Genomic DNA, 72,089 nt, shown 5'->3' with positions numbered 1-72,089 from the left:
AGTCAATGAGGTCCCTTCATCCTGAGTGGAGCTGACAATAAATCATGTTTTGAAAAGTTCCTTTCATGGAAGAATCAGAGTCCAACTATATTAATTCAAGAGATAAGGCTGAATAAGGTTTTTAAGTCAATAAAACTTCTCCTGCATTGGAATTTGCAGGGAACAGACAAGTATAAGCAGAGAGTAAAAAGCAGTTTGAAAAGGGTCCCTGGCTGCTCAGCTTTTTCTGATGGATTCTACTTCAGATTATTCTATTTTCCACATTAAACTCTTGAAACTATGAGCTTCAATTACTTCAGGGCTTTTGGACAGGGAAAGATCACAAGAGATAGCCTTGAATATATCTCAACCTTTTCCAAATTCACTAAATTAATTTTTCTGATTTCCTCTCCTCTCCAAAGAATAGAAGTACAGAAATAATGTGTAACATTTCTTTGAGATCAAATCATTAAAAAAGACAGATATATTTAAGCCTATATATACACACAAACAGTGTTATCCTAAAAATATGGCCAAGCTAATAGAGATATTCCAGTTCTTCATTTTTCTTCAATTTGTCTCCTGTGTAGCTATTTGACACTCAAACAAGTTTCATGTTTGAGTTGAGGTTTCTTCCTTTTGGTTATTGACCTCCCCCCACTCAGCCTCAGACCTTTCAGTCTTCCACTTCTGAGCCTGCCATTGTTTTGTGAACCTTCTGTGAAACTTAATGTTCAGTGGGCACAGTGTTGGCTCCCAGGCACACGAGCCTCAGTGAAGTGCACACTGAAGAACTGCATTTATTTCAGCTCTCTTATCAGTGATAACTTTGTTCCATGACATGCAGCTAAGTAAAAGTGGAAGGAAAGCAATTCCTTCTGCAGAGAAAAAATAGTGGCTAGAGCAAAAAGAGGTAAAAAAGAGAAAAGGACAAAAAAAAAAAAGGTCTAAGAGCATCTCCCAGAGAAGAGCTGGCCTTTCATTAAGATAAAATGGAAGCTGAGGGTATTTCTTGATAACACTTCCAACTCCTCACCTTTTCACAAAAATTCAGTGGCCTCTGAGGGGAGGCTGGTCTTTCTGTCCTCTTCCATCAAGTTTAGTTTCTCCTTTTTCCTTATGGGTCCTGGCCTTTTAAATCATTCAAGAGGGTGTAATTCCTTTCGTTAAAGAAAATTCTCACTGAAAATTTCTGTGTATATTAGCAAAAACTTTTCTAAAACTGGCAGCAGCAAAAAAAATCTATGCATGTTTTCTGAACTTTTTTTCTGTGAATAAAACCTTGTTTTGGCAAAAGCTTTTTGAGCACCCTTGTTTTAGTTCAGTGAGTGAGATGGGGGAAGTTTTGCCTCAGCTTCACTTTCTTTTGAATTCTATAAGCATTCTCAAAGTTTTGCTTTTTTGACCTTGGGCTGACTTTGAGCTGAATGCTGTAGTAGTTGCTGATGTTTCAAATGAGGTACAAGTGCAAGAGTGCCCAAGCACAGAGTTCGTGCTCTGAGGGCTTTCAGGTGAACACTCATGAATTTGGGAGCAGCCTCTCGCAGCTTCCTCTCATCTGCCACTGCAGTTCAACAATTTCCTCACTCCCAGAAAGAAACACAAGCAATTAATCAAAGTTTACACTGAGATGCTTGATGAAGAGATCAATAATTTGTCTGGTTGCTTTAACTGACAAGTTCAAAATAAACAGGGACCTGGTGACACCGTTTAGGCTTGAGCAGAATAGATGATGACAGATTATTTATGAATTGGATTGAAACAGCTCCTTTCCCTTGTCTGTCCCATTTTCCAATGGAGCAAAAGAGAATTTTTTAAGTAGTTCTTATGACCATACTCCAATGCAACTTGTACTGAGTTTTATCTCAGGGGAAACTGCATGTTTTTGCAGAGAATCATGGACTGTAACCCACAAAGATCATTGAAATGAAGCTACTGGACCTGCACAGGAAAACCCCAAGCATCCCACCATGAGACTGAGAGCACTGCCAAGCATGGAAGCTGTATAAATGTTATAAAGTTGTGTTACCACTGTACTGGCACTGTTCCACCATTTGTTACCCTAGATGAAGTTCTGTTTTGTTTTTAGTGAAACCATAAAAGCAGGTGGCAAATGAAGGAAAAGGAAAGTTCACCAATACAGAATCACCTGAAGTCTTTAGGTGAATGTTACAATCGATCAATAAGCATTTCATTCGATTTAGATAGCTGATAACACAATGTGTTAAATTTTAAAAGAATGGGGGACTGTCTCTGAGAAGACCCTCTGGCTCAAGGGTTGAGGTAGTTTATAAACTGAATAGGGTAACATGGTAGGCAGAAAAAAAGTAATATATCATAATGTATTTTTCACACAGTTACCAGATTGTAATCTCTCTTTATTTGTTGTTCCTGTCGGCTAGTGTGGAGAAATAGAAACAAAACAAGGTGTCTGGGTATAAACATTGGGGTGTTTTGAGTGTCTGAAGTTAACTCTGAGGAAAGAGTATTGAAGCTTTAGGGCAAAGAAGCAGTAGACATCTGTAAAATAACAGCTGTTGAAATGAAATTTTGTGGTAGGGGAGCTGTATTTCACCTAAAGATAATTGTTTGTCTTGTAGGAAAAGAATAATTTATAGAAAAAAAACTGCAGTTGGACACATCCAAATATGACTAGAATATTCTCATTGATTTAAGCTAAATAACTGACAAATGTAATATTTCTTTGTCTGTGGAAGGGAAGGTAGCAGTGTGAAGCCAGGTTGGCTGTTTTGCCTCCCTCTCTGCCCCTGTGCTGTGAATGAATTGCCCAGCAGCTTGTCTAATATGGACACAAGGTGTCTGACAGCCAGTTTTGTGCCATCTCCTGGAAGAATCAAACAGACTGGAAACCTGTGTACCTTGTAGGGAGCAAAACAAACAAGGTTGGATAAACCCAGAAAAGCATTAGAGACTGAGTAGCAAAATATCGGAGAAGCAGCATTTATGTTTTGTGGTCTTTTACATATTGAGGCTTTGGTGAAAAAGGTGAAAGTTGAATATATCTTCTGTCTTTGAACCATTTGTGGCTAATGTTTTCTCCATTTGTGTGTGTTAGCAGGTGAATCGGTGCACCCAGTTGGTTGGTTTGTTGTTAGCAATGTTGAGTCTATTGAGAAAAATACCAGAAAGGAAGTAACCTGAAGCTAAAAAAATGTAGAATTCAAGAAAGCACTTGGAGTAAATTCTGTGGTCTTCCTGAAAGTCAAAAGGCAGTGGGTGTTCTCTTGCCATGGCTCTTGTTGGGCGCTAAAGGAGGACATACACAGTGTTGCAGATGTCAAACTCTAGTGGCTCAAGGCACGGGGAAAGACATGACCTTCCCCACATTCCTGCCATGGGTAGACTGAACCCTGTGATATTTTTAGAGAGTATATACACCCTCTAAATGAGAGTTGTATAAGACATTCTAATAGATTACCTAATTTACATATCAGTCATTATTTATGCATTTGTTTTCCGAAATTGCAGCTAACAGCCTGATTGCAAATGCTAATACAGAAGAACAAAGTGAGTTTTGAGAGGTTATGAACTTGTGTTATTGACTGACTTTAGGTCTGCCTGCTCTGCATAGTCTCTCTGGTTCTCTGGCAAGAGCACAATGAAGATGTTTTAGATGCTGATGTCCTTTCTGTTTGCTTTAAGTCCTGAATGACCCAGGGTTAGAGCATTGCTCAACAGACCAAGGTGCATCACTTCTACTGATGATATGAAGCAGAAGGCTTTAAATTATGGATGTGTTTCAATTCAAATGGAACCAAACTGAAAAATTGCCAGTTTTTGTTAGGTGATTGTCTTGGTTTGAAAAACAGGTGTCTGCTAAGGAAGGTAGGAGCCTCCCTTAGAATGGAAAATGTAACCCCCTCTTAAGAGAGAAAAAAAAATAAAGCCAAAATGAGAGATCCCAAAACCCCAAGAGTGGTTGGCATTTGTCCTGTGGTTCTATGGTTTTTGTATTCCAGCCACAGATGTGCAGCTTAAACATGCTGAATATGTGTAGCTTACTGAAAACAAGAGCTTTCACTGATATGAAGCATTTTATGAAACTTCAGACTCAAAAAATCATAGCAAGAAAACCATTGAAAAATCTCCATATTTTTGTCTATGGCTTCTATCCTCGTGATGGAGCTCTGAACGATCATGTGAAATGCTATTTGAGTGTTAAGTGTCTGAATAACTACACAATCTGTATTAACAATCTTTCTGTGATCTATTGATGCAGCTAATTCATACTTACCACTCTATAAAAACCTCACATAAACAATAGAACAGACATAAAAGCCTCCATTTGTCGTCTTGTGATTCTGAAAATAGTTGGACTCTATAGTTCAAATGCTTCTGAAATCTGAACACAAAATGTGCTTCACATGTAAATATTTATCATTAAAGCTTGTAGGTTTTTATTCCACTTATTTTTCTCACTGTATTTTTTTTTTTTTAAAGGCCCTTCAATTCTGGATAGTAAACTAACATGCTGAACTGAAACTCAGGAATGTTGGGAAAATATAGCATACAGTCCCTTGATAACACAATCCATCTTACTTGGTGCTTGAACTTGGGTCTTAATTATAGAAAAATAAATTACTTATTTACTAATCCACACAGTATACCCTAATTTGCTACTTTATCTCATGAAGAATAATTAAGTTCCATCTAAACATCTTATCAGTTAATCCTCCCCAGAAAATGAGCTCATTAAATTAGTGTAGAAGGGTATTTTGTGTCACAAATCCTTCTCCTGGTTGAATAAACAGCTTTACTTATGTTGCAGAGTAAGAACATTTTTAATTTCTTGGTGACGTTTTAATTATGACCACTGATGCTACAATTAGGAGCACAATGAAATCAGCACAGTGAGACAATGCCATTCCCAGCTTGTGTCTACTTGTCACATTCCAGAATACTCAGTTTCCTTTTCTGGTCCACATGAGAATACAAGCAAAAGGGGAAACACAGAGGTGATTTTTAAGCAAAGAGAGTGGTAATTAGGGCCATCGTTCTCAGTCCAAAATGATGTGATCATATCTGTAATTGTCACTTCATGGCTGCTTTTGTTTCCTGTGAGTACCAAGCTGATTCTCTGGACTAGTCACTGGTGGTTCAATTCGGTGCACAAAATTCCTAGAATATATCAATTCAAACATTACTGTTCTAGTGAGGCCCTTGTTGAAGGCAGGGAATGAGAGAAGGTGTGAAAATGGATTTGGTGATTTCCAGCTACACTGATCCTTAAACAGAAGAGTGCTTTTTTTTTTTTTTTTTTTTTTTTTTTTGTCTCAAAGAGCTGGTGAGAAAAACTAGCTTTCAAGTTGCTTTGAAAAGTCAGTAAGGCCACACTAATTTCTTTAGCCCATGTGTGAATAGTACCTGGAACAACATAGCATTGCCCCTGCTTGTGATGTGAATAATAAGAAGGGCAGGGAGAATGAATAATCTCAGGCATTCAGGAAGAACAGGTGGCCATTCCTGCTATCTTCCCTTTGTTTAAATAAACAAAATATTACATTATCAGAAGTCTGGCAGAGGAAGACATTCTCAATTTTAGAAATGTTCATTTCCAGCAGTAAGTTCTCTTTTTATAGTTTGTAAAATTATACTACATGTATGCTTGCTGCATATTTGCATATACTTGTTTTCTTTGCATATGCTTGTTCATTAGTTTAAGCTGTTGTACAGATATTCATGAAGTGAGTTATTCTGCGTAGGTGAACTCATTTAATTTTCCATTCCTGGATGTCTTCTTTCATCTACAAACCTCAGTAGATGTCTCTGCTATGGAAAAGCTGACTATGTCTTTAAATGCCAGTCTTTGAAATTAATAAAGAAGCATGTGCAGAAACAAAATCTCAATGAGCTAGCACTAGTCTGATTACTAACAAAATTCAATTTTCTATGACTTTTTTTCTTTAGTCTCTTTGAATATCTACTATAAAGAACGGTGATTATGAACCAGTCTGACAGCTGTCAGTCACAGGCTAATTGGAGTGTATCTGTGCTAGGAGCTTGGATTCAGTTATATGTTGCAGAAAATGCCTTAGAATTAACCTTGACTTCTTTCATCTTAAAGCCAAAATAAGGAAATATGTGTTTCAGTTTTTGGGTTTTTGTTCTTTTAGGGTTTTGGAGTTTTTTTAGGACCGTGTCTGTTGTTTTCAGAATGTTTTCTGTAAGGTAAGTAAGATCTGGAGAAAGAAAGGTAGAAAAAAGGGTCCTCCCAAGTAAGTACAAGTTGTTCCTTTACGAATAACAGTTAAGGGCAGAAATAACTGCTTTAAGGTGTCCTGCACTATAACTGTTCTGGAGCCATTGTGGGTTAACAGAATTTTCCAGGTCATTTATGATAATCCTTTTGTGATAGCAAGATTGTCTGGCAGAGTGATGGAACAAGTGAGCTAAGATCACTTAAATCTATTTATAACAAGGGCTATAGCACTTTGATTATCATGGGGATTCAGAAGAGACTGATTTTGTATTTGAGTGTGAGCTCTGTCGGGGATGGAGATTAATTTTATAAAGAGGTTATATGCAATCTCTCTCAAATCTTTGGATGATGGTTCCAGCAGAGCTGGAAAGTGAGCCTCCAAACGGTTGTCTCAGCATCTTTCAGTGCCTGAAAGGACATGGAAATAATCAGTGGTTGGGATGGGGTGGATGAGTGGTTGTGATGGGGGGTGAGGGGGAAGAGTCTAAGATAAAATTTTTATATCCTGATGTAGATACAGCATAGTGTGGAAGTGACACTGGGCAAAACTTGAAAGAACTGTTTCTCTTTCTGATATTAATCTGCTTTTATCTGCGTGTCTGGCTCCCTTATCAACCTTTCTTTCTCTTCCTTTGCTAATGGTCCTTTCCTGGACAGCTCTCATTTATATAAAAGTGCCTTTTTCAAGGAAGCCCCAGTATTGTCTGGGACTCTGAGCTGCCTGTTGTGCTGACTGAAACTCATGGGGGGCCAAATAAGCATTTACAAATATCTCTTTGAGCTGGTCATCAATCAAGATGACACAGGGAGGACTCCCAGGCTGGTCTGCTCCTGTGCTCCTCATCAGTGTGTGCTGTGATGGAGAATTAGCCCTAGAGGCTTATACTTGACATGTCAGTAGGATTTGGTGATGAAGCAGATTAATTTCCTCACTTCAGGTTGGGAATTTGACTTTTTTGACAAATAATAATTCTACCTTTATGGAGGGTGTCCCAGTAGAGCAATTAATTTGACTTTGCTGCATAATATTAACTGGTTTAGTCAACTTGCTTGATTACTGCTTCTTAATGAAACAGGTAGCATATCATTTTATGTATAGTTGTTCAAACTGCTGCACAGATTTCTTGTTCATACCACATATTTTAATCTCTCCTCTTCTATCAGAGACAGTTTTTAATTTTTAATTCATTATATTTTAAGAAATCTTTCTGATCTATATTAAGTCATATGATGTACATTAGTTGTGTTGCTCAGGCACTTCTCATTTTTTGTCTCAGTTTTCTCATCCAGAATTGAACAGGATTTCTTTATTTAATATCCTATTACTGTAGATGAAAAAAAAAAAAAAAGGTAGATACCAACACTAATTCTTTTTATTTATTTTCCACTTCAGTCTCTGGAGCTCTGATTCCAATTTCCATTTTTCTACTTCATGACTGCATTGTATTGGGTTGAAATTTGTAAATTTTCAGCAGCAGCTATCAAATCCCTACCCTTGTTAGTTTGCAGCAGCATAAGCCTGCACCTCATGTCAGTAATTTTACTGACGATTTGTTTTACTGACAATTTGTTTTTCTGTTTTATTTTCCCAGTTTGGGCTTGTAGGTTTTTATTGTACTGCTAGGTAATAGGATCCTGCACTCATCTGCTATTTCTATCTGCTAAGCCCAGGAAGAAAATGATACTATAATCCACTTCAAATCACATTATAACAATCCTTATTAATTGAGTCTTTGTCTTTAATCACCTCATAAGATTATGATGATGGAGTTTTGCTTAAAAACTGCCACACATGCTGTCAACAGGGCCACTGGATCTCCCTGGAATCACCTATTTCTACATAACTGAGCATGTTACTTTATTAAAAACTTTTTTCTTTTATCCCAGCCTGATTCTGGCACTCACGGTTTTCCACATATGACTCAGCACCATACAACCTGCAAATTGTATCAATTTTTCAAATCTCTATTTAATGTTGAGGTGCAAAAAGCTCAAAGATAAAACCCTTCTAATTGTCAACTCTGAATGCATGTCTAGACCTGGGTGAATCAAACTGATACTTCTAATTAGGGTTTTTTTAATACAATTTTCTCATTGTATATTTTGGTCAGGTAGGAAATTATCATGGCAATTATATTGACTAGGGTGCAGGAATGTTTTTCTAGTGCTTTTTTTGGATATATTTTCTCCAAATCAATACGGAATTAAATCCTATTTTAATTATATTTTTATTGGCTCAATTACTACACTAGCAAAATTTTGTGATGTAGCTGGAGAGGGTCCTAAGTCAAATCACTACTTAGGTCTTGCTGTCTTACCGTGAATCAAAAATGTAGAAACACAAATTCAACTAACATACTGGGATGTACATTAATATTCTCAAACCTCATTAGTGGTGGATGGAAGCTTATTCCCTCTTATTTTCTTCTGCTCTAGCTTCTTTGAATCTTCCTTGTATTGCACACAGGGCTCTTTTACTTCTTAATGCTTTCCAGCTGAATCTCTGAAATCCATCATCTATGCTGCTCTTTTCTTCCTCTTTCTTCTTGTCTTTTGTACAGGATGCATTTTTTATACTATTCAGTACAAAACACAACACAGACTGCAGATATGAGAATGTTTTATATAGCAGAATATACCTAACATTTATAATATACTTTATTAACTCATGGAAGTTGAGCAGGATTTTATTGTTCTGCTAGCTATTTCATGTGAATCATTTGCTAACACAACAGCAGTATTGCTACATTATCAACCTTGCATTTTAGTGATCATATAGTGACCCACATTTTTTTTCATAGCACCTTATATTGACTATTAACTTAGAAATAAAATACCAACATAATTTCATCAAAATCTTTTTTAGAGCGAAAATATATTGCTCAAAAGATAGTGTATATGTATCTTTTAAAGAAAAAACCTTATGGAGCTCAGGCAGTAAAATTTTATGTTTGAGTATTTACCAGGCTATTTTTTATTCTGATAGCTCAGTCTTGCACAGATTGTACACAGTTTAGACTAGAGCAGTTGTACATTGGTCGTTCTAATTCAGGTTTCTCAAATGGTATGTTACTGATTCATTAAGACTGGACTCACAAAGGTTGATGTTATACCTCCTCAACAAGTATCATCTAATCCAAGAAAATTCCAGTATTTGTTTATCACTCACTAGGGTCAAACTCATTACTCCATTTTTTGAGTCCAAAACCAATTTATCATATGGAGGAAAAATTATATTAAAAACAAAAAAAAAAAAAAAAAAAGAGATTGTATTCATGGAAAAAGATCCAGTTTGGTGATTCAGCATCTTACAGAGAGTAGCAATTAACTTTTGCTCCAGAAGCTAATTTTTTATCTCATACAAAGTCTGTTTTCATTCAGGATAAGAGTCTCAGGATGGACTGGAATGCAGCAACTACTTAGTTATTCCTTTCTGTGTCTTACTGTCTCCTTTGACTAGATTGGAAATGACTAAATGGGGATTTGTTTTGGTATTTAGGCCATATACAGTTGTTACAAGTCACAGCTCTGGGGCACTGCTGTCCCAGGACTACTGCTCTCTAATTCTGACATAGGTTGCCTGCAGCCACAAAATCTTTCCACAAGCTTGTTGTGTTTCTTAATCCCACAGTCCCTTGTGGCATGAAACAATCTGTCATCTCACTTTGTTCCTGAGTCTCTTCCCTATATCTTGCCCTCACAACTCTTGGCAAAAGCAAGAGTGAAACAAAAGCACATGATTGAAGGTTTAGCAAAATTGAGGGAATATGCAAGGAACTTGTAGCTCAGATGTTAGTTTAATACTACTGAGAACAGAATTTCCATGATTTATTTTTAACAAGATCTGTCGAGAGTGAAATTCAATAAAGTTCAGCCCCCATGGGCCGAGACCCCAAACTGGTTTATGCACCCACATTTCAGTGGTTAACTGTGGTTAAGATATATCATGTGCTCAGTTGTCACATTTGGCCACCTTAACTTTCCTAGTTCATGAGAACTCTGTCTAGGTACAGACAGCTTGAGAAACAGCTTTGTAGAAAACTTCCACACTGTAAAGCAAATTATGCCCACACAATAAGAATTTGTGGAGAAAGGAGGAGAAAAATGTGGCAAATGAGTGAAGAGTTCTACCTCTGTGTGCTGAAATATCCACTTAGAATCAGACTTCCAGGTTATGTGCATCAATGCCATTCACACATTAGAGCAGCTCACCATTTGTCTCCATGGGAAATTGGAACAAAATTTTGGGGGTTATTGAGATGGACATCACTCATTAATAGCTTGCTCTGGCCCATTTAAAACCATGCTTTAAGTAAAAAAGAGAGCTTGAAGTGTCAAACCCCAAATTTTCCACTGGTTTCCACAAAATTTAGGAGGAACTGTGATTCCGTGGTTTGTTCACATTCCTCAGGAAATTATGCAGTGTGGTATTCTGTGCATGAATTCTGCTGTGTTGCAGGTGTCTAGACATCAAAGATGGAGTGCAAATTAACACTAAAGCTATGGCAGATAGAAAAATCACTTGTACTTGGGGAGAAAATTCATATTTATGTGTATAAATTAAAAATAATTTAATGGCATTTTAATAATTTGATTACAGGTTTAGAACTGTTTCATTAGGTTTGAGAGTTCATCCTCATCATACCACAATTTAAGCTCTAAATACACATTTTTAAGACATAGTTATTTTTCCTCAGTGACTTTGTGCCCTTGGCAGAGTCCCAGCAGATTCCCCAGAGCTGATGCAAATTTCTCTAAGGGTCAGCAGGTTTTGCACTCTTTCTGTTATGTTAGCCATAGACATACTTCTAAAGTATTTATAGAGCTAAGCACTCTGCCATCCTCCCCTCCCTCCCTCTCCTCCAAGCAAACAATAATTAGGAGCAATGAAAAAAGAAGAATCTGATTTTTTTTTTCTGATTTCCCCTAGACTGTGTTTCGTATTTATTGAACAGAAGCCTCACTGTGTCCTCCTCAGAAGATTCAAGAGCCATAAGGCAACTGGTTGTATTTAATAATCTTCTGCATCAGTAGTTTTGCCTTTTGGGCTCCAGAATTGATTTTCCTTATCTTGGCACATTTTTACAGCTCTGCCCCTTGACCTCTGTTGCTCTGCACTGGCCAGCAGTGACACGAGTGGCAAAGGAAATGTAAGTCAGGCTGGTGATTTCTGGAACATCAGAAGTGACAACTTTAGAGCAGAACGGATGGGTAGAGTGAGTTAAGACAGTTCTTTTGAAATATATTACAGCTGGGAATCACTCATCACAGAGAGTCCATTCAAACTTAGGAAACTTTGTTCTTTATGTGGAAATTCACTGCACGAAAGGGAACTTGTCTACCCTGCAACCACAAAACCCAAAGGTGTTGTCAAGACATTTTAAGCTTCTGCTAAGAATTCCATGAACTGTGTGAGAACTATCTATCTCAAAAATCTTTGATTTTTCACTAGAAACAGGCTGGGGTGAAAAAGTTCTCCACAAAATGTGTTTCTGTTTAGTTTAGAATTCTCTTTTAAAACTGACTTAGCCACAATGTGCTTGTATGCTATTGCCTAGTACGGGCTAGAATTTTGGGTATTAATAGCACATTCCAGTGCTGAGGCTTCTAATGCACATGAACATTACTATTACTGTGGTGAGGTTTCCAGCTTTCCCTGCCTTTTTCTAATTACCTGCCTCTTAGCTCTTTGTACAGCATTCGCTGCTGAGAAATCCCAGTTGTACACCAGAGATCCTAGCTGCTGCTGGAGCTAATAGCAGTAATACCAGCTGATCCCTGACATTTTTTCTCAGCAGAATATAAAGGTCATTGAAGAATCTTGGGAGAGCAAAGTGAGTAGATCCTTGCGTGATCTTTTAAAATCTGGTGAACTGCAAACAATTCTCCCTCTTCAACTTCATTTGTTTAAAGAGGGAAACATGAGCATCCATAAGCAGCTCAGCATTCTTATTACCATTTTACATTATTGAAAAAGTGACTTATCCACGTTCACCCAGAAAAAGACTTGGTAATTTGAGTCCTTGGACAGTTAAATCATAGCTAAGCCTTTGGGTCATATCAACAAAATATGGTATTGTGACCGTGGTGAATATTTTTCTCTTGATTGTGCAAAAGTGGACTGAAAATTATGTTCAGATGAACAATTTCCTAAATCTCAGTTATTGCAGCTAACAGGTCACAGTCTGGTCTCCTGGTTTTTTGCCTGTAGAAGTCTGAGTTTCTTGGATAGAAAACTATTGGCATACCTCCAATGTTGATGTTTCTTGGCCTTTCTGAAACACTTTGGTTTAAGTGTGGAAATAATCAAACAAATACAATCAATAAATTTAAATAAGAATTATTCAGAGATAAGGAATGGTTGTCCTGTGAGAACCATTTGTCCCTCTTTGGAGCAAGGAGTGCCCAAGGACTACTTTTCAACCTTATTGTTCAGTGGTGCCACAGCATTCCCTCAGAGGGCACCTCAGAGACAGCCCCACTCCAAGACTGAGCCTTTTCCCCAGAAATCTGTGGCAGGCACAATGCTGCTGTGTGTCAGGTCACTCCTGCAGGGAGACATGCTGGGTCAGGGGCTGCCAGGCAGAGCAGTGGCTAGGGGAGCATTGTCCAGGCGGCTTGGGCATGCAGGAACTGCTGAGGAAACCCAGGAGTCATGGGTCAGCAGCTCTGACATCATCCCCTCCTCCCTTCACACAGATGCACATTTGCTGCTTGCCAGCCTCCTTCAGCCTATGTTGAGCTGCTTCAGGTCTGACTTTACACCTTCCTTACTTTCGGTTATTCCCTCTGGTGTGGTACAGGCAAAGTTTCTGTGTGCGCTGCTGAGAACAGGCTGTCCATTCTAGCTATGCAAAGTACACTCTGTAATGGGTCAAGTACCAGAGATGAGATCTCAGGCAAGTTCTTATCTGTTCCTATATAGAAACTCATAATAGTAGAAACAAGTTATATTTTCCATCTGAGATTTTAATGTGATTCGTTTGTAATGCAATTCTGTTTCTCCTGTGCTGGTTTCTGTTCAAGGTCCTTCACTGCACTGACCTTGATGAAAGCTTGTTTTCCTTTATTCCTGCACACCACAGTTATGGTGTGAAAAGAAATCGATTATTATTTGCTTTGCACTGACTGTGCTTTCAGATATTATCAGTTGTTTTATCTTTTAAATATACATTCCCAGCTATTAAATGCTAGATATAATAAAACAAAATAATAGCTAATAATCTGTGTAGCTTGCTTGCAATACAAAGATATAATAGCTTGTCTGACATTTTTTAGAGCCAATATTTACCTTTATCACTGGTAAGTGCCTCCTGAGACTCATTATTCATGTAATTCCCATTAAGAGGCAGTAGTAAAACAGCCTGTTGTCTTACAGCTCTTGTTGTTAAGTACATTATGTTTAGTAATAAATACGTCAGCTTTTGTTACATCAGAGAATTATTATTATTTCTTATCTCTAGACATTTATAAATAAATGAATCATGTTTATTTATAAACTTCTTTCCATTTATTTCTTGCAGTAGCCAGATAAAACTGCTTTTCTCTAGGTTATATCTCTTGAAGCTTACTTATTCCTTTTGAACCTAAGGCAAGAACAAAATTAACATTCTCGCTTTTTGTATCTTTTACTTTTCAGTCAACCAAGGATGGTATTCAGGGAAAGTAAAAGTTGTATTGAAAGATAAATTCTATCCGTTTAGAATAATGTGGTAAAAATTTCACAGAACTGACTTGCATATCTAATTGTTATTCCTGCTGCCACTGCTAAGACCTGATATAGGAACATAACAAGTCACTCCTGTCTTAGATTTGTCTTCAATGGTTCCATGCAGATCTATAAAAACCCTCAATATAAATTTCAAGCTCGGTTATATAATTAAGAAAATGTTTTTCAGCAGTGTGAATATAAGCTAGAACTCTGTTTTGAAACCCATGTTTCCATGGCTTGCCACCTTAGTATTCATGGCATTGTCCATGTAGCTGCAAGAGGAAGATTTTTAGCTGCATGCTGTGGTAGAATTCAGACACAGAAAATTTTGCTAGCAGAACTTGCTGCACAATCTGATGATGTTTTTCATGTGATAATTGCTTTTTAGCCTCACCAGTATGTTTTAAAAGTCATTCTCTACATGGATAGAAATAATGAGGTTTTCAAAAGCATCAGGCACCTGTTTAATTCTGTTCATATCCACTTGAAAGCATTTTGTTGTTTTATTAACTCATTTGCTAGGAGCAGACCAGGGAACTGAATGATGGATGGTTAGTTATCAACTAAAGCTGTGATAAGGACTTTCTGCTTTACCAGTTCTTTGTATTGTCCATAATGACCATTCTCTTCTGTCTCAGTAGTCTTAAAGTTATTCTTCTCTATACTGCTTGGGAGTTGCAAGCCAAAAATCTGTCTGTTCAAAAACTGTTAAATGGATGCAGAACTTTTGGCCCTGCAAACTTTGTTGGAAAAGAAAGTCTGGGTTAGGATCAGAGATGAACACAGGCATTGATATTCAGGAATTCAGTGACCAGAACACAGCTCCAATACCCAGCTCCAATTTTTAGAAAGCTGCTAGTGAAATCATGGCTGGCATCCTCTGAACTGGAAAATACTTACCTTTTCTGCAAATCTGGCTATCTTTTGAGGGCTAGATGACATGGAGGTCAAAGTAGTTCTTGCAGGCATGAACATTCTGGCTCTGTAGCCATTAAATTTTGTATCATTCATTACTCACATGGTTCACACTGTCCTTTAACTGTGGAAAGGGAACATTGCTCTGGTTACTTCATTAAAGTTTTCTTTGCCTTCCACAGAGCAGATGAGAGGTTGTCAGGAGCAATCTGGTAAAGGCCCAGTAGCCCAAAGCCACATTTTACTTGGTCTAAATTAGCAGAGTTCTTACGAATCAGGGCTGGTGAGGCAAGGTAGGGATGTGTGCCTCAATGGAAACTGAACCCCCCTACCAAGCCCACATTTTTACATTAATCTGTGCATTATTTTGTCATGTCCATGAGCAGTAGCTGAGCATTATGTGTAGCTACAAAAGTACTTTACATGATCATGTTAAAGCTAATGTTTGAAGTAAGAATTCTATTTCCTGTCATCACTACCTTGAAGAGTAGCATCCCTCACCTTGTCATGCCTGCCACAGCTCCTCAGGCAGGAGAAACATTAACCAGGAGTTGAGGTTTGTGGGGTTTTGTACCAAAAAAAATCAAAGCAAAACCCTGTCTGAAATGCCTCCTGAATTATTGAAATTAATAATTTCATCAAGAACGAGATTAACTCTTATTTGATTATGTTTAATTCAGAAGTACTAGGCTTTTTTCTTAAATTTATGTGCCTATAGCAGGTCCTAATAATCAGTAGTGGTTTTTACCATGACCTCCATTGTCATTTTCTCTAATTCAAAAGGTGTATTCATTTGAAAGATTCTTAGCTGAAATCCATTTCATTGTTTTTATAAAGAATTTCATAAAAAGAGAATTTAATTTAGGAAAATGATCTTTCTAATGTAGTTTCACTATGTTTTATTTTTTTGTTTTAGATAATCATAAAAGATTTTTTTCACTTTAATTTTTTCTGGAATTTTTCATATCCTTGCAGTAAATTTGTTACATCAGTAAATATCACTACAGTGGAGAGCCATCCTAGAAGCTTTCAAACCACGTCTTTGAAGTGTGGTTCGGCTGCTGTGGGAAGTAATGGAACAGGATCTCCAAGTATGAGAGGTCTTTAAGTAGCTTTCATTAATTCTAAGGCAGCTGAATTATTTTTTCCTATGAGGCATTGCAGGGATCTGGTGCTAATCAGCTGATACATGTAAAATCAAGAGTGTAGCAAAGGGAGTGTGCTGGCGAGCCAACAGCAAATCACTGCTAAACAAATGGAACATCTCGGGGCTGATTCAGATCCTTAGGCTTGATTTGAAACTGATCAAATACTGCATTATAAGGACACTTGAAAAGAAATTCACTGTATTTGTTTGCATTCAAATGTCCTTGGCTGAAGGAGGAGCTCAGCAAACACGTCTTTGCTCCCTTGACAGCACACTGAGAAAAGCTGTGCCCTGTATTGGCTGATCTGCAGGTTTTGAGGGAAAGGATCTCTACTCTTTGGGTGAGGTGCCTCTAACAGCTGTGCTGCAAAACCCACTCAGGGCATCTTCAAATGCCTTAAAGCAGTTTAATCAAATAAATTTATCGGCGTCTGTGAAGTCACCCTGCCAGTGTGGATGGGGCTCTGGCAGAGAAAATGAGCCTATAGAAACTCGTCCTTTCAAGGCTTTTACCTCTCTTGTGTATTTGACGTAGTTTGGAATCAGATGGAACGTGACAGCAACAGCTTGACAAGCTGATAATACACTTCACTTGCAAAATTCATGTGCTAGGAATGTAAACACGTTTTTATTTAAGCTATGTCATGTTTATGCATAGCACAAGGATTTTTTTCTTCAGTGGATCTGCTATAGAAAGTCTGAGGAGATCTAGCATTTTTAGATTTTAAAGTATGACTGATATTTTTTACAGCCCGTAAGAAAAAGTTTGACTTTGCCCAGTGTTACTAATTTATTTGGACAGTCATTGAGATACAAAGCACAAGCTGAAAGAAGTTATCTTATTACTTGCTCCTTGAAGCATGTGTGCCCCATTTTCCAGACATTAGAGTGTTTCATAAGCTGTTATTATTTATTATATTGATGAAAAATAGAAGGAGATGGAAAGAAAATCGGGTTTTTCTGGTCTTAGAGTCCAAGAGAAAGAATTTCATTAGAAAAGTCATGGATGGTATAAAAAAGGTTCTTGATCATTAAGAAAGTTCTGCGGTAGCTTCTAGGGATGATTCAAGGAAAAATGAAGGAGCTTCTGTTGATGTAACATCAGAACAAACACAGAACTTCCATGTCAGGGTGCCATGCTGCCATGCTGGACTGACTGGTGGCTGTGAATCTGTCACCTGATGAGGCTGTTCTTCCACACTGTGAAACTGAATAGTGTTTATATATATATATATATATATATATATATATATTCCCCCCCGCCCCGAGTCAAATCTTGTTGCCTCTAGACATTTTGACTCATTTTTGCTTGAGTAAAATTCTGCCTAAAAATGTCTGAGCAGTGACAAGATGTGAGAATCCCCATGTATGCTCTGCATCTGGCATGTGAACACAGGAGGTGGGTGTTCAAACACTTTCTTTACCATCCTCTTCCAGAAAAGCCCGTGTGGGTTTTCATAGGGATTCATCTCCGTGGAGTCAGTTGTAGGAGGCAAGGAGCAGGGATTCAGACTGCATTATCCTCATTCAAAATAGAGGAAAGCAAAATAAATTGATAGAACCTGAGTCCTTCCAGTCTTTCCTTCCATTTTGAAGAAGGCTTCTGTAGGACTCATGGTTGAGAACACTATGAAAATTGTTATGTACAAATATACACTTAAATCAGCCTTTGGGATCCTCTGAAGCTGTATGTCTGTACATGAAGGCCACAAGCCTTGCTTTCCAGCACCATTTCCAAGAGAGTTTGGGGGCTGAATGCACTGGAATGACTTTTCCTCTCTCCTTTTTTCTCTTTTGGAAAGAAAGAGGAGTTGAAAACTAAAATTTCCAAGGTATACATGTGCTTGTTTAAAAGCTATCCCTACAACTATTTTAACAAGTGAAATATTTTATATAGCCTGAGGTTCTTTTCTAACAGTCTTTCTTAGATCTGTGTGTTTATTTAACCAGTTAAATATCTAGCTTAAATAGTCATACTTTTACTCTCAATCTCTGGTTTATCTGCCATTTCATCTGGGAGAAAATGCATTTTATTTTGTTCCTACCTTGTATGAGTCAATGTTGTGATACGAAACCTTAACAATTGTTCATCTGATGCAATTAATTGCCTTACTGGATATACATGGTACAGAGTGAGCTATCTTTTCTGAATGTCAAATCAGATTTGTGAAACATTCCTGTTATATTTGTCCCTGGAAAACACTGGGCAGAAAATCACATCTATTAAAACTGCATTCATTACCAAATCCAAGGAAACGAAGGCTTTGAATGAATAGTAGCTAATCAAGCAATGTGTCATAAAAGGCAGTAACTAAAGAAAACCAAAGTAAAACATTCACTTGCATTATTGAACATTTTTAGCTTTATTATTATAATAGAATTACAGTCTGACATAAAATAAAGAGCTTTTGCTAAACTCTGTAAAGCAATACATGCTTCTGCCATAAACAACCTCTATTAGATTTAGGTTTTATTGCCACATCACTGCACTGAGGTGCAATAAACATTCAATGTCATCTTTTTAAAATTATCTCAGGAGTAAACAGAAACTGTCCTCTATAAGAGTGTATCATTATTTTCAAGGAAGACTTACTATTATTACATGGTTTAGCAAAGCATTGTAAAAAAGCTACATAGAGAATACCTTGTCTTTGATAAACTGTGCAGTCAAGTTTATACAGTATAATACTATTGGCATAGACTAACTAAGAGGTGGTATAATGCAATCATTGCATAGCAAAAAGCAGACTAGGTAAGTAATATTCACATCTAATGTGCAAAATGCAGACCAAAAGGTAGCTATGAATTGCTAGAAAGATAAAATGCCCTAAATGAACACACTAGTTTAACGCCAAAAATAACAAGATAAACAAGTACACAGAAGTTAAAGAGCCATCGTTTATTTTTTTCTATACATATATCTACACATGATACCAGAGATGAAACATCCCCTTTTAAATAAAATCCAATCAGATAACTTATCAAGTTCAGACAGGACTAAATGTTAGACAATGAAGAATTATTTAAAAAAATCTCTAAATCAAACATTAAATATTTCCTTTCGTAGATAGAGAATGTCAACTTTTTGATTTATTAAGAGTTTAGAAATCACTGCCTATTAAACTTGACTCTCAGTAGCTGTTTCTCTAGAGGCTCATGTAGCACTGTTTTAAAATCAATTCAATAACATAAATTACATTTTTTAATTGATTCTTGCAAATATCCACCATTCTTCCAGTCTCTTTGAAAAAACTTTATCTGAAAGTTTATTTCTAAGAGTTAGCAGTAATGATACTTACTAGAATTTTTTTTAAAGGGAGCACAATACCTGCAAAATGGACATCTTGTATTTAAAGCCCTTACATATTGTTCCTACAAATATATTGCTACAGTAAAAATGAAATGTAGTAAGTTTACTCAATAAAATCTATTTTCCTGTACATTCTTTTATGTATGACTTCTTTGTATTTAATGCTACATATATTACATCGCTTATTGTAACAGTTATGTTTCAGCAAATATAGCAGTAATATACAGATGAACTTCTGTCTTAACAAATATCTCACCATTTTTACCTACCAAATATAATCCCATACTTTAGTGTTTATGCATGACCTGAGCAGACCAGTCATTAATCTAATAGTATACATTGGATGACATTGTCAAATTGCAAGCTGCTGTACACTTAACCACTTTACAAATGGAATAAATTCCAAGCACTTTCTGCTTATTTATTTTTGTAAGCATTCCAATACCACTGATAATTTTTTTTCTCCTTTCATTCAGGCTCTAAATATGTTTTATTGAGCATTTAACAACATATTAAGAGCTAAGAGGTGAATCCTACACAATGTTTTAAGAACACAACTTTAAAAAAGTAAAAAAATGTACAATCTCATGCTGCATATTTACAGATATTATTTAAATACTATATTTTATCTTTCTGCTATTCATAAATCTCAATCTAAAGCTTCTTTTAATGTATCATTTTATAAAAGAATACATTCAACATATCTAGAACTTGCAAAAATTTTGTTTGCTTTTTTGTTTTTTCTCTCTAAAACATAGTGATGAGTAAAAGCTATCTTTAAAGCATCCAGGAATCTTTTGGATTACACATGTGATAGTAGAAATTTGGGATCTGCACTTGGTTGTGCAACTGGTTTTAAATCTAGTCTAGTGACAACTTAATGCTTGGAACAAGCTTGCAGTAAGAGAGCAGATTAAAGCATTTGTTACCATTAGATCTTATGTGCTATACAGTGACAAACTGTACCTAGAGTGAGTAGATTTCCTTTCTCATTAAAGACTATTTAATATTATAAGTCAGGTAGTTTGGAACATAGAAGAGAAAAGGGATTAGGAAAATAATATATCTTATGGGATTCAGCAAATGGAAAGCTTTACATCCTTGAAAAGATTATAAACAGTGGCTGAGTAAATGATACAGTCTAAGATGTGCATCAGGAATGTCATAAAGACTATTTCCCCCATCCCTACAGTCTTCTGAATAAAAATATCTTTTTCATGTACATATACACTATATTTTGGGGATATTCAGTACTAAGCTTGCTACAAATGGTTTCTTTTTTTTTTTTTTCCACCCTCCCATTACTCTACAACTCTTTTCCATTTCCAAAATCTCTTTTCCAAAGTATATAGTTTATAATGTTCTCTCGCTCACACACTGTTTTTTTTTAAATATACAGATATATTTTACCTTTTGCTAACTAAAGAAACCTTTATTTTCTTTAAGACCGAGGCAATGAAGCAAATGGGAATTACTGTATGTGAAAAAGGGAAGCAATTCCCAGAGCAAAAGACAAAACAGAACTATATGAATAAGTGAGGTTATTGATGTGGAGTTTGAACCTTTAGCTGGGGCTCCCTGTTTAAATAGGTAGCCCAGTAGACCAGGTTAAAGATTCCAAAAAGCAGAGGGAAGGCTATTCTTGATAGCCGATCAATTTTACTGACGCTGTTAAAAGTTTTCTTGGGCTCTGCAGGTTTTGTTTCTGGCTTCACTTCTTTGGGCTCAATTGTTGCACTTTTAGCAATGGTTGCCAGCCCAGGGTCCCTTGCAATATTAGGGGTGTAGCTGGTAGCTGCAGCTGTGTAGGTGTTGTTTTTCTTGATGAGAGGATCCTTCACTTTCTTTGGCTGAAGAAAGAAGAAAATATTTCATTCTCAGTACCCTTCTCAACAGATGAAATTATGAAAAAGCACTGTAACATTTTGCAGTTAATCCAATTCATACCATAAAGTGTAATAAGCTATAAGAGAGAAGTTAGTTCTGGGTGTGTAACTCATGCAAAATATTTAGGTGACAATAAATACAAAATCATCCATTTGTATTACTTGTATTTGGTAAACCAAATTAGGTGATCAATAAAAATGAGACCTGATAGCTAGGCTCATTGGCAAAATTACCTTTAATGATAATCAGCAGTGACAAAGCACTCACAGCTCAATAGTCTCACAAACTGTTTCCCTTAATCAGGATAGAAACTTACAGATGCCAAATTCTTAATGTAGCCTTCCAACATTAACACAAATATTGTGATATGAAGAGTTTTTACATAATTTATGCACAGAAATACACACTAAATTATCATGTAACCATGCACTAAAGGAGTGGTTTACTCAGTAAGATGCAAAGCTGTCAGTATTCTGCTCACTAATGGTTTACACCAGAGGCACATGAATTATGGATTAGGAACTTAATGTTCTTATTTGAATCTTAAAATTGGAGCATAATGGCTCAAATGGCATTCCATATGTGAAGACTTTAATGTCTGTGTGACTTGTTCATCCACCTACTTATATTGCTCAAACAAGAATATATTGAATATCTTTTAGGGGAGGAGGACTTATTGAGCTTATTTAAACTTATTTTATACCTAGATCCTTATATTTTCTAATATTCTATTTTTGGGATCTAGTTGTAGGAAAAAAATAAATTTTGACATCTGGGCATACCAGTTAAGATTCAAGTGTCCAGTTTCTGGCAGACCAAACCTGTTATTCAGCCACTGCCCAATGATAAACACAGCAGAGATGTAGTGGGTTATTAAGAAGGTGTAAGGATTCCTCCAATTATGAGGGGAAAAAAACAACTCCAACAGCTTAGCAAAATTTTCAGGAAAAGAAAAGGCAAATGTTATCCATTTTGAGATGAGGGGAAGATATGGTTGAAGGGAAAATATCAGTGGAGTTTGACGTGTTATGTCATTTCACGAGACAGCAAACACAATTTTCTGTTTTCAAGAAGCAGCTGTCCCAGGGAGGCAATACTTTTATGTGGCCACAGTACTTTTAATGACAGATCAACTATAGGTTAATGGCTATTTTGACCCCATAATAATGGAGTTTTGATAAAAAATTCTTGTTCAAGAGGTGAACATTTCAGGGAGTGGACAGACTCCTGCTGGCCACATGGGAAGAGGAAATGAAGCTGCAGAAGCCTGAGGGCAAGCGGGGAGAGGCTCATGGAGGAACAGCTTTGGAGCCCCATGCTGGAAGGAAATGTAGGCTCAAATGGTAACATCATGCTACTTAATAAGGAAAGGTGTTCACCTAATGACTCTGATGTAGATATTCTTTAATTCATGGCAATAAAATTCTTAGCTTCAGACCAAGAAAAAGCTTCAAATCTTCGGAACAAACAGGTTAAAAAATATTCCAGCAAAAAAAGCATGTCAGGTTTTATTTTGTTTTTGTTGTTTTGTTTGGCTTTTTGGGGTTTTTTGTTTATTTTGGGTTGTTTGGGTTTTTTTGTTGTTGTTTTTAGGCTGTCCATTCTTTCCCCTCCCAGGCAGGGAGGCTGCTAACATGGCTGCTGAGTGCAAAGGCAGTCCTGTTTGCTGCTCATTCAGATACTCTGGTAAGCAGCAATAAATCCAGCAGACAAAGAGAAGCTTCACTGAAGTCTCAAGGGAAACCCTTTCAATAGATTTAAATGTCACTAGAAATCTGATCCAGAGAAAACCCTGACACCAGCCTGGGTCTTAATATTTCATGTCAAATTCGACTTCATGAACAAGCAATATGACAGCTAATTAGAGCTCTAAATTTGATTAAGCTGTGATCATCGTGAGCTTGCCTTGCTTGCTTTTCCTCACTGCAGAAAACTCACAGGTACCAGCAAATGGCACATAAAGCCCTTACCTGCTAACAAGCACAAAGCCATAAATCTTCCAGTGTTTTAAACTATGTTTATTGTGGTGGGTATTGTGTAGGGGTTTTTTTTAGAATGTAATTTTCTTGGTAACAAATGAAACAGCTTATTATAGTAACTACATTACAAGGGAGGATAAATTAGCAAGGCAATATTTAATACTTAAGGTACAATTCTATCAGTGCAGTTCATTTTTATAACAAATGTCATGAAAACACAAAAAGAATAAAAAAAATTCTTTTCAGTGAAAATATCATCAATAACTGAAAACTCAACATTCAGCAGCAGTTGTGTAACTCATTACTGTAAGTTTGTTTTGATATTTCACTCATTTGTTCTACAATACTTTTGTAGTATTGTATAAATGCCAAATTTAATTTGGAGGGTTTTTTTCACTGACTTACACAACTAATATACATAATATGTATGCATATAATCCTGAATTAAAAACATGTCTTTGCATACCAGTGAGTTACATTTGCTGCTCCAAATACCTGCTCTGTTGGATCTCTAGTCTATGAGTGTTCATGATTACCAGCTGGGGAAGTTAACCCATCTGAATGAGCTTGCTCACAGGAGCAGCTGACATGGTAACTCATAGGAAACAGCAAACTTCTCTTTCATCCCCTAAATATCCTCAATAGTTTCTTGATGCACCTGTGGTTTACAGACCAGGTCTGATCCCAGTCCTAAAGGAATTAATGGGAGTTTTCTCTGGTGTATTCATGGAGGTACAGATCAGGATTGCACACTCCCAGCATAGCTCTCAATTCCTCCTTCTAAGTAAACACATTTTTCCTATAGCTAAGAAAGGGAAAAAGAACTCCTGTGGTGATTGATTTGGTCATGATGATAGAGCAGCCCTTCTGAATTTTGTGCTGGGGAGCACTATACCTTGGGAACTGTCAAAAACTGCAGCCACAATTTTGTTTTCTTACATTTACACTGAGGCATCCACAATTTCTCTTGTTCAAACAGAAAAAAATAATTTCCTTCCCTTAAAATAATACACGTTGATCTTTTTTTCTGCTCAATGCCTGAAGTCAAAATCTCAGTAGAATATTTCATTATTAATAACTCAGTATGTCAGAAGCAGTATTTAGGTATTAAATGTAATCATGGTATGGAAATGCTGTACGTAGACACAGGAGTAAACTCTTCTGGAGTAATTGTTGTACATAGTAAGAGTTTTAATGTGCTAAACCCCGTGTCACAGGACCAGGGGTGGCAGAGTGTGATCTTTTGGGCTGGGTGTGGGGAGGTGTTACCTTTTCTGGGACGACGCTCTTGCCGTCCCAGGCGTAGCCTCTCTTGGTGAAGTAGTTGACGGTGGCGAACTCGATGAGCGCCGAGAAGACGAAGGCGTAGCAGACGGCGATGAACCAGTCCATGGCCGTGGCGTAGGCCACCTTGGGCAGCGAGTTCCTCGCGCTGATGCTCAGGGTAGTCATGGTCAGCACAGTTGTCACGCCTGCAAAGCAGAGTTTGTGTCTTCAGGCCATTTTTTGTGCTTCATTTCCCAGCTGCTAGAGGTGGTAAAGCCTTTTCTACACCCCTGGTTGTTACAAACTTCCCCACCTGAGCTCAGTTTCTATATGATATCAGGTTTCCACTTCTGTGGAAGTTGCAGGATTTTCAAAACATTTTTTATGCTTTTATTCTTTGATGTTGTTATAATAGAATACTCTTTTTAAAGGTGGAAGGGAAGTATAATTTGTGAATTACTTTACTCTTCCTGGTATTTGAGGGATTTTGTTGCAGTTCTTTATTCATGCACTGCAAATTATACTACAGATGTAACAGTTTAATATCTTTAGTTCTTTCTTGCAGCAGTTCTGAGATACTTAGAAAACAAAAAAAAACTTGTTTCAGCTTATTTGGGATATTATACTTCAAAGATATTTTCAAGGGCACCAAGACTTATGTGTTCTTTCATTTTTTTTGAATCAATGGTTTTACAGATTTCTGTCCCTTTATTCACTGACACCCTGAACACAGCAAAGATTTTATGTAAGAATGACAATGTAATTTGCATTTCTGATATCAGAGCTTCTCATTGCCGAACCTTTCCTCTCACCTGGCCCCAGAGAGCAAGCAGGACTGTACTGAATTCACTCTGCTTGCAGCTGCTTGGAAAATGAATCTCGGAGCGTACGCAAGGCATTTACATCAAATCACATGTCCACAAGTTACCTTGACAACTGCACTGTCATGTCTCGAATGTGTCTCGAGTTCATCTTTGCTGCACTGAGTGTTAGTGGAAATGAGCAGTGCTCTAAAATAGGTCAATTAATGAACAACATATTTATATGGTAGTGTGAAGAGCTTGAGTTGTTAGTGCCTAATGAGGAAACAATTTCATTTTCTTGAGATGCAACCAAATGTGTTCTATGACTTATTACTAGTGACCTTATGTTTGTCTTACATAGTAGCAGAAGAAAGGTTTATAACTTTTATTATCTGTGGTACTGAGTGGGCTAAAAGATCAATGTTGTGCTTCGGTGTGTAAATGAATTCATGCAAAATGTTGTTTCACTGCCATTTTGAAATGAAAAAGCTATCTTGATACATAATGATGGAGCAAACCCAAGAGTTATTTACTAAATAACTGTCTTCTAAAACGAAAACTGAGAAATTTGTGGGTTCTTGAGCCTGTGAAGATAGCAGTTTGAAAATTGGGCAGTATTATACATTATCCATTGAGACTAGGAAATTCTGTTCTCCATCTAATGACTGTGAAGTACAGCATTTCAAACTGATGATCAGACATTTCTTTTTAAATGGTATGTGCAAAAAGAGGTAAAATAGTTACAATTTCAATGGATTTGACTATAAAACTCTCTAGTATTGTAGTTCTCAGCAAAACTGATGTTAAAAATTCAGGATTAATTTTAGTCGCTAATCTAAGCAATATTATGTAAATCAAATTTAATTATACTGTAGTCTAAAACACTGTTCTGTCAATGCACATCTGTCTATCAACAGAACAACAGAAAACCTGCTTGGTTCCTGAGGTCTAAGGCTGTGCAAGTTGTGATTGATTTTCAGAGAAACTGAGAAACTAAAGCACAGCTGTGAATGGTGCAAGAAAAGACCCATAAAAATAGCTCTTGTTCAACATGAGCTTCAGAGGCTGCATTTCTCAACAGTGACTCTCTGGCTTTGCCATGTTCAGAATAAATGGGTTAATTTTCTTTGGCAAAGCCAGAGGGCCCAAAGCATCCTGTCCTTGCAGTGCCCTGAGGCAGCAAAGCGAGTGTCAAAGCCAGCTTGGCTGGGGATGCTTCCACCTCCTGCCAAAGGTGTTCAGCAGTCCCATCTGGATATCACCAAGACCAGGTCATGTAGCAGAAATCTCAGGCTCTAGCTTTCCTAAATGAAAATTCATTGCCTTTTTTCTTTTTATTTTTTTTTTTAATATGTACTTGACTTGGGTTAATATCACCAAAGAATATGAAAGAATATACAAGTTTTAAGATAAGCATTTGCAAGCAGTAGTTAAATTGTAGGGACCAGCTGTATAAACTGGAGGATCTTTTATATTGCCTGCTCACTGCATTCCCTGAGTGCACGTATTCACTGCTGTAAGCACGATAAGTTGTGGCTGATATAACAGTAGCCTGTAAAAGGTATTAAGGAAAAAAAATTAAAATAAGAATTTTCCGAGGGCCTAAAGATGTCAAGTGACAGATACCCATTGATTAAAGCCTTTTTGATAATCCCATGATTAACGTTATTGCCATTGTCAGAGATGTTTTATTCATAATCTGATTGTTTTGGAATATTAAATGGTAATGGATGGCTTGAGGTATTTTCAGGTCTCTTTTTGCAGTCAGTTCCAAATCAGTTTAAAAGCTTTGGACCTATATCTTCACAATGAATTTTGTTAGCTCTTGTGTGTGCAACATGTCCAGGCTCACACTGTTCTCCAATACCATGTTACAATAACTACACTTACAATAACATTTCTGAAACCCAATTGCCTCATGATTGCCAGGAGGTTTGTAGGTCTTGCTTACCAAATACAGTTCTTGCTGGAACAGATTCTCTGTTAAGCCAGAAGGACACCTGTGACAGTATCACTGTCATGATGCATGGCAGATAAGTCTGGATGACAAAGTAACCAATCTTCCTCTTCAAATGAAAATGTGTAGTCATAACAACATATTCCCCTAAAACCAAGAAAAAAGAACATTAAAGCTTTTATAAATATACACGTCAGAGGTCTTTGTAGGAAGTATTTTTCATTACATTCACCCCTATTAGAAAATAGAAGTCCTCCAATCAAAATGGGTCAGCTTTGAAGAAAACATTTCATAAACCTGGTGGGTTGTAAAATTTTTCCTTAATAATACAAAACTAGACATTTCTGGGAAATGCTTATTAAATTTACATATTTTCTCGGCTGAGTAGTGAATGAAAGTCTTCATTAACTGGTGGCTGTTTAAAGCTCTTTTAGGAGGTCTTATTCCATTAGAAGATGGAAAGCCACCACAGCATAACCATGTAAACATAATCTAAAGACTCAATCAAGAAAACCTCCCAAAAGTGTTTCTGTTGGGCCAAGCTTAAGATGTAATTGCTGATGTGATGGTATTTGCATTACCACTGTTGGTGCTTTATGTACTCTGAAGGGTCTCTTGTCTGCTAATTTAGGACCTTAGTAAATTATTATTCTCTCCTGAAATGATTACTACAAGAATAGCACAATATTTTCATTAGCCCTAATGCTTTTGGAGCTACGAAGTTGTATGAGGTGCGTACTCCAAATGCAATGAAAATTAATTGTTTTTTTATATATAAATTTATACTTTCAATAATAAATGTAAATATATCTAATATTCTAATATGCTTACCTCATGCCATAAAACTTTCTTGCCAGCAGAGCAAATATTGCTCATTTTCAGATCATTATATAATTTAAAATGGATTTTGGCAAACAGTATATTCTCCAATATAACACTGAGAAACCTATTGTTTTTATTTTGTTTTATTTTATATATATGGGGGTTTTTTTAGTAGACTGATTCTTCTTATTATGCAATGAATGTCTGAGGAATGAAACAAGTAGATACGTAACTGAGTGGAAACTTCTGTCTAGATTAGAGATGACATGTGAAATTACTGTAGTTCTATTTTAAAATGTAGGCAGATGGAAAGAGAAAACTGCTCTTGTACAAGAAAAGCTTAAACTTGATTGAAAAACTATGTCTAGACATTGACTGCTTATGCACAGAGCATGTCAAATGCCCATTTCTGTAATGCAGAGTCCAGAAGAACATCCATTTGAGCAATCTTGCTCAATTTCTAACCCCAAGGAAAGTTTCTTTATAACATATGATGATACTCTTTCAATATAAAAGACAGCAGCAAAGGGGAAAAGATAATAAATTTTAAATTGAATGGTAAAACAAAGGATATACAAGGATTTTTTTTATTATTTCAAAAATAGGAATGGCTGTAGTATAGTGGGAATTATTGCTTAAATTTTGCTCACCTTTCTTTAACTTTCACTGAAACAAGCTCCTTCTCCTCTGTACCAGAGATTATGATCTTAAAAAAGGTGCCAGTCTTGGCTAGGAGAGCCAATAATTTAATTTTATCTCCTTAAAATATGACGTGGGAAACTATTTTAATGCAATCAGATATAGAGTGCACACAACGGTGTGTCAGAATTAATTCACTGATTGTAGATGGCAAGCTAAGAATACAGAGTGAACACACCACTGTACTCTGATGCTTTATTTAGCTGCCTAAATTATCAAAGTATTTTTAACCTCTGGAAAATGAGAACAAGATCCAAAGCCTAAAGGCAATTAAAAAGACAGGGATTGCTCTCATCTGTTAAGCACTGCAGCAGGTCTGAGATAAAGGCAGTGCTGGGAGGAGTGAGCAGGGCAGGGCAGGCCTGCAGTAATGCTCTGCACTTCAGCTACAAGGCACAGCCACGTTCTGAAGTTTCCACAGCACCAATGGACTGCACTCATCTACTAAAAGATATTGGATGTTTGATAAGATTGATTGAGCTGACTTCAGGACATGAAAGCATTCCAGTTATTCACTGCATCCTTGGCTTTCCATATTTTCTGTCTTTCTTTAATTGAACAGTGTCATCACATTTGTGACAGCTGCTGATCACTCTCATAACTTTCCAATTCCTCTGGGATTCTATTTTGAAAGCATTGCAATGCAGTCATAAAATTCCTTACAACCTAGGATTTCAAATAGCTCTTGACCAAAATATTGCCTATATTCACAGTGTCTGATTGCTAGGCTTTCACAAGGTGTAGCTTATACATCTTATATTCTCTTATCTCTTATCTTTTCTTATCCAAGGAAGTTAGAAAGAAAGGCATTTCTTCTTCGCTAAATTGTAATTCCTGAAGTCTTCTACAAATAACTGTGTTGTGCAGATAAATCTGGTTTTCATTTTATTTATTCCAATGTTTAAATTAGGTTATATGCAAAACACAATATGAAGCATTTAAAAGTCATCAAAAAATTCTGCATATATATAAATTTTATTTCTGAATGACATTCCATGCTGGAATATTTCCAGTAGGTCTGGAAGAACTTGTGCCTGTTTTCAGTGCTTTCATAGGTGCAGTTTTTAATCAGCCCTTAATATTGCAGTAATTAAGCCAAAATGTGCAGGTGGTATAAACGAATCTGTGCCCATAGAAGAAAGTAGTTGATAATTCAGTAAAGTTACATTAAAGCTATTTCTCAGTGTTCTATAAATGATTTGTAAAATAACAGATTTATCAGCACCTGAAGTTAATGTGCATCACATCAGACATGAAGTTTGAGGTGTGGGCTGAGTCTGAGCTGTAACAATTCTTCTATTACTGTAGGTAAAGAAGTAAAGCTTTCCTGGCCGTTAATTTAAAACAAAGTATTTGTCATTTACTATTTATGCCATGTAACTCAGTCAGAAAAACTATTAAGAACACCATCATCTCTGCAGATTTACAGAGATAAGAAAAAAAATAAGTGTTTTGAATATAAATCCTGGTGATTCTCAGTGTAAAGCAATGTTTTCAAGTTGCCAAAGTAATTCTATATAAATAGAAACTTGCACAAGCCCTTTAAGCGTTTTTTAAGGTGGTTACAGAAAGGATAATTTTAAAATCTTTCTGAGTGAATATGAATTGTGGCTGGAGAAAAGGGATTATTAACCACTTCTGATCCTCACCTTTAGTATGGGGAAAGCAAAGCATTTTTCTTTCCAAAGCAAATAATGAAGGATTTTCCTTTGAGATGCTGAATTTGCAAGCAATAAATATGTTTCTTCCTCAACTGTGTATTCTTATCTTTTGCAGCCTGAATTGCTGCAACACTTATCAGGTAGTAATTAGAGAGGATTGTAAATTTGCAAATACTAAAAAGATTCTGAAATTGGATTGTTTTTAGTTTTGGTAACTATTCCATTTAGTTCTTTGTACTGTTTTTCAGCATCTAGACAACAATATCTTCATCTCAGCATACTTTAGGTATTAACTATACTGTGTTTAACTTTATAGATAGCAATGGTAAAGAATTTTCCTCAGGTAGAAAAAGGAGGCAGAATTCACATCTTTGAAATAGCATGGGCAAAACAAATTGTTTGTTTACTCATGGAAATGTATGAAGAAATCTTAAACTTATGTTTCAGTTCTGTTTGAAAATTTCTTGTCTGCCCTTCTTAACAGTTTATAGCATGCCCCTCACATTGCTATCTAATTGCCCTGAACCATGTTTGGCATTTCCATTTGGTTGACTTATGCTCCCTCTTGAGTGTTTTCTGATATCCTGCTGCCCTTGGAGCACATGCAGCAAGCAGGAGCAAGGGCAGCCCCACAGGCTGGCAGGGTCTCTCTGAGAGAGCCAAGAGCTGAGATCCCTGCAGTTCCCCTCAAATCCTGCTGACTTTCCAGCAAAGGGCAGGTGGGGTGAATTAGTGCTGCAGAAAAGCCAATGGCAACATTTCCATCTGTGGGAAGGTCAAGAGCTCTCCCCTTTTCACCTGCTTGTTGCACACCTCTGTGCTCAGCAATGGGAGCAGTTGTGTTGATGCTGTTCTCATGCGAAGTTCCTATTATTGCCATCCCACTTACTCTGATATCAACTGAACAGAAGCTTCCAAGCAGTAACCCAGAAACTTGTCTGTGAGAGCTTTTCTTGGCTTAATAGAGCATATGAATACATTTTAACAAGCTAAATAAAAAATTCAGATACAAATTCCAGTTCACCTTAAGTTGACTCACTTTCTCTTAAAAGTTCATTGGCTTTAACAGCAACACATCAGGAAATTTGGTTTACGCAGTTATGAGTGGACTTCTCTCTAAGTCACAATGTTGGGTGTACCCAGAGCAGTGCAACCACTTCCCCTGAAGCAGGGCTGCCTTTGGTCCACTGGCCAGTCAATCTGGTCACCTGAGCTCTTGTTCATGCCCAGTGCTCAGATTCTTACTGCATTTAGATCATCCAAATTATTAGAAAATAAACTTTAAAAAATTTACATCTTGAAACAAGCACTGCAAAGTTAAAAAATAAAGGGCTGTAGCCAGCTTCAAGGTTACAGGTATGTCATACTATAAATGTCAGCTGTATTTCTGTAGCTCATTAAATTTTTTGAGTTAAAGCTGGTGTCAGCATTAAAGGAAATTGTATTTGGATGTTTCAGATGGTTTTGAGTTTGATGACAGTTTCTTTCATTCTCTAAATACTTCCTTGAGAAACTATGTACTATATGCTTTTAGCAATTTCACTGCCTCCAGAAATATGATCTTTGAGGATTCATATTGTTATGCTATTTTTATCAGCCTATATAGTAAGCAAATAATATGAGAAGAACAAAAGGAGTGCCTCTTTATTACATAGATTATTGTTTTTTCTGGCTAGATCTGACACTGTAGGAAGCTTTTTAATTGTTCAAATATTTTTACCACCAACTGAAGTAGGAAAATAATCCCAGGATGTATTATCTTTCCAGAGTCATTCTGAAGTATATGTTATCATTTACCCCTCAATCTTATGTCTTTGTATTCTTTAATCCTGCTCTGAATTATGTTTTGACAGTTAAATATCACCCTTCCAGAGTATTTGTCACAGACCTGTACTGGACTGCACAATTCCAGAGTCCACAGTTTGTCCAAGCAGATCGTACTGGTTCAGTCGAGAGCCGTCTTCAGCCACCACCACTGACCTTGCTGGTTCCCGTGTCCACTCATACACGACCTCTGCTCTGGTATAAGCATCTAATTTGAAAGAAATACATTGCATTTAAGCTTTGCACTTTCTGTTGCCTTACGGCTTTGTCAGAACAATGTTTTGAGCAGTAGTTTGAATATTTAATTCTCTTTAATTATCTGTAGAAACCCACAACTATCTTACTGGAATTTATCTATAGGAAGTAAAATTGATTTTTACAAAATAGCTAAATATCTGCTGTAGGGCTGGATTAAGGTTGGTCCTCTGTGGTATGAATATATTTCTTTCTTATATATTTCCTGCCTGTGTAATAAGTGAGAGTGAGAAGTGGAATTTCATGAGCATGCAAGAACCCCAATGCTTTTCCTAACTTCTAGCTATTGTAAAGAAAGACAAGCCCCAAACTTTTCAATTTTTCATAGTGTGATGTTGTTTGGCCACTCTGTAAATCCTTCTCAGAGTGGCTGCAGTGATCCTCTCATCCTCAGCCTGGCTACAGCTCCCGTTTGGTCATGCCCCATCACACAGTCCTTACTGCAAAACGGGCCTAGCAGACACTTCTGAGGCTGCCTAGGAGAAAGTAACTTTAAACCACAATTAGTCTATTTTTTTGTTTTGGCTTTGGTTATTTCTGAATAGTCCTCACACTCAAGATTTGATCAAGACAAAAGAAAAGTGCTGTGGGCTCTTCAAGCCCAAGCAGTCTGGTGTGTTACACACAGAATTCAGTAGCATCTACACATGCCATTGAGGGTTTTGTGCTGTTATTTATGTTCTTTCCAGAATCAAGCTACACATAAATATTTTTAATTCTAATTCCACAGTAAAATTCTGCTGTCATTTTGTGGGGTCTGCAATCTGGCAGCTCTCCCTCGAAGCAGTTGGGTGGGAGTTAATTGGCTACACAGAGACAACTCATGTAACTCTTTGCACCTAAAAAGTACCCAAGGCGTGAATGGGAATGAATGTGTGGCCAGAATCTGCATCAAGCCTGCACCCACCAAAGGCAGCTGGAGCACGATGGGACATCTCAGGGCATCCAAAATAACAGAAGGACTCTACCTACAAGATGAGAATTTTCCTTTTTTCAGATTGACAAGCAGGAAGGGAAAGGGAGGAATCTGATTCACTTGACCTCATTTGTGAGTTAGCAATTTTACCATATCAGTGTGAGAGATAAGAGCTAGTAATTGAAGAGTTGGTTGGGTAGAATGTGCTGGTAAATGAATTGCATGGCATTTGATTCTGCATTCTTGAAGCTGAAGGGTGCTTTTATCTTTGGGCTTCATATTCCCTAAGCACTGTCATGTATCTTGGAATATGTTTTTGGAGTCAATGGCAAAAGCAAATCCATGTCTTAATAATTCTGACTTTAAAAATAACGGCCAGAGTAAACACAGAAATTGACTTGCTAACCTAGTCACATAAAGACAGTAATAAAATTAATTTTCAAGCATTTGTTCTGGAATATGAGAATAGCTTGGAAGAGAGGGGAGTGCTTTTCTGAGCTACTGAGAATGACTGGATTGGTTTAGAGGGAAGGGGCTGCACTGGGTAGAGCTAGAATTGAGCTGCCAGACTTGGTGCTCAATTCTGCTGCCCCCCTCAGCTTCCAATTCATGTTGCATAAACAGCAACGCAGCCATCTGCTCCCGTCACTGCTGGTTTCCAGAGTGGCCTCAGTTCTAAACTGACAATCAGATGTTTGTGGTAAGAGTTGAGGAGAGCATCTGCCTTTCTGATTTTGTTTTGCCAACATATGGCATTTTGTTGTTCCAGAACTTCTTTTGCATTTGTCACATTGAATTTACACTGGAATAACCTCTAGCTTAAGCTGCTCTTTGGCAAATCACTTTAGCCTTGGAGCTGGGTCAAACATTTATTGGTCCCTACAGTATGGACAGAGTCCACAGGAGATGTGCAACTCCTTCATTGTGAGGCTTTTAGGAATCCAGCTCCAAGAAGTGATGAGTAGCAATGGAGGACATAAAAAACCTTTTATCCAATTTAATCTAAAACAAATGGAGCTAGGCAAACACTACCTGGGGGAGCTAAGTGTTAGATTGTAGTCTGCACTTTAAGCATGGATTTTGTGACAATTAAATTCATTCCCAGTAAATTTTCCAGTCCATTAAGATGATTATAATTAATTGCTTTAGTTTGACAAAAATGTCCCAAATGTATTTAAATATGATTCTCACTTAAAAAGTGGAAATTAATTACAAGATCTGTTCTTTTTTTATGCGTAACAGTGAGTCCGTCTTTCATAACTTGCTTGGGTCCAACCATTTGTCCTCTTCGAGATATTTCTATTTGTATCAAGAATGAAATATTGAGAGAAATATTCTATAACTTGATAATGATGGCATATGATCTGATGAGAAGGAAGGGGGAGATCCAGCTTTAAGGACTGTTTCCAACAGTGAGTTCTTCATGCAGTGTTTGCAGTAAAACCATGTTACAGAAGGAACTCCGCTCCATGAGGATCCCAAATTAGGAGCTCTCCTGAATTTAGTGGGTGAATGAAAAGTTGCCTTGAGTACTCCCTGATTTGTCTAATGATCTTTCCAAGCATTTGTAGTTACTTGTTTTTTAGGAGAGCTGCCATAGAATACTAGTGTTCACATAAAAAAAAAACAAAAACAAAATAAAACAAAAACCTGTAAAACATGAGAGTCCACGGCTGTACTCTGAGTTTAGAATGTCAGTTATTGCCCTTGAGTGGTATAAGAAATGGTCTTTTTATCAGAAATAGCTGTGATTTTTTTTTGTTCAATTAAGAAAATTAAAAAGTTATATTATGAAAATAAGTTTTTAAGGATAAAAATATCAATTTAGATACAAAAGATGCAGGTACACTTGCATGTTTTTCTGCTGTCTTGTTCCTGTCTTCTGGTGTGGTTCTGGACTTTTATGCAAATCCACATTATCTGTCCCTTTTATTTAATAATTTCTGCAAATCTTAGTCATTTAACTCAGGAAATGTCCTCAGTAGTCTGGAAAGCTGTGCACTGTGTGAATGAAGAGTACATTAATCTGGGACACGGAGCCAGAAAGAACTCAGTGTAGGAAAAGAATGGGAAATATTGTTCATACTAGGGAAGGTCTGGTGTTTGGGCTATGGTTCAGTGATGCACAGGTGTGCTGATAGGTGTTTGTCGTGTTTATGAAATTCAGTCTAGTAAATCAAATTCCTTCGGAAACTGTTCCTGGTTTAAATTGTCATTAGCAGGTTTGTTGCAGGATCAGCCATCCCCCTGCCTCGCAGCTCCTGCACGATGCCTGCAGGGACACTTTAGTGAGCACATCAAAAGAAATTCCATCCTGCAGCCACTCCTGCTCTCGCTGGGATCTTGGGTGCACAGATCTCTTATTAATCAAGAACCCCCTGCAGTATCTGCCCTGCTACAAACTGGAGTAAAGCTTCCCTCCACTCCGCGCTCTTTCAGGAGATATTGGCAAAGATTAATTTTCAGTGCTCTCTAAGAAAACTTAAGATTCAAGGAGCAAACTATTCTTGTCAGTTATACTCCAAGGTTGTATGAGTTTTTTGTTCTCTAAGCCTTATCTAGGAGATCAGCAGCTCTTTAAAGACAAAACATCAGTGCTGTCTCACTGCAAACATAGAGCTATTCAGCCCAAAGTAAATGATCACCCTGTCGGGTACCATGTGAACAATGAATTGGGTTTTCTCTTTGTTGACTTCTAAAATTGATCAAGCCACTAAGTAACCATTATCAGTGAAACGACTCATTACTCTGTTAGAAAAAAGTAGCCATTGAGGAAACAATTTGTACACTATTGCATCTTCCATATATTTTAACTTCCTTGTTTGTGTTAAACAAACTAGACTAAATTAGATCGTCATTTTTTTTCTCAATGTTTTATTTCCAAAAATACTAAGTTTAGTTCAGTGTCAGGCTGGTTGCTATTCACACGGAAGTTTTGGAGAAAATTCTCAACTTATCAAAAGCTTTGTCAGTGATTGAACTGATTTCAATTATTCTGATTTCAATTTTATTTCAATGACTTTGTTCAGTATGTTCTCTCATCTAGGGCTATGTATGCTGCAAGTGTAGGACTCTATTTGGAGATTTCTGAGATTTTTCACTTCCAAAAATGTTCCATGAGTGTATATGAGTATCTGCTAATGCTAGGAAAAATGTTGATCTAAACATACCAAGACTGCAGTAGCAAAACTGTTTTCACCTAAACCAGTTCAGTTATCCATAGCATGCATTGCTTTTCTTTAGGACTGATATTGGGTTTTGACAAAACAAATCAAGAAGATTAACAACATTTAATATGTGACAAACTACCTTTCTAGATATTTAGAACACTGTCATTTTCATCTTTGGTTAATCTCCAGGCATCACATTGTAGGATATTTAAGATACATAAATGAGGTCCATTATATAATATTATATATATATATATATAATAAAGATACAACCCTGACAAAAACGTGAAAAATACACAGGATTAAAACCTTGAGGTTTTCTAGGTTGCAAAATACACTTTTAAAGTGGCCTAAAAATGCCTAAAAATGGGAGAAACCTCCATTTAAAATAAACTTACAGCTTCCAAATTTCAAGGGGCAAGCATGTGCATCCATAGGAAAGTCTTCTAAATGCATTGGACATTCTGCTCTCACAGTCAATCTATAATGGATTAATGAGCAAAAGGACACATTTATTCTAGTTTCATAGAAATAGCAAATAGACTTCTATTAAGACACATAGCATAAGTACAGCACAGTATCTGTTATGTGATTAATTAGTGGTTACAACAGGACTTGAATTGTCTGGCTCAGGGTGCAACTGCTCTGCCCCTCTGCCCTTCCTCACGGTCCATCAGAGGCATGCTCATGCTCCTCATTTGGTGTGAGGATTAAAATCTATTAGCCACTGCAATTGCTTCCTTGCTGCCATCATTAAATTGGCCCACTCTGGATGCTCAGACATTTGCTGCAATCATTTCATTGCTATCAGCTTGAGTGCAAACATGTTTCTCTATAAAAGAGGTTAAATGAACTAGAAACAGTCACATACCACACACCAGCAGAGAATGAACAGTAATACTTGAAGAGTAGGCTGAAGATTGCATTAAGGCACTTGCAAAGGTGAGAAAATAGGAATGGTTATGATCAAAAGAAGAGACACATGTGAACAATGTGCTGCCAAGATAGTGTTTCTGTGGATTAAATCCCTAACAGCTGAGCATTTAGAAAGACAAGAAAAATCGACATGGACTTGTTTAGCTACCAGCCAAGATGATTCTACTTCAGTCCAGCCAGTCTTGAAAGATGTTGCACAATAAATTGAACATCCCAAATGCCTGGAGAATTTTTTTCTCCAAACACTTGTACTGCTTTTAAAAACATCTTTAAATTTTTTTAAAGAAAACTCAGTGTTCACCTATGCATTACGTTATCCATCTTGGCTTGGAGTAGACAAAGTCCCTTTATACCTTGTTTTGATTCCATGGGAGACATAAAGGGGGGATGTGCAGCTTTATAGCGACAACATACCCTCTTTTTCATTTTTTAATTTGTAGGTTTTTAATCCAGAATGTTTGCATGACTGTATATCATCATTATTTCAAAAGGATTTATTTAACTCCTCTAACAACTGGACAGCTAAAGTTCAGTTATCCATGAAGAGAATAATATATTTCCAATGAATGCTGTCAGCACAAAAATAATTTTTTCTCCTAACTTTCTGAATGTTTTAATCAATGGAAAAATAAATGTCTATTTTTATGCTGTCATGCTTTATAATCCCAAGCACAAGAAATATTAAGAATGGTCAATGAATTCTGTGTGCATCTGTTAGTTCTCAGAATCTGCTTTCTATATGATCCAAAGATTAAAGACCCTTGCACACAATTTAGGAGCACAGATTATACTAAACTTTCTGGCTTTATTATACTTGCTGATGGAATCCTTGAAAGCAATGCCATATCAAGATTCTCTGCAAACTGATGGATTCCTAATACTGTAAGAATCTTTTTAAAATCAAGCATTAAGATGCATCCAGGGACTGTAGAGGTAGCACAGCAGGAGAGGAAAAATAAACACTGCAAACAGCTCTGTTTGCCCATCATCCTAGGCCTATTGTGAAAATAATAATTAAGCAGGAATCAACTTATACTCAAAAAGGAACCAGTTTCCTATCTGGAAAATATGCTTTCACAAGTTAAATTGTAAAACTAAATGAAGGATGTAATATTTTAGGGCTCACCTCATTGTGTATAGCAACGTCCCATCCTCTGTGATTCGTAATAGTTTATTTGGCATTGTCATGTTATGAGCCACTGACTTCTTTCCATTGTGGAAAAAGGTATCAGGTGTCCAAATTTTGCTGGCCATTAAATTATTTAATCGGAGAACAGTCATAGGTCCTTTGAATTTTAATCTCTCATCTTTCCAGCTTTGGCGAAAAAATACATCTATAGTGTATTCCTACATCAATTCAGAAAAAAAGGAAACACTTATGATGTCATATGTTGCAATAAGGGAACTTGAAAAGTGTGTTCTTACCATTCCCTAGAAGCAAGATGACTGTTAATTAAATTATTCATTATCAGAATGTTTATTTTCTGTATTACTTACAATGTACCTGAAGCTGGTTATTAAACACAATACCATTACTGTGCTCAATAAACAATAAACATCAGGAAGTATTTCAAGAGTTGCCCATGAGTTAGATATAATAAAATTGAAACAAAATAATTAATTATACAATATATATAATTTTATAATATACCATTACTGTGCTCAATAAACAATAAACATCAGGAAGTATTTCAAGAGTTGCCCATGAGTTAGTTATAATAAAATTGAAACAAAATAATTCATTATACAATATATATAATTTTATATAATATATATTATACTATAATATATACTATGATATATAATAATTATAAAATATATAGTATTATATTATATATTATTATAGTATATATTATACATAATATATAATATATATAATTCAAAAATTCATTATACAATATATATAATTTTATATAATGTATATTATACTATAATATATATTATACTCTGTTATATACTAATTAGAAATATATATTATTATATTATATATTATTTTATATTATACATTATATATATTATATATATATATATAATTCAAAAATAATTCCCACTAGAACTGTAATTTGAAGCTGCTGATAGGTGGTCAGTATGTGTGGCACAGGAAATGTGTGTCAGAGTAAAATAAGCCTTGTGAGGCAGGGTCTTACTACAGCCTTCTGTTCTAAATGTCTCTAAAGGTTTATGTTAGCACAAACCTGTAATCAACCTGCAGAAAGGTCACAGTTGACTGAAATTGTATGGTCTGACTGGTGAGATGTGCAATGGTTCATTGGGTGAATGGTTGGGCTACAAAGAGCACGAGCTGAGGGCACCTTTGGGCCAAGAGGGACAGTGTGACTGCACAGGGGCTGGGCCAGAGGGAGAGGAGCAGCGGCTGACTCAGTGGCATGGGGACAACCAGAATAACCAACACTCACCATGAAATGAAAGAAATATTTGTGACAAAGCAACAGGAACCAAGAGGAAGAAGGTGAAAATAAGAATGATACGTTGGAATGATACATAAAATATAGATGGGGTGGAAATGTGAAAAACTGTGAATGCAGCATAGTACAGCGTTCCCCAGGGGAAAATTCCATCCTCATGTGGAAGTTCAATGTGAGATTATCCTGCCCCTTTCATCTTTGATATTTTGATAAACATCAAAAGCAGTTACCCAAACGTGTTCTGAGTTACTCTGAATGGGACTCTTTTGGCTGAGAAATGGGATCTTTGCTCAGATCCCCTGTAAATGGAGATACCAAATCCTAGAACAGAGAGAACTCCTGTGTGTGAAGGCACACAGAGCTATAAGGAATAGAGCTGACCTGGCAAGCATGACAGTGAACAGAAACATTCTAGAAGGAGCATGCAAAATGTCTCCACAGGAAATTCCTTTAGATTTGTGTTTTTCATTTTAACAACCACCAACACTCCATACAACATAAGCACTTTTGAGCTGTTTATTCCTTGCACAACTATTAGCAAGGAAGACTGGTGATTCTTACTGATGTGTGTTTTTCCTGCTTTTAGGGTATGAAATGCCTGAATACATTTTTTGACATAGAAATGTAGTTACATGGGTTGTTCTAATTTTGGGTTCGTTTGGTAGATTTTTAATCTAATTTTAATTTAATTTTATTTATATCCCAGACCTGTGAATCATTTGTGTGCATACTTAGTTGTATTTCTATTTTTTTAATCACTTGCTCAGTGAACTGCTGAAGCCTGAGTTTATTCAGCTTCTGTGAAAGCAGTTTGCACTTTTAACCTATTATTTGCTTCAGAATTTTGCTGGGTCATGGCCTTAGGTTGAATTGTGACCAAATCCTGTCCCAGCTGTGCAGTAGAGTAGAAGAGAAGGAGGTGTAGGAGACAGTATCCATCATTAAAATTTTGGATTTCCTCCATGTTTTACTAGCACTAAGAAAATTTCCTCCTACACACGTGGGAAAGGTAAAAGACATGCCCAGAAGGTGACATCATTTCAGCATGAAAGCCATTCCTTTTTTCTCTTTCAGCTGCAAAGGGGGTGAGTGGGAGGTGGTACAGGTTGAGAAAGGAGAGTCTGGTTTTTCACTTCATACAAACACAAGGTTCATTTGCTGGAAAAGGACGAGGAGTCAGAAAGATTTGATAAGGGTCCTGACAGCATAAGATAAAATTCAATTAAAAAGTAGCTGACAGGTCATGCCTGGCACAGGCTGAATCTTTCCCTATCCCAGGTCATCGCACCATATAGAGTGAATTAATTTTGGATGAGATATCTCAGCTTCTCAGCTTACACTACCCACTTAAGCATGTACATTAATTCTCCTCAAATGAATCCTGACAGACAGCTGATCTTTAGGGCCGAGCCATCAGATGCTCTGATTAGGGCTTTTTTCTACAGCAGAGCAGCACACAGAACAAGGGAGCTGAAGGATTTTCTCTAGACTATGTACAATAGCAGTGGCCCATATGCACATATATAAGTGAGGTGGAATTTGGAATAAATTCTCCACAGCAGACTGTTCATTCCACACTATGCAGGTTAACAAAAGAAGATTTCTATTTGCACTTTGAATAAATTTTATGGTTTTGAATATTTATAATACTTTGACTTAAATGTTCTCTAGTTTACTCTTCTAATACTTCTCCCTGGAGATGGTTTATTCACAGGGTAGACCACTCTATGGTCTACATGAGGTTCTGTACAAGAAGACAGCAAGACAGATCATTCTCAAAAAGCTTACTGTACAGAAAAACTGGGAATGAAGGTTTACTAGAAAAAAAATCCTGTCTTTCTAAAAAAGTTCATTTTGAAATGCTTCTTATTCCAAATAATATACATCAAAAATTTTCACAAAAATGACAGTCTGTATGAGAATAGCCAGGTATCTCTTGTTCAGTTCAATCCACCACGTGAGCATGCTTGAAAACCTGCAAAGTTCTTCCAAAAAAAATTATTTAAAAAAAAAAAAAGCTTTTCTCCCATTTAACTTTATTTATGAGAACAAGCCAAGACAATCTCTTTATAGAAAAAGAGCTTATGTCCATGCTGCTCTTAGAAGAGTGTATTGAGGGTGGGTAGGAGCACCCTGACTTAGCCGTGCAAGTGCCTCCCTGGCTGCTGCAAACAGAGGCTGAGGTGTGCTGGCAGCTCAGCGTGGCTGTGCTTTCCTGACACTCAGGGTGAGCTGGAGCAGCCCCTGGCCAGCCCCAGCCCAGGCTCAGGCACAGCACATCCTCCCCTTGCCTGCCAAAAACCTCCCACACCCTCAGCCCAGGCTGCACATGGGGGATGAGGGGAGCCCCAGCTGAGCGTGTCTGCTACCAACCTGTCTGTGCTCAGAGAAATGTGAATTCACAAAATGGTGTAGTGAAATTCATATAAACTCTGGGTTCTGGTAAACCCTTCAATTTATCTTTCTGTCTCTGGTTTCACACCTAGTTCCTCAAGCAAAGGTTTAACATGAGTGGGCTGCACACACATTACTTTTTATGGGAGGTGAGTAGGAGTTTTACACTAAATACTTTTCTGTGAATTCTTTAGTTTTCAAAATATATGAACACCTGCCTCTGTGTTTCTTGGTCACACATTTTATTAAGAGAATGATGAATTCTTTCTCCTGTTTAAATGACTGAAAAACAGGAGTCAACATGGTATGGGTATCATGGCATTTATAAATTTAACTGTACTTTTATAAGTACTGCTTTCCATGAAATTAAAAAATTATGTCTTTTCATAAAGTTCACTTAGAAAAATAAACAGTTTTGTAAAAGTTACTTTTTCTGGTTTTCTATTCCTTAACATTGTTTTGAGTAGTCAGAAACCTGTAATATCCTGGTGTTTAAGGCTTAGCTACATTTTTAGTTCAAATTAAGCAGCTGACAATTTTGTAGTCAGAAATGGAACTTGTTCCCTTTCCTCTACTTCTTTTTTCCTTTTTTTTTCATTGAATCTTTCTTTTGCTAAGTGTGTTTAGCTAAATGTAGCCAGCTACAAGTTTGAACTGCTTTCATTTCTCCATTTAGATTAAGGAGGATGTTTCTAGCATTTATCCTCATACAGCATCCAGCAGACACTGGTGGCTGCAGACCAGGCTTTACTCCTCTCAACAGCTACTTGTGCAAACCTCATTTATATGGAAAATTTTAAGCACTTTATCCATATTGCTACACAACTCTTGGTATCTCTTAAGACCAGGGTTCACAACATCTTCATTCAGTTTTCTGAACATCTCCATCCCCTGCAGTTATCTGGCAATTTGATTTTAATATTCATTCCATAAAGAAGTGACACTAATTCTCTCATTAATCTTCTCTTTTTAGCAGCCAAGATCTAGGAAAGTCACTTTCCATTGATCAGTAGCTTTTAATATAAAAATACAGGTTAGACTGTACAGATGTCACACCATAGGCATAAGTGTTAATTGCATTTTAAGATGATGATCTTTCTTGGCAAATTGGATCAGTGATGTGCCAGCAAGGACCTAAGCAATCACTCTCAGAAGAATACGGATCCAAACCCTAATGCATTTCATAATATATTATGTAGCAAATATAAAGTCTGTTAAAACACGTTATTAAAGTCACTGAGGCTTCTAATTTCAGGGCACTTAAATGCAGTCACAGCAGCAGGAACAGTAGCACATAAAACCTGACGGCATTTTCAAATCAAGGGCTTAAAGAAAGCCCAGCCTTAAAAGGGGTAAATAAGTTATTGCATAGATCTTTTATCCTCCAAACTAAAAAGGCAAGAGAAGATGAGTGCTGTAGAAATTCAGGCCATCACTTACCATATCGTGGTCTGAAACAGGCCCAAAACTGGTGACGAAGATGTCAGTCTTCACTTCAGTTACACGCTCTGGTGAAGCAGGAAATTAGGACAGTGAGTGTCTATAAACAGCCTTCATTAGATCTAACCAGTACCAATTTTCACAATAAATAGAGAAATTATTGGCTTTGATTAGCCATTCTGAAATTGGTCTGCAATACAATCCTGAGAATTTACTGTAGAAGTAATTTCACAGTCAATATTGTCAATGGGGTTTTTTTTTACAGTTTTGCCAGAGAACTCTTTGAGGTACAGCAGCTGCAGTGGAAGCAGTTCTGCTGTTGTGGAAATATTTTCATTCTTTGACTGATAAATCTTGTCTGACACTGCAACCAGTGCTGAATACTGTACACAGTACTGTAATATCTCATGGGGTACTCAGTTTCTGGGCAAGCTAAAATAAGATCTCTAATAATTAACCTTGGGCTTGCAAGTTATGCATTTTGTATTGAGACCAAGAACACAGAAGAAAGAGAGAGAATACACTACAGTGTATACAAACATGAATATACTTTATTGGTATGAGTTAGAAATTACGCTTTACTTCAACAGACAAAAAGGAGTTAAAACTTTTCCAAATAAATATCAGCTAAGCTTCGCTACTGAAATCATCTGGGTAAATGTTTTCAGAAAGTAAGTTCTTCAGTCACATAAGCCTAAATGATAGATTAGTACAAATAGTACTTCAGAAATCTGTAACATGTACATAACACAGATTATATGCATATGCTGCATCATAAAGCTGAACCCCTCCATGATTTCCAGGATGTCCATTTGCTCCATGGCACAACGACATTGGGCATTTCAGAAGAAACTAGTGATTTCAGTGGTACAAGTGCTTTGAGATGCTTTAATTGGTGTTGATCTCAAGAAAGAGATCAAACATCTGACTTCTCTAGACGGACTGGCAGAAAACATTTCGAGAAACACCCAGGCTTAACTGCCCCCCTTCCTTTCCTCTCCCTCTACATAAACACACAGGACCAGTCACTTCAGAGGACACTGGTGTTCTCTAGGGCACACATAGCAAAATATTCACCCAGGATGCCATATATCACAAGAACCCTGTTGAATTAAATATAGCTGCAGGGAGTAACACCACCTGGAGGCAGGAATCCAAGCAGTGTTGAGTGCAGCTAACCCCATCAGCTTCCCAAAGTCTGTGATGTGAGTCTGAACACATTTACTATTGTGCTCCACAAGCCAGCATAGGGGCTTTGGTAGACCTTTCAAACATGGAACAAGTGATAACATTTCTGAAATAACTTTCAAAAACAAAGAAATTGAGCAATCTGGAATATTAAAAGTAATCCTAAAGAAAGCACTATAGTACATGTCTAGTAAGCAGACACGCAGCAGGCAAAAATTTTCCTAAACTAAGTAATATATGTGTAGCTATTTGTAAAATGTTATTTAAATATTGTAAAATAATTAATGAACCCCCACTAATTTAATACAACCATCTGATTTCAAAAGACTTTGCACTGTTTATATACAATTTGTTCCATCTGACAAGAAAATTCAGACTGAAGGGAAGTAAAAAAAAGATTCAGGATTAAGCAACCAGTTACAATATACATTTCTGTATCTGTGCAAAAGTTCTAATGAGAATCAGTGCTCCAAAATGCAGGTCTTTCACTTTCATTTTAAAAAAAAGTGTGCAATATCTAAAGATATAAAAATGAAAACAGTTTCCTATAAATATCTAGTATAGATACAACAAAATATGTCCTTTTGTGAGAGAGCAAAAATCAAAAAGTAATATTAGATTTGATTCTACTAGTTGGTCTAGGAATGCAGTTGATGAACCATATTCTGTTAATAAATTAATGCAAAAATTGGGTGGTATCAAAAGTAATCTTCAGGACTCATTAAAATGGTGACATTTCCAATGTATTTTTCAAAATTAAGAAAAGTAAAATACTGTGGTGTGGCTGAACTGCTAAATATTATTTTTATTCTTTATATCTGTGACTGAGATGTGTACAAAATACAGTGACTACTGAGAAAAGCACTGGATAGGTGAAATTTCCTCCTTAGGTGGCCATAGTTGAATCAATATGTGACCTCATAGTTATTTACAAACTTTTCAATTTACTTAAATTTCAGTATTTTCTTGATATCTAATTGTCTCTGGACTTAAAGAAGATTGTGGTGAGAATTTGACTTTCTGGAACTGAAAGAGGCATTGGTTGCTCAGAAATTACTTGGCTTGGGAGGAAAGGATTCTGTCCTTCAGCCCATCACTGTCACAGAAGTTCAAGAGGCTGTGGTCATGTAGGAAACAGAGGGCAGGAAAAGGACAGGGAGGTTCCACAGGCTCCAGTAAAACACTGCAGAATTCACTCCAGCTACCCAATCACCTTTCCTAAAGACTGAGAAACTGATATCATCCTGAAATCTATCAGCATTTTACATACTGAAAAGTGAATCTCAAATGGCTTTTAAAGATCTTTCATCCTTGCTCCTCACCCCTCTTGTCCTCCTTCCTCTGAGGCACTTTGGGAGAGAGAAGATTCTAGAAGCTCTTCAAACACAGAAGGATGGCGAGTCCCTTAAGGGTCCCAGCTCTGAGCAAGGTTCTATTTAATATAACTCAGCTGGCTTGTCTGCACAAACACAGAATATGCTCTTTGAATCAGCAGCATATGTCGTGGTGTGCTATCCTCAGTTCTGGCTTTGGGAGACGTGTAGTCAGGGAAGAGAGGCTGAGGCTTAAGGAAACCACTTGAGGACACAAAATGGAAACTTAAGACTTTTGCACTAAGAAGGAAGATTTCCAAGGGAGGAAAAAAATAAGTGATATTTTTTAATTTATGTATAATGTTGAATATCATTTGAGTGGCACATAAATCATATGAAAATTAGAAAATTCAGATTGTGAACTCAGAAGAGATTATGTTATCTTCACACTGATTACACTTTGGCAGTGCACCTAATCCCCTCAAATACAGATAAACCAATATATAGACTGCCAATTTTTTTTTTCTTTGGTGTGTGCCTCACTTTCAAGACCAATGAAAAAGTGTGTATCAAAACAGAAAGATTACTCGCTCCAAAGCCATATGGAAGTTTTGAATTTTTTGTTTACTGTTTCACTAATTAGATGATTCAGCTGTGCTTAGTTAAGTGCTTCAGAAGTTGTGAGTCACCCCTGCACAGGACATGTGTTTACTAATACAGTTGAGCTATATATATTTAGAATCAAGGTTACCCATGTTCAATTTGCATCTTGATTACCATGGGAAGGCTTAAATTTTGTTTCAAATGCTCAGAATGCTTTTTTCAGGAACCACAAATCCTGAGCAGTATTCAAAACCTTCACAATATCTCTGAGAACTGGAGAAAAGTCTTAGTCATTGACCAAACCAGGCTCGGGTCAGAGCTGACTGGATTGCTGAAGAGAAATCCAGCAGCTCTAAAGATGCATAACTGTGTCTCTTGACTATGACATCTATCTCATGAACCAGGAGTAAGTAATGTAAGGATATCTGTAGAACATGTAACAATTTCACTAAAAAACCCTAAGGAAATTAATAATGACTTACTGGTTTGACTATAAGGCAATCACAGGGTCCAAGTAGGTACTGGGCAGCAAAAAAGCAGCTGAGCACCACACCCAGACACTGTGGAACACAGCTTTGGGCAACTGATCCAGGTACAGCTACGAAAGCACCAGTCAACCTCAACTACTGTAATTTTACTGTTTACAAATACTGTATTTTGCTAATGATGCTAGACTAGCGTAAACTCCAAATTAGTAACAATAAATATTTTGATTTAAACTCCCAGGGATCTCATTATTGCTAGAATTGTGACTGGATTATAAATTGAGAACAAAATAAGAATACAGATTTATTTAAACAGCAGGAAATAAGCCTATTTATCAGAAGAGACCATACAGGAAATATTTCCCTTTATGATCTGCCAGTATTTGAGCACAAGGTTTATTTGAATTGCACATTTTGGTGGTTTAAGTTAATTCTATTTTTTGGTAATGCACTTGTTCTTTCTGCATGTCTCATGTCTGTCTGTGCTATAATTATTAATATGGAGGAGACATTTCCTCTGGCTTTAAATGAAAGGAACTGTGATACCTGCGCAGTGTACACTTAGACTAATCAGCCCAGCTGTGTCCTGTGAGGTATTTTGGTTGAAGAACAACAACAAATGCACTCATAGGAATTTTGTGCTGCTGCATTAGTAAGAGTAGAGACCAACAGGGAGAAGAGTGAGCTGTCCTGTGACCAGCCACTGCAGTCTGTGTGAGATTACCTGGACCTGCATGTGCCAATTAACAGCTCAAAGCTGCTCGCATCCTACCTGTCTACCCACTCTGGTATTAAATCTATTTTTCTAGGATTTTCTAAGGCTTTTTACAATTGTCTTTACATTAATCTGGTGCCTACAGAGTGGAAAAAAAGATCAAAATCAGCCCCTTCAGTTTTACAAAGTGTAACACCTGGTCCTTCCTTACTTACAAAATAATGTGTAGGGGTGAGGTCTTTTCATTTAGGGTGGAATAATTTAAGTTTAACTTTTTATGATACATACAAACACAACCCTTATTTTCCCTAAACTTTATATTAGCACAGATATGTTAAATCCAACAATTTCCATTGGGACTTCAATAACCAAGAGGAAATTTATATGCTTATATATAAATGTTCTCATACAACTGAAACTTAAAATCTAATTCACATAATATTGTGAGGTTCATTTCCCCAACCCTTCCACTCCCTGGAAGTAATGAATTGCCTGAGATTGACTGATGTTCCACTTAAGGACAGTCCCACTCAATCTTGATAAACATCACACAGGAGACATCAACAAATACCTTTTACTGACAGTATAAAATAAGTATAATTCTGTTCAATACTCAAGATGATAATCTACTTGGGGTGATCTACTGAGCATTCAACACAACAGTAAAACCAAATTTAATTCAGGAAGATTCTGATCTGTCAAATCAAACCCGCTGTTGTTTGTTCTGCATTAACCTTTCTACTACAAAATCCCTTTCAAAGGGATAACCTACATTTACCTTTATTCTGATTTAAAAGGTCCCAGTGCATGTGGTATCCTTTAGTTTTAGGCAGATGAGATGAAAATGGTGAAAGCCTTAGAAAATCTGTAGCTGCCCCTGATTTCATGTTAATGAATCTCATCACCAAATAAACCTGCCCTAAGCAAGTCTTCCCTGTCTCCACTGTGGTGCTGCAAACTTGCTGTGGGATCATCCCTATGCCCCTCATGAAGACAACCCCGAACAAAAGGGCATGGCATTTCATTCCTCAATTTACCTGAGGAACTTATTTTTTCCACCCTTTTTCATTGTTCTTCAATTTTTTAAACTCTGACTCTAGATACAGTGCATTACTAGGTGAGATCACTACACACTGAAGTGAATTTTACTTCTTATTTCTGTTTGATTCTTTGGTTGTTTCAGGACTGGCTATTTGAATAGAGATCAGCATCTTTATTATTTAGGCCATTTTTGATCACCACTAGTTCTACAGTCCAGGTAGTTTCCACAGACAATTATGCCATTACCTCAATGACTTCCCTTGGATTTTTTTCCCCTAATGTCTGGCATGAGTTCCTCTTCTCAGCTTCAATGTTACTCTCTGCAAATCCTCCTCCTTGCTTTTTGTAAATAATTATCCTCTCATAGAGTCAATAGGTGTCCTCTAGTATCATTTGCAACATTTTTACATTCATTTTGGAAGTTCTATTTTCCATGCATAAATAACTAAATGTAACTATTTTTTCATGTTTATGGATGGGTACAACAGATGCTATTTCCTAGCAGTGCCTGCCTAAATGACTAAGCCCACATATGAAGGAGGCAAAACAAGTAAATAACATAATTTATATCAATAATTATTGATAAGAAGTGCAAATGTGCTAATGCACAACATGGTGATGCATGCTCTTTTAAAAAATAATCAGATTAATTTTATCAATGATGCCATTTTTTGAATAATAAGCATAGTCAATCACTTTAATTTTTTCCCTGTGGGTCATCGACTCCACTGTATAATATTCTGGTTATGAGAAATAATTCTTTCTTTCTTTCCCTCTTGTTTAATGGCAAACTGCTCAGAGGTTCTCATTTAACTTCAGATATGGCCTTCTTGGGTTATCTGATGATGATTTCCATTCCCATATTCTTTATGGAGCAGATATGACTTCTAGTTTTCCTTTTGAAGTAATACCTCAAAAGAAGATGCAAAAAAAGGCAAGGGCAGAGTTAATTGTAATTTAGTACTTACTCTATGCATGCTCAAAGAGTGACTCAAAATTCAACGCCTCTAAATTTTTCGTTATCTTAATGCTCCACCTTTTACCCTGGCTTTCCCATGAATACACGGAATAGCTCCACAATGAATCTTTGTAATGAGATTTCTCCAGAAGGTTGTTCTTGGCTTCATGGTGCCTCACTGGCTGCACCAGAACACTTCTACCAAACAGTAAAACTGTTCACCACACCAACAGGATGTTTGCAAACTTGGGATTGAAAAATATCATGGTGTTTATTTCAAAAAGGATGGATTTACTTCTCTGAATAAGTAGAGCCAAGATCAAGATCAAAACCCTTTCACAATTTTTAAAGATAGCTTTTCATCACTGAATTCTTCATACATACACGTAATGGCAAAGAAGGAAATACAAATAACCTTACTGAAGGAACTATCATCTACTTTTTATTCCATAGGTGAGAAAGAGAGAAATTGGTCTCTTTTCTGTTTCTGTTCATGCACACAATTTGGTTTCTGTAGGTGTACAGATCTGAAAACCTGCACTACAGGAGGAGAGGTTGTACTGGGATAACCAGAGTTTTCTGCAACGTGCCCTTTTCTGTAAGATAAAGTAACTGCACCAGGCATTGTTTTACCTCAGCTGCTGCTTCTCAGAAGGTATAGAAAGAATATTACAGACAGCTTTGGATGATTGGAAGAGTGCTATAATGCACTCAGTTATACACAGATGTACACTGTGCCTAACAGCATGAAATTTATCAACGTAACATGTAAGGAGGGTCTCTGGCCTCTTAAATTCTCCAATAGCTGACACACAGCTAAAATAGAAGGAATTAGTTTTAGAGCTAATTCTATATATCTAAAAATATTGTAACATTGGTAGATTTCTTAACTTTTGCTTCAGAGTGGATAAAAATTTTGTACTGAACAAAATATTTAACAAGAAGCCATCATTGATGTTGGGAAGAAAAATGAAACTACTGTTTTTCCACTCATTTTAAAATTTGCAGTATCAAATCATGTTATGATGGAAGGCTACTGAACTTCTAACTCCAAAACACATGCTATATTTTATATATTGATTTAGATTTGTCACTGGATATTTTTATGCATGGAACATTTCAGAATACATTTCCCCACTATACCGAGAATCTAACTTAGCTGTCAAAATTGAGTCATCCTGAGGTGCCTCACTCAGATTTAGATACCTTAGGAAGAAGATTTTGAAGATGTGAATTTCCAAATTCCTGAGCACACCCTTTATTATAAGTTGCTACGAGGACTGAAAACATCAGCCTAGGTATTTGTCCCTAGTTTTTGAAATCTATATCTTTTCAATAATGCCTTATTCAATAGTCAAAAGAGTACATCTCCTTCATACTATACTTGATTTCAAATATTAAATTACTGCTCACAATTTAATCAGATGTGCGATATTTTTTAAAGCCACGGTACTCTTATTTCTAGTGTTCAAAGCTGACAAACATAAGGAGAAATTTGCTGAACTGACACCATGAAAATATAATATCCTGTGCAGGAGGAAAATTGGAAATTCAAGGTTCTTGGTTACAAGCAAGAACAGGCAACACAACTCAAAACAGGAAGAATGCAAAGATTATTTAAATTTCTCGAACCCTTAGTTAGAGAATCTACTCCAATCCTTCCCTCCACCCCATATTTCCCATCACGCATTGTTGCTTTCAAAAGCCATACAGATTGCCATTTAACTTTGTGAAGAGATTAATTTCCTTTATGTTAGGAGCAAGTTTCAACTGGACCAGATGATTCTTTCATGAGACACCTTTAAAGTCTGCATTCAGAAACATATATATGAAGACACAGACGTAGGAGTTGATACTGATATGCTTAGTTCTCTACACTACAAACCAGAGAGTGAGAGAAAATCCTTTCCCTCCTTTCTCCCTCTGTTTTCCCTTCTAGTATCTTTTTTTAAAAAATCATAATAGCTTTAAAACCCATACAAGAAATCATCATATGCTCAGATTTTTCTTGTAGACATGTACCAGACTCAGTTTACAGAGTCTCATTTATTTATTGCCTACTGTGATAGAGTAGCTGACTGAACTCTACAGTTCCATTAAACAAAGAATAAAGGAACATTTATCTACCCTAGGTCAAGGGTTCACAAGAAAGCAGGCAATAATACCGGTAGATAAAAGTAAAAAATTACTCTTATTTTGTTATCTGTTACCTGACATTGCACACAAAGATTTATAGACCAAGACATTTTTAAATGTGTTAATTAATACTTTTCAATCAGAATTTTATCTTTAGCCATTCCTCAAAATCAGTGAAGTCAATTTATTGAAGAGCCTGGCTCACAATTCAAGAGCAGTTGCAGGATGGTAGCCTCCAACCACAGAATAACCTTACACTTAATTACCTTCCATTTCATCCACAGGAGATAGAAGAATTCTTAATGTAATAGCCCCTTATATTGCAGTTCCTCTGAGAGTGAGTATAGGAAATCAGTCTGAACTGTATTTTGTGGGGTGGGTTACTCTGTTTTATTTTATCTGAAGAGTCCAAAAGAAAAAAAGAAAAAGAATGTCTGAAAGAAGTAAAGCCAACCCTTCCATGCACTGGAAATAACAGATTTGTGCTTGTCCATTTAGAATCTCTATGTTTGTGAACAGTAAGCTTTTAAGACCCCATTTTGGGACGATGTCACAGTAGAACAAATCAAAGGGTGAACACAGAGATGTTGATGAAGATGAGGTTTTGTAACAATGTTTTTATAAAGACATAATTGCTATGTGGTTTTATGCCTTTCTCTGGATTCAGCACCGAGAGCAGAAGACATTTTTATCAAACTGTGAAGAAAAAATGTTGAAGAAACAAATCCTTACATATCTAAGTAGAAAAAATGATCTCAAAAATTGCTCTGAGACAGTCTACTAGGATAGATTGATACTTTCACTTTAAAAAAACAAATCCTCATGAAAATAGTCATAAATATATGAGGCCTATTTAGGCCTCATTCATCAGCTTATCATTTGTCAGGTCACAGGTTGTATTATTTTACCTTCTATTCTTTATACATTCAAAGTTTCATTACCCATTCAGAGGTCTTCTTGAATTGTGAACCATTTTCTTCTTCTTTTGGGTATAAGTGTGAGAAAACCAAGTATGCAAAAGACAGGGAAGGCATGGCTTTTGGGGAAAAAAAAGCTACATATAAGCATAACTTTAAGTGCATATATATATACAGAATCAAAATGAGTATATTATGGAAAAAAATGATAATGTTTTAACTGACTTTTTATCTAGCATGTAACATTGAAAATCATAATACAACACACCTCCCAGTCCTGGTCTCAAGCGGTTGTCATAGCCATCCAGAAGACGATCCAATATTCTGGTGAACACTGTGGTGTTGTCTTTAAGTTCATCTTGTGATGAGGTTTGTCCATAGCTGAAATACACAACAGTTAACACTAAAAACAGTAATCCACCAATAACCTCAGAAAACAGTAATTCTAAAATCCGTTTAATCTCGCTCATACTGGTTTATGGTCACATAACCTCCTCTGTATAACAAGATTGTAGTCGTCTGTTAAGTTTTTGCATGTTTATATTTTCTCCTTCCATTGTAAGATTTTAAAATCTTAAAAATTCAGTGCCTCTCCATAAATGTTGAGCACGCGGAATGCCAGTTTCTTAATGTTTCGCTCATTACTCCTTAATGTTTATAATGTGCTAATATGTGTTTTCCTCAGGAAAATACTCATTTGTCAACAAAGAGTAATGTGCTTAACTCATAATAGCTATATTTATTTAATTCATAATAGCTATAAACGGTTTGCATACAAAGCAATAATACAATAATTTCGAACACTGACACATACTGACAAAAATAGATATTTCTTCTTTTTAAATACAGAAGTAGATTGAGTGTACATTTTCATAGATTAAGATGTAATTTTGCTTTATTTTCCATTTTCCTGTAGCAGTTAGATTTGGAGAAATATCTCCATCTTTGCCTTTCAAATACGTAACAAAACCATCTGTTGATATGAAAATCTCTTGTGTCTATAAAGCTTCCCTTATAGATCCCTGTGTATATCTCTAACTCAGTCAAAGGTCCTGAAATTTTACTTGAAGAAGGATAAAAATAAAGCTCTTTGAACTCAGCTACCAAAATCTTACTTCCATCAATACAAATCAGAATGAAATCCTTAGGCTTAATGGTTTCTGTCTGCTGTAGATGACACCAGAATCAACCTTTTTCTTAAATCTGAGACCTTTACCTAATACCCTGTCACAGATGATTCCCTTAATCATAGATTACACTTGTCTTAAATCCTAACCCAGCAGCGGTTTTTCATTCAGTGCTGGGAAGACTTCCATTACAAACATGTGGAGTCATCAGGGATAAAAGCAAAAGTGCTGCTTTCCAAAACATCATTTTGTTGCACACATTACTGAACTGGGGAAACAGTGCAGCACCAAACACTTCCTTAGGATCAGGTCTAGCGACAGAAGTGACTCCTCCACTGGTCAGTCTGCTTTCTGTTTGGGGTACGTGGCTCTTGGTGCCCTGCCAGCCCTTCCGGCTCTAGCCACCAAAAACCCTCAGGAGGAATATAATGTAACACAAAAGGATCAGGTTCTGTTAAAATACACATTAAATGTTTTTTCTGTGAGCTGTATCAGTAAGACACCAGCCCTTCCAGCTCTAGCCACCAAAAACCCTCAGGAGGAATATAATGTAACACAAAAGGATCAGGTTCTGTTAAAATACACATTAAATGTTTTTTTCTGTGAGCTGCATCAGTCAGACATCCTTTGTGTATCCCACGCTTGCGTTCCACTTGGATCAAATACAGAGGGGAGGAAGGATACCCTGTACACAGGTACCCTGGAAATGCTTCCAAGTCTATTTTGCAGCACAGGTTTGAGTATTTAACACTACAAATTTAAATCAGTTTCAGGACTGACATCCACAGAAGTTTTAATAATTTTTTGTTAATTTCCATAAGGTGGGATACCTTAATGCATATAAATCATTATTTCTAATGAAAAGGCAAAATACCTAACAGTTTTTTAAAAAATAGTATGAATTTCTTCTAACAATATCATACAACTTCATTTAATAAAAAAAGGGTTGATTTATATTTATTGATCATGTCTACAATTGAATTTTAAGTCACAGACAATATTTTTTATGCTTCCTCTATGTTATCAAATAACAAGTTTTCCTGCTGTCTTTAGCAAGCATTTTATCTTTTAAAGGATCTTTCCTCATACACCTTACCCAGAATTTCAACGCAGGACCTTTAGTGGATTAAATTTTATATTAACACTCATTGTCAGGAAAAAAGCTGCTCTTCATACATATCTCAAGGATAGCAGAAGGTCATCAGTATTAAGGTGGAAAAAGGATACAAAACCTCTTCAGAAACGTTAATGATAAATAAATGAGTATGTTTGTGAGGAGGCATCAGGAAGATGAGCTGGAGGCAGTGCAGTTGTGCCCCACTCCCATGTGGAAGTCCCATTTGCCAGTGCCCTCACCTGTTCTTCCCACCATCTTAGCCAAGGTAAAAGCACCATGAGGTTTAACTGACGTGGGCACACAGGAACATTCTGAGCATTTGTGCGCAGATGGAGTGAACTGTAACTGCAGAGGGATTGTGACTTTTCATTCAAAACACATATATTAAGATAGTCCTATTGCAGGGCTTTTTCATGACAGCAAGAGTGGCATGGGAAGGCTGTCTTTTTGTATTAGACACTTTATCTAATTTATCAGTTGTTTTTTGTCACAAAGCATTACCAGCACTCCAGAGGGAAAGCAAGATAACTGACAATGACGAAATGGCTTTAAACCCAAATCTACTTCGTGTAAGGTGTGTACATTTTGAAGAAAAAATTACTGCATGCAATTGTGTTTTCACGTTAAAGCCCAGTCTCATAAAAAACTGTGCACGGACTCCATCTACAGGTCATTATATTCCTGACACACCACTGGATGTTTAAACTCTGGTCCAATGTGCTTTAATTCTCACATTAACAATGCACATGCACCCATTACAGCTACAATAAATGTATGTTCATAGATATATGTGCAAATATCTATAGAATAAGGATGTTTTCACAAAATTCTCTAGCCAGGTCAGATGAAGCACTTCAGGAATACTTCAAATCTTAATATATTATAAAAATAAAAGGGTTTTTTTTCCTAAAATATTTTTTGATAAAGTACTGTTATATGAATCACCCACTCTTATTTTTTTTTAAGGAAATGCTTGTGCAGATGAACCTTTCCCATTACCACTCCACACAAATTTAAAATCTTCAAGGCAGTCAGAAAATAAGTTCCTCTAGCACTGTGAATGCATAAGAAGACACTGTGTAGATCAAGGCACAAATAGATCTTTTAGAGATCACTATTGACAATAAAAATATTCTACTGCTTTCTGGTCATTAGGTAGCATCATTGACAAGCACATTAATGTTTTTTTATAATACAAAAATACATCTGAGAGTCTTCTTAAATGTCTCCACTGAATTCTGAATTGCAGGCAGCACTTCAAGCATACTCCAAACTGCTTTACAGTCTATAGTTAAGATACTAGTTGTTTGATGAGGTGTTGTATGATGACAAATTATTCTTAGTGTTATTTTTAGATTATGATTTCAACAAATATTCCACAAATACTCAGTGCAGAATGGTGTTTCAAACATAACTGTCATGGACTTTGAGCTTATAAATTCTTCTTCATGCAAGCAGTCTCCTTTCAGCAGGAAGGTCTACTTCAGATTTTCAATACAACTACTAAGTTAGCACACAGTCCTGACTGACAAAGTCAAATTATGCCTCTGTTTGCAGGCACAATAAAGTTACAGAAAGCACTTAAATTAGATTCAAAATAACCCTTTATTATACTTTTTTCCCCCTCTGAAGAAACTTGTATTTCTGAGTAGTCATTATATAAGAATAGAAAAAAATACACAGGTGTTTAAGAGGTAGATTAGTTTCAATTTGTTTCAGAAAGCTTTTGCTTATTCTCTTCACTATATTGAACAAAAAAGTTTCATGCAAACAAATTGTAGTTTTCTTTTAAACTTCACTTAGATTTAGGTGGGACTTGAACAGGGATTAACTTCCTCCAATACACTTAGTGGTAGTGCAGTCCATGCAGTATTTGTTTTATGCTGCTACATTAAATTAAAGTCTCCTAAAATATGTTGGTGCATTAAAAAATATCTCCCCACCTTCTTTCAGTCAGTGCATTCAGGAGGAGGCTCCAGGCCCAGAGGCAGTCACAAAGCACCAGGAATCTCTTCATGGTGGACTCTGGAACTAGAAGGAAAACAACCATTAACATCCCCCACATTAAAACAGGTATTAGGGGAAAAAATCTGACATTGGAAACTTCTGCAGAATAATTTGATGTCAGGCAATGACCTCACAACAGCAGAGCTGATGCCATTCTGAATAAGGATGTATGGCCTTGGCTGCTCTCCTGGTTACCTTTTACTTTTAGACCCACAGACCAAGGATAGAGTTTATTTCATGCTAAGGGTGTATTCTTTATGCATTACTCTTGAACTTTAGCAAAAACAATTGCAAGTAAGAGCTGCTGTCCCCAAACCCTGTGGCAATTCTTACTCAATTTCCCCCTGGGTTGAAAATGTGTCAAGGCACCTTCATTGCATCTCCAGATAACCAAGTGTAATTGCCTTTTTTGTTTGACTTGAACCATCCCAAGTCCTTCCAAACCTCTGGGAAAGTGTCAGAGTGTGGTAGTGTGACTGAGGAGAGTGGTGCTTGCCTCACAACCACTGCTCTGCTTTGATGTGATGGAAGCAACTTTCTTCTAGAGATAAAACAATCCTCCTCTTTCCTGAAATGCAGCATCAGAAAAGGACTAAAATGATCAGATTCTAACTCTATGATCTGCTGCTACATAGGCACACTTCAGGGCTAAAGGGCACAATTCATAATGAAACCATGTGCTGACAACCTACACACTATCTCCTAAATCCCTACCAGTCTGAATTCTGCATTAGCAGCCTTCTCCTCCTCTCCAAACACCTCCTGTGCTCTACAGACTTCACTGAGTTACTCTCAGTTTACCTTTGAGTAAAAAGTAACACAACTCAGAAAGTTTCTTCTGCTTTCTAATAAACGATAAAGTAAAAACTTAGCTGATATTTGTGGCATCAGTGCTGCAGACTCAACTAATTGCCCAGGAGAGGTTGCAGGTCCCTTTACATACCAATTCAAAGTGTGCTGGAATACAGTCGATTTTTAGGATTCATTACATAAATAAGGTTAACAAATACGAAGCCTCTCTTTTCCCCCAGCAGTGAATTGGAGGGGTTTTTACGTGCCTGAGAAAATGAAGCGCTGTACACAGAAATGTTATTGTAGCTTTAAATAAAGCTCCCCCAATTCAGTGCACACTCTCAGGGACAATTTAAATCAATAAAATAGGGTTACAAAGCAGTATGTGAGCAATGAGATATAGTTAATGCATTTATAGCCAAATGATCGGCAGATATGCATTGGATGGGGCTGAGCTAATCTAACTGGATAGGAAGGAGCTGGCTGTGGCAGGAAAGTGTGGATAAAGATCTTCAGGGACGACACTGCATCCTAACTTGCCCTGTAATCAGCCCCTTTACAAAGGGAAAGACAACATCTGTGGCTTCAAAAATCACCTTCTCCCGGTCCTGCCAACTTCTGCCTTTGCAGAAGGCTCCTCGAGATGAAGAATGGAAAGTAAATTATTCTGAACTATTTTGATCTGTTGAGCTCCACGCTTGCTCCCCTTCTCCCAACACCACCCCCTGCTTCGATAAACCCATCCAGGCACAATAAATCCCGAAGAAGGAAAGTTTCTTGCAGCTGGAAAAAGCAAATATTAATTAAGGCTTTGAATGAGCACTGAAGCCCGGCAGCCCCCGGCCTCCCCTACCCGCACCGCCTGAGAAACCAGCGCCGGTTCTCCCATTCAAAATGGGAGCAAGAGCCACGCTTCTGGGAGCTTTTCAGCAGCGCCCACTGGAAGGGAAAAAAAAAAAAAAAAAGAGGGGGGGGGGGGGGGGGTGACTGCTAAAAACAAAATCGAGGGTAAAAGAGGGGCATTTGGATGCATTTTGACTCACTGTGAGAGATTTGCTCCTCTCGGAGGCTTAAATCGAGACTTGTTTTCCTCCCGGCATTTCAACTTTGCATCCCCCGGCCCGGAGCATCCACCCCTCCCACCGCGCCCGCGGGAGGGAAAAACCCAAACCCAAAACCCTTCTGCGAGGGACCGGCGGAAATCAGTCCGCGCCAATAAATAAATAAATAAGATAATTGACAATGCCCATCGATCGCTGCGGATTTTCAAGCTGAAGGGATAGAGGGAAAAAATCACCCCGATCCGGCGGTACCTGCGGACAGAGAGGAGAGGAGCCGCCCGCGCGCCTGGACGCCGTGCCCGCAGCCGGGAGCGCCCGGAGGGGTGCGGGCGTGTGTCCGTGTGTGTCCGTGTGTCCGTGTGTGCCCGCGTGTGTCCGCGTGTGCCCGGGGGTGCGAGCCAGCAGCCGCCCTTACCGGAGCCCTCAGCGGAGCCCTCGGGCGCGGGTCCGCGGCGCCGCTGCCCGGCGCTGCCCTGCCGGGTGCCCGCCCGCCGGCGCGGAGGCTGCGCGGCTCCGGCTCCGCCGCTCACTCCGCCTCGGCCATCGCCGCCGCTGCTCCGCTCCTCCGGGCTCAGCACCCGAATTTCTCTTCCCAATATTCCGACCGCCGCTATACAACAAAAGCTTTCTCTTTACCAAGACAGTAGTAATACGTCCCAGGGTAAACCGGATGTGAAATAGGCTGTGACTTCATGCCAGAGAGATTTTATTTTAGAAAGGAAGGTGGTACCAAGCTCTCATCTAGAGACCAATCCGCCCATTTTTTATATGCAGCACAATTTAACTTCCAGTGCTCTCGCCCTAATCCCTTTCTCTCTGGCTGCAGACTCAAATCCTTCTACAATCTGCAGCATTATTACTACTGGGGGGGAGGCTGCGCGACCGGGGGAGGCTGCGCTGAACATCTTTAGACACTCGCAGTTTACAAAACAGTCTATTTTAAGGGTCGTACATTAAAAATATAACCGATCTGCGTTAGCGTTCAACCTTTGATCGAATATTTAGTCGCGGCGTAAATATGAATGAAGGCTGGCCAGGGGTGTAGAGGATGCAGCACTACGCGCGTGTGCCTATAGACTGTATGTACCTATAGGGACCAGGCGGCAGAGCACGGTGTAAGCAGACGGGGACAGAGATGCTGTGCAATACTAATTAAGCGCAGGTAACACGCATTTTGGGCGAGCCCCGTAGGAGATCAGCAGCAGGAGCAGGCGCCTCTCCCCCACTTCCACACGCCTTCAGCCGGCAGGTCCCGCGCTCGCCCGGCGCGGTCCCGGGGCTCGGCAGAGGGCTGTGCTCGGGGGCTGCCAGCCCCTGCCCACTGTCCCGCTGTCCCTCGGGGCCCCGCCGACACAGGAGCCGGGACATTCCCGGCCCCGGCAGAGCCCCCGGCTCGGTCCCGCGGTGGAGGGAGCTCCGGCAGCCCCGCGGAGACGGGCGGGGGCCCTGCCCTGCCCTGCCTGCACTGCCCTGCCTGCCCTGCTCTGTGTGGGGCAGGACTGTGCCCGGGGACCGGGGGGCACAGTCCTGCCCCACACGAACGTCACTTTAACCCCCAGCCAGACCTCCTCCCCTCAGACGGGAAGGAGCTGGGCGAGCCCGGCGGGCGCCGGCACTTGTGCGGAGAAACAAGAGGAAAGTTGGATGCATCAGGTCCGGGGAGGTGTCGGTGTGCGCGGGAGCGCAGGCAGCGCTCACCTGCCCAGCACAGGCTGTCGTGCCTTTAGCTCGAGGCGCCTTTCACCAGCTCCAAGCCCTCTGCAGAGGTATCAGACACTGCTGCCACGAGCACAGCGTGGTCAGCTGTCCTTGCTCTGGTTAATGAAAAGATTAAATGAAGTCCTTCGTCAACAGTAGCTCTTCCTTATAAAGCACTACCAGCGTCTCTGGGGTGAAAAAAAAAAAAAAAATCCTTATATCATATGCACCTACTGGGTTTGAAATACCATCTGCTTTCCCTCTTCTCCTTTCAACGCCATCACTGATTCAGTTTCTCTTCCTTCCTATGATGCTGCTCCAAGGAAGATCCAAATCCTTATATCTTGTCAGAGATAACCTGAACTAATATCTTATATTACAGTTAAGCTATCTGTTGCAAGCTTTATCCAGATTTTTAAATGAAATATTGCCCATTCTGTGCATCCTCAGGAAATGCATTATCTGTTTGTAACAGCATAAGAAGGTTTTGATTTGACCCAAGAAACCAATGACATTTATAGCTAAGGCTGGCAATAACTTCCAAGGTGGCAGTCATTTTTGGATAAGTGCCTGACATAACAGTCAGGTCAAACACTGCAATGATTTCCCTAAGCACAAGGAAAACTGGAACTTTGTTTATCAAAGTCTCCTGGTGCACCAAGTTAGCCAGTCATTGAGATCAGCACTGAATAGCCACAGGTTATTTTAAAAGCTTGCAATGGACTTTTTGCTTAGTTTCTTGGCATTTCCAATGTGCTTCATCTCATTTTGATTCAAGGCTGTTAGCAGTGCACAGAAAAGTAGGGAACAGAAAAACCTACCCACTTCCCAAGGAAATTATAAGTAGTAAGTTTTCAAATCACTATTGCATAGACGTAGTCTTACTGGCCAGAGGGATTTTTTTTTCAGATATGCAACGTTTTCACCTTCATTCTCTCTTAGCTAACACAATTTACTGGTTTTGTTCTTCCACTGAAACACAAGAGAGCTTTGCTTATGCAACAAGTAAACAAAGGCAAACTTAGCTGAGTTTACAAAAACTACAGAATGGATTTTTATTGAAGTACATGGACATTTTGTGGCTGTAAAACCACTGAGATCCCTTCCCTGTCAATAAGGCATTAATTGCATTCTTAGAATGACTTTAAACTATTTTTTCTAGATGAATAAGATATATTTACAAAAATAATTAAATAGTCAACATAGCTTTGATATTTCATTTTGTCCTTCATTATTCATGAATAAAGAGGTTGTAAGTATATTTGCTCTTTGTTTGTCATAGGTAGCTGGACAGAAAGATGGGCTGAAAGGTGGGTGACTGAATGAATGGACAGAGATTCATGCACCTCTGTGCACTAAAACCTGAGCAACTGGAAAGCTGAAGCAGTTTCAGAGCCCGTGAGACATAGCATAGCCTTGCACCCTATAGTTTTCTTATTTTAATTAGTATATAAACAATGGCAACTGGTTTTAGTTTACTAAAGTGTCAAGGGTTACACATCTTTGCCTTTTTGCCTCCATGGACACAACTGCTGCGTCCCAAAGGATTATATGTTTTCCTGAATTCTCACTGGGTGAAAATATTGACCTAAAATTGGAAGTTGCTCATTCTCTCTCTAATTCGCATCTGCTCAGAAAGTAGGACAAAACTATTTTTCCTCCATGGCTGAGATTCCTGTCCATCAGTGCTCACATGTAACCCAGATTTTATCTTTTCCTTTCAAAAGCTGTTATCGCAGTTATCATGTCATTCCGTAGTAAACGCTAAAAATATTTGGATGTAATCAAACAAATAGGCTGCTTTGTGGCTTGTGTTATCAAAACAACTGCTTCAAAAAAAAAGAAAAGAAAATACAAATTGTTTTTACCAGCAAAAGTGCTCTTTTGAACGAAAAAAGCTGTGTCTTGCAATTCTTACTTTTTCCCTTTTCCATCTGAATTCCACTGACCTAATCCAAACACATCTGGGGGTAATGCATTTATCAATAAGTCCATCTGTGGATTTCAGGCACCTAACTTAAGAGAATATCTTTGAAAATCTCAAGATATATATAGGAATGCGCACAGTACCAGTGAGTCTTAGGGTCATATGATTTCATTCCTGAACAAATTGTTCAAATGAGAAAGGAAAGATGCCTTTGGACACACGTCTCCAGGTAACTCAGTATTAGGTGATGTGCATCTCTGCAGTTTTACAGTCACATTTGGAAAAGGAAGATGTCAGGCAGATGTGTTTTTTTCAAGCCTGCTTTATGACTCCGCAGAGTTTTCAAAAAGAGTTTATGTCTTTCATGTTACACGGGAATGTAGAACTATATCCTTTATAAACAATATTATTAAATATAAAGAGTCAGCCAAAGTGAGCCTGGCGCAGCTCTGTGCAATGCTTTGATAATGTTAGTGCAAGTGATTAGTAGCAGTGAAGTTAAACCAATTGAATCCTAATTTGGTAAAATATATTTATTAAATGATGGGTTAAAATTGACATAGAGAAAGATTGTCAGCATAGTTAGAACTATTTTTACATTTAAATTTCTAGTAAGCATTTTTTGAAGTCTGGCCTATTAATTTGGTATGTATTCATATACATATATATAGTATTTAAATAGGTCACCTGGAAAGAATATATTTTTTCAGTCTTGTGGTTTTTATCATATTTTTCCTTGTGTAGGCAAAATATACATATGTTTTATTTTAGTTTAGGGATGTATAAAACAACTGAAATTCCATAGCAGAACACTTTGACACAATGTGTCCTGAATAGCCAAGGGATTTGAATAAAGCAAATGAAACTCAGAGATTTACTGGCATACAGCAGATCAGATGAAGAATTAAAACAGAAAGACCATCTGCTCCAAAGCTTTGAGCTCTGTTATTTACAAGTCCTGCTCGTGTGATTAAATGGAAATATTTTGTAAAATATATGACTCCAACTTGATTTCTATCTTAATGTGTTTCAGTAATATATCAAAAGCACAGTTGTTAACCTTTTAGTAGACAAAAATTCAGTGGCTTAATTTTTCCCCCCTTTAATTTATAGCCACAGTAAAGAAACTAATAGGACATTTACTTGTCACTTAGTGGTGGACTTTTGTTTTGTTTTGTTTTTGTAAAAGGCAAGTGATGATACATAAAAAAGTTGATTCTTTTTATGCCTCTTTCATTTTAAATAAGGTTTTGTTCATCATCTCTTTCCTCTTCAAAAAATTAGTAGACAGAGAAAAAAGAGTAGACACTTTCAGGGAAATGCAACTGAGAATCTTCATCAAAACAAGTTGCACTCTTTTCAAACTGTCAGTCTCACTTACAATGTCCATTAAAGACTTTTCTTTCTAGAACTGTGTGTATATTGGAAGTAGCACTTCTTTGAACCCATTATCTATTAAAAATGGAATAAAGAGAAAAAATAGCTGATGCCCAGAAACTTAGAGATGATGATTGTCTCTTGAGTTTTATAGTCTTTGAGTACAGTATTTCAAACAGAAAACCCAGTTACTGAAAATTTTCTCAGATTTTCTAATCCACAGAGGCAACAATTAATTATGCCTTGCCATGCTGTTGACAAACATCACCACAAATTTTAATCTGTAAAGCCAAAAGTGGAGGATTCTTCCCTAAATAATAATAGGATTTCTTGTTTGATGTCAGTAAGGAAGAATGGAAAATTAATCTATTTTTTAAAAAACCCATCGTGGAATTTACAAAAAAACACCTAAAAGAACAAAGGTCACAACTGGGAGCCTTTGGGGATTACAGGAGACTTGTAAATGCAGTGGTGATCATTGATGAGATCTTTGTCAGGAGGCTTTTCCTCCAGCAGCTGGATTTATCTGCAGTGGAACACAAGCACCATATGGGGTTATCTCCTGCACTCACTCTCACTGCTGCTGCTGAGGTGAAGTCTTGGCTAGAGACCTGCAGTCCCCTGGAGCTGTCATAGCACAAGATCAGCTGGCCTTAAACAGCAAGGCAGCTCTCCCCACAGAAAGTGAGGTGTGGCCTCCTGGCATCGTGGTGTGGCAATTAGTTATACTTCAAAAATAAAGAGTTTTGTGGCTTGCTGTCCTTCCTGCTCTGCAGATGGAAGAAAAGATTTGTTTAGGACTCAGATCTTAGAATGATGACTTGCAGTTTGATATACTTAATGACAGTTCATGTTCCTATGGACCAATAAACTCACCTGTGTCTTCATAGTTTCTTAAGTAACAATACTGATGATTTTTTCCTAAAGTTGGGTAAGACAAAAATCTGCAAAAGGAGAAGTTCTAGATTACTCAGAATTCTTGAATTCCTACACTTCTTCCCTTGAAAAAAATTATCAAACCATACAATGTTTAGTGCATTAAGAAACCCTTGATACTGATTATTTGACAAAAAGGAAAAATAGATGATTATTAAAGGAAAGGGAGTAAATTGAAATAAATATTTACAGAAATAAGAAACAATCAAATATCTTTAAAAAATTAACAAAAAATAATTAAGAAAAACTTCAGTTCACCTGTCCTCCTATGAATACTTTGCCTTTGAACTAAAAGATGTAGAGTCAGAATATCTCAATCTGTATTCAGATAGATGCTTAAAACATGTTTAAATCCATCCCTTTTCAGCCAAACATTTCAGAATACACTTAAGGCCATGGGTCATAAATATTCTCAAACTTAAAAGTGTCCCTCCAGGCTGAATTTTGCTGCTTTGTTGCTTTGCAAGCCAAATACCCTGCTGACTTCTCAGGTGACCTTAGACACATTTACCTTCTCTCCCTGTCTCTGTGCCTTTATCTGGACTGAGTGCAGCTTGTGAAGCTCAATTACCTACTTAAATGCCTGTAGATTTCAGGGGGTGCAGTGCTAAGCTGGAACTTTCCTGCAAATATGAAGTCACAGAAGTTTGTGAAGCAGGGGTGAGGCACAGGTTGCCTTGCCAGGTTCTGCATCCCTCCCCACGGAGGGGCACCGTGCTCGGCTGCCCCGTTCCTCCTGCTCCAGCACCTTCCTCCCTTCCTACAGATGGTGACCAGGAGCCTCCTAAGATGAATTTGTCTTCCAGCTGGGAGCACCATACACTCCCTGACTGCTGGTGTCACTGCATGGAGCTCTGCTTGCCCACCTGCAGTGCCCTGTCAGAGCTGCCCTGCCTGCACCGTCCTGCTCCAGTAGTCCAGGGCTGCTGTAGAAACAGCCACATGAATACTGCAGTGATAGTCACATTTTCAAATTTAATTTTTGCATGACCTGCTTAGTGTTAAAAAATGTAGTGAGCGATAGCAAGTGGAGATGAGGAATGCACTAGGGCAATCATTAACAAAGGGATGTAATTATATGATTTTTAGCTTAGCTTTTGCATTCATCTCTTTTATAGTCCTTGTCCAAAAGACAAATCTTCTTCATTTTCCTCCTATTTTAAAATTATTTATGTTTAGCTTTATATGTACTGAAATTACATGGGAAAACCTGTGTCATTTTCCCAGAACAGCTGTGCTGGGAAATTGAAGCTCCAGGTGTTAGTGGCAGGCATTTACAGGCAGTAGAAGAGCAGAGTATGGTAGATGGAATCCTTTCTTCTGCCCAGGGATCCTTGTTTCTACTCGTTTTCCTCCTAAGGTGGGTTTCTCCTGATTTATTTTCTGGTTTGTGCTGCTTGTTTTTGTTGTTACAGATTAAATCATGATTTATATGTTTTGAATTTCCTTGCAGAGCCACTGGTGTTAGGCAGAACTTCAATTTTGATGTTAGCTGGAGAGCTGCTTGATGAACTTTTATTTTTTTTTTCTTGTTCATTGAACTACCGTGATTTAACTACAATTTCTATTCCATCTATTTAATTAGTAGAAAAATACCTCACAGTTGTTATATTTATATGGCAAGTTTTTCACCATCAAATCTGCATTTGCAATAGTTTGCATGGATGCTTATATTATACTGGGAAATGATTGTTTTCATCCAGAAGCAGGCAAAATAATCACTGGGTTATGGAGTCAAACCCCCAAAGATTTGAAAATCAATGTTTTTTGGACATTACTAATGAATGTAAATATTAGTTGGAATTGAAACTGTTTTATAATCTAATTCTGCCCTTTATTCTAAGGGAGAGCCCTTCCAATACAATTTCTGAAGGTCTCTGATAATCCAAGATGATCCAAGTGATATTTTTGAATGCAACCAAATAGTTTTTTACTGTTGAATAGTATGAACAGTGTTGTAGGTGTAAGGATTAGCTGCCCAGTTCCTGTACCCAGCCCAGCTGAGCTGAGTTCAGCTGCGTTGTTGCAACTTTGTCTGGGCCCTGCCCACCACCCTGTTCACAAAACTGGGAACTGGTATAAGCAGGGAGGCCTGCCCAGGTAATATGTGAAAAGAGCCAAGTTCATGTGAAGCCACAGTCAGCATCCATAGTCTTTACTTGCTGCTTTGATAAAAACTTTTAATGTTTACCACGTCTTTACTGCAGGGATATTGGTGTGCATTTTTACCTCTTTTGAGATTTCATGTCCCAGTATTAATTTGGTTTTGGTTTAGAACTTAACCTGTTGCTTATGAAAATTAGCAAATGTGTCTGCATAGAAGCTGGGCCTCCTAGGTCAGTATTGGTTCCCCAAAAGTGTTATTGAGCCTTCTCTTTTGACTGCTGCCAATCAAGAGCAAAGCAATTGAAATTTGAGGAGTATTTGGGCTAACAGTTACTGGTCTGACTGGGAGGGAAGCCACTTTTTCACTTGTGTTCTGCTGTGGGGAAAAGAGGTCTGTATTTTTGAGAGTAACTTGCTGGCATGGATATGCAACCATCCTTGTGATAGCTATAGTCTACTCTTAGCAAAGAGAATGAGACTGCACAGGCTTTGGACAACACAAAGTTTTTACTAGCAATATTTGAGACTGACAAAAAAGTTATCATGACTTTCTCATTTTGTCGTAAGGTAACCACTAAAGCAGTTCATTTTCAAAGTAAAACTGTTTTTCAGGTTATTAAAGGCAGGGTACATCTCACCCATCTCTAGCTGTGACTGATTAGATTAAAAGCTTCATGTAGACACCATTTGTAATAGACAAAAAATGAGATGTACCCTCACAATACCAATAAATATTTAGCTAAAACTTAGTTGCATAAATGTAATAAAAGTCTGTAAAATCAGACCTATAAAATATAGCTTCTGTTTTGTAGCAGCTTTGTGCTTTCCACACTTTTTAAATTAGTATCTCATCAATTGAGAGTTTGAGGACAAATATGCAATACAACAATATTTTGATACTGAGCAATGTGTGATGCCACAACAATACCCTCTGTTTTTTCAGGACGCACCCCCAAGCATATTGGTGTACAGGATCTCTTGTCAAGAGTGGAAGTACTTTCCTCCTTGCAAAGTAAAAGTGGTGTCATTCACTAACATATGTAATTCAAGCAATAATTTGAGACACCTAAGTGTTGAAATTACTTGAGACTGCATCATCCAACTATTTGCATGTGACACTTGCCTTACCAAAATTCTGTGACAAAACCTTCAGCTACTCTGTAATGGTGTCATTAATTTCTCTGATCAGCTGGGGATGCCAGTGGCCCTGTGACTGCAAAACTGGCGGTATTTTCTTTAGTATGCAGAGTGGTTTGCTTTAGTAATTAAAATATATGAAAGTATGCTTTGCCTTGTGGATGCTAAAGAAAGAGACTAGAGGTCATTTTCCGGAGACAGTGATACAAACTTATCAAGTGGGACAGCAAACCAGCACGTGCCTGTAAATAAAACTGATCAGTGAACAGAAATGGAGTTACTCCAATCTCTTAATGCTTGATATTTAACAGACAGCAACCAGAAAGGGCTCAGCCTTGGACTGCTCCTCTCCCCAGAAACAAAAGAGAACAGAGAAGTTAAGGAAGTCTGCTAAAGGCAAAAAGTTCACTATCACAAAACATCTGCTGTAAAATGTAAGTTCTGTCAAAATGGCAAAATTTGGTTGTAATTTAGGAGAATCAGCCAGAAGGTGCTTAAGGACATAATTCTGCCTATAATTTGTATTTTTCTACCATTTTTTTTTTCTTCAAAGAACAGAATGATGTTCATAACTCTTCACGCTTTTAGCACCATGGTTTTTCTATGAACTTTTTGTTGTTTTATTTTTTCATTGATATTGAAATTAAGTAACATAGACAAAAAGTATCAGTCACCCAAGCAACTTAGGCATTTCCCCCCTAGTTTTTAAACATGTGCTCATCAAGCATGCTCATTTCTACTGTCTAAAGTTAAAACTACTTTTCCATTAATATATTGCTGTAGGAACATACAGGGAGCAGGTAACAGATTGTAGGTCAGATTTTTCCATTAGAGCTCAAAGGATTTTATTTTTTAGGTACAAGAGCAAGAATACACATGTTTTAGAAGCTCTTACAATCTAATGTAAGAATTAATTCACATTGATCTAATGTGATGGAAAATAATTAAGATCAGAATATGCTTCAAATATAGCATTTTTTATCAATCCCTTATGTAAATGAGGATTTATGTTAGTGTTTTATTTGTATCTTGTGGCTTTTTGAAGCAAATGTGGCTGTTCCTATTCCATGCAGTTTGGCTTACATTAAGGAGGAGTCTCAGAACATGAAAATTCAAATAATTGCAAATTGAACATAATTAGATGATGGTCTCCAGGTGTGTATCTGATATGGTCCAGCAGTAATGCATGTTCATCCTACAGGGCCAGACTAGGAGAACCCTCTCAAAATTCATAAAGGTTGGGTGATGATCCACAGCATCAGCTGTTTTGCTTTGATACCCCCATTTACTGGGTTATGGTTCACGTCAGTGCAGAGCCAGCCTGCGATATTTAGATATTCATCATAAATTTTATCTTACATGAATTCACTTTACCTTTTGCCATGTGTTTGAGGCTGATTTTATAAATCTTAGATATGCCAATATCCACGTCCCCAACACTCAGAATTCTTTCAGGGGGCAGATCTGCATGTATCTGCTCATGGTTATGGCAGCCAGGAGTTTCTCTGATTTATAATGTTGCCTCCCTGCTTCCAACATCCTGTGGAGTTCTGCCTTTGTCTGGGTTTTTTGATTTTTGGTTTCTTTTCCTTCTCATTTCTGCAAGAGTAGGCCTTGGCTGTGTAGAATAGCCAGTGTTTCCTGCATCATCAGATTTGCTTATTGTACTGCAAAGGATTTTCAGTGGGGTCCTAGTACCAGACCCATTTTTCTTTCCCTGCTATATGCTGCCATTTTTATGTGTATTATTAGAAGAAATTAGGTCAATCATGCAGGTTAATTGAACAAGTACAGTTGCGCACTTTGGGCAAGACTCCTTTAATTTCTTGGGGTTTGATTTTTTTTAAAATACTAAAAAGTACCCTTTACAAACTCAGACTGCCTGGAAAAATATTTAAACCAACAAAGTGAAATACTCAGAATGATTGGCTCAGTCAAGGAATTTGCAGTCATGTAGCCCATCCTGCATGTCCCTCCCATTTCCCTTGAGAGTCACCTGCCAGTTCCCTCTGTCCCAGCAGGATTATGGAGCAGGATTATGGTTGTGGAGTCATGGGGGGTGACTGGAAGGAGCCAGGATTTTGCTTTGAGAGCTATCTCCCCTCCAATCCATTGACAGAACTTTGTAAGAATGATGAGATGGCTTCTCTTACTGCCTGTGTAATCACTAAAATGTCAACTACTGCCAGAAAAAAAAAATGAAAGCCATGAATTTCTATTTTAATGTTTATAAAGGAGGACCAGCCTTTTCAATACTAATTGTGACTGAGCTTAATTAAACAATTCAAACAGAGAAAGAGTACTAGATAGTTTACTCCTCAGCAAATTGATGTACAAGGTACTATCAAAGTAGGACCTATTCTCAAAAAAAACTCTGCTAGTGACATTGTTTAGTAGAACATTTAATTAAAATGTTTCTTGACCTCCACTGGATTTTCTAGAGCAATATGCTGCAAACAGGAGATGCCTCACCAACTCCTTATCATACATTTGAAATCTTATCAGAGCAAATATTTAGTGAAAAACCACCTTGGATTGACACAGAGCTCAAGGGGGCATTTCCATGTGTAATATGGCAGGAGGGGTTTTATGTATAAAATTTCTTTAACTGTACCTTCTAGACTATTTACTGTATGTGGGTGCACTTAGGAAAAAATATTTACTAGTACCAAGTCAGTGAAAAATAGCAAGTGCCAAAAGCACAAGATTAGAAGCCTAGTTTTAAGAGGTCTTCAGTAAAGCAGCACAGGTTATATGGTTTCACAGCTCTCAGCCTCTTTTATTTCTTTGTAAGTTTTGATTTATTCAAAATATTATACAAAATTAGAAAAAGTATGTAAACTAAATAAAATTGCTGTTATATTGAACAATACTGGTCTGAACAATGAAAGGAAAAAAAATCTTTTTGGGAAAATATGTGCTAAAATTGGATTATAGCTTAAAGTATTATTTACCCAAGTAGATTTTTACTGGTTCTAAAGAGAGACAGTTTTTATAATTAAGGTGAATGGATGCATTTATTTCAGTATCCAAGTTAATATCTTCAGAGCAACTTCTTTGACAGAAAAGCTTTTTAAAAACCACTGCAATAAAGAATGACTGAAAATATGAGCAGCACAGAAGGGACCTCATTATTTTTTTACGGGAGGAAGAAATTGGAAAGCTAAAGCTCTCAGAGGGCAAGAGTCAGCCAGTGTAACAAGGAAGTCCTTATCAGATTGTGTCTGTTCATTTACTATACAGCAACCACTGCAGCTGAAATTCAGCTGAGAGGTGTCTGAAGGTACTGCAGAGAAATGTGAAATATGTTTGTGAGGTGTCCAATCTCACAAAATTATCTACTAAAACATTCAATGTAAAAATGCAAAGATGCTGACAGAACTGTCCTGATAATGAGTAAGAAGCAAATACTTTTTAACTGTAAGATGTTCTTGTTTGATGGCAATGATGACATCATGGTAAGACTTAAATATCAATATCAGATGCTCTTATATCACTCATACAGTAGGAATGTATGGAAGGAACTTGGAAGGCTTTTAAATGCTGTAGTTTGGAAGCTGTGCTTTACAGTAGGAGTGAAACTATAAAGCAACAGCAAGGATTCAGAACAGGCATTTCAGGTAATTCTACTCAATTGGTATTAAAATTTAGCAAAATAAAAAAAAAAAAAAAAAGAAAAAGTAAACAAACCACCACAGAAGAAAATTTATGTTGCAGCTCTTTAAATATGC

The 72,089-nt window shown here is 37.5% G+C and overlaps 1 protein-coding gene across 1 annotated transcript; it reads right to left on the bottom strand.

Annotated features, from left to right (window-relative positions):
- Positions 1-20,595: 20,595 nt before the first annotated feature.
- On the bottom strand, positions 20,596-59,764 carry GABRA1 (gamma-aminobutyric acid type A receptor subunit alpha1). The gene is made up of 10 exons (XM_041397516.1): positions 59,593-59,764; positions 57,261-57,348; positions 53,342-53,454; positions 43,718-43,785; positions 38,584-38,804; positions 36,920-37,002; positions 32,245-32,388; positions 27,169-27,321; positions 24,418-24,620; positions 20,596-21,132 (listed from the first exon to the last, which is right to left on the bottom strand). The coding sequence occupies exons 2-10, from the start codon at positions 57,332-57,334 to the stop codon at positions 20,824-20,826; spliced, it is 1,368 nt and encodes a 455-aa protein (XP_041253450.1). The 5' UTR covers positions 57,335-57,348; positions 59,593-59,764; the 3' UTR covers positions 20,596-20,823.
- Positions 59,765-72,089: the final 12,325 nt, after the last annotated feature.

This window comes from Onychostruthus taczanowskii, unplaced genomic scaffold (genome assembly GCF_017590055.1).
Source record: "Onychostruthus taczanowskii isolate IOZ18803 unplaced genomic scaffold, ASM1759005v1 scaffold14, whole genome shotgun sequence".
NCBI classification, from domain to species: Eukaryota; Metazoa; Chordata; class Aves; order Passeriformes; family Passeridae; genus Onychostruthus; species Onychostruthus taczanowskii.
The sequence above is the reverse complement of the archived record's forward strand: the minus strand, read 5'-3'. Positions and strand labels throughout refer to the sequence as shown.

Coding starts and splice junctions, on each gene's coding strand:
- GABRA1 (XM_041397516.1), bottom strand. CDS start 57,334: ATGAAGAGATTCCTGGTGCTTTGTGACTGCCTCTGGGCCTGGAGCCTC. Junction 38,805..43,717: donor CTGTTTCAGACCACGATATG/GTAAGTGATGGC, acceptor GAATTGATGTAG/GAATACACTATAGATGTATT. Junction 37,003..38,583: donor ACGTTGCTATACACAATGAG/GTGAGCCCTAAA, acceptor AATCCATTATAG/ATTGACTGTGAGAGCAGAAT.